The sequence below is a fragment of the Daucus carota genome, chromosome 9, assembly GCF_001625215.2.
Source record: "Daucus carota subsp. sativus chromosome 9, DH1 v3.0, whole genome shotgun sequence".
NCBI classification, from domain to species: domain Eukaryota; kingdom Viridiplantae; phylum Streptophyta; class Magnoliopsida; order Apiales; family Apiaceae; genus Daucus; species Daucus carota.
The window spans coordinates 8,263,693-8,329,132 of NC_030389.2; the positions used below are offsets into that span (position 1 = coordinate 8,263,693).

The 65,440-nt window shown below is 34.9% G+C and overlaps 5 protein-coding genes and 1 non-coding gene across 12 annotated transcripts in view; 2 read left to right on the forward strand and 4 right to left on the reverse strand.

The window, feature by feature from the left end:
* Positions 1 to 4,395: 4,395 nt before the first annotated feature.
* On the reverse strand, positions 4,396 to 4,892 carry LOC108201195 (protein FAR1-RELATED SEQUENCE 5-like). Its single transcript, XM_064085109.1, has 2 exons — positions 4,835 to 4,892; positions 4,396 to 4,739 (listed from the first exon to the last, which is right to left on the reverse strand). The coding sequence occupies exons 1-2, from the start codon at positions 4,890 to 4,892 to the stop codon at positions 4,396 to 4,398; spliced, it is 402 nt and encodes a 133-aa protein (XP_063941179.1).
* A 13,563-nt stretch (positions 4,893 to 18,455) lies between these two features.
* Positions 18,456 to 53,057, reverse strand: LOC108202688 (uncharacterized). Of its 2 annotated transcripts, XM_017371204.2 has the most exons (5): positions 52,584 to 53,054; positions 51,303 to 51,401; positions 47,913 to 47,960; positions 19,154 to 19,291; positions 18,456 to 18,923 (listed from the first exon to the last, which is right to left on the reverse strand). In XM_017371204.2, the coding sequence occupies exons 1-5, from the start codon at positions 52,914 to 52,916 to the stop codon at positions 18,582 to 18,584; spliced, it is 960 nt and encodes a 319-aa protein (XP_017226693.1). In that variant the 5' UTR covers positions 52,917 to 53,054; the 3' UTR covers positions 18,456 to 18,581. The 2 variants fall into 2 exon arrangements, with proteins under 2 accessions (XP_017226693.1, XP_063940760.1); XM_064084690.1 differs by lacking the exon at positions 47,913 to 47,960 and having other exon boundaries at positions 52,584 to 53,057.
* On the forward strand, positions 19,468 to 25,831 carry LOC108202689 (uncharacterized). Of its 5 annotated transcripts, none has more exons than XR_010287676.1 (10): positions 19,468 to 20,309; positions 20,468 to 20,586; positions 20,726 to 20,806; positions 20,900 to 20,992; positions 22,260 to 22,391; positions 22,590 to 22,640; positions 22,734 to 22,809; positions 23,320 to 23,500; positions 24,809 to 24,899; positions 25,486 to 25,831. XR_010287676.1 is itself a non-coding variant. In XM_064084674.1 (9 exons), the coding sequence occupies exons 3-7, from the start codon at positions 20,765 to 20,767 to the stop codon at positions 23,328 to 23,330; spliced, it is 312 nt and encodes a 103-aa protein (XP_063940744.1). In that variant the 5' UTR covers positions 19,469 to 20,309; positions 20,468 to 20,596; positions 20,726 to 20,764; the 3' UTR covers positions 23,331 to 23,500; positions 24,809 to 24,899; positions 25,486 to 25,831. The 5 variants fall into 5 exon arrangements, 3 of the variants coding, with proteins under 3 accessions (XP_063940742.1, XP_063940743.1, XP_063940744.1); XR_010287675.1 differs by having other exon boundaries at positions 19,469 to 20,309; positions 20,468 to 20,596; XM_064084674.1 differs by lacking the exon at positions 20,900 to 20,992 and having other exon boundaries at positions 19,469 to 20,309; positions 20,468 to 20,596.
* Positions 38,457 to 38,563, reverse strand: LOC135149859 (small nucleolar RNA R71). The gene has a single exon (XR_010288064.1). It is a non-coding gene; the product is annotated as a small nucleolar RNA R71 (small nucleolar RNA).
* Positions 53,058 to 54,668: 1,611 nt separating the features above from the next.
* LOC108202669 (uncharacterized) lies at positions 54,669 to 60,574 on the reverse strand. 2 transcript variants are annotated; one of them, XM_017371181.2, is made up of 12 exons: positions 60,186 to 60,574; positions 58,044 to 58,585; positions 57,873 to 57,962; positions 57,330 to 57,569; positions 56,656 to 56,877; positions 56,239 to 56,575; positions 55,815 to 56,131; positions 55,614 to 55,723; positions 55,428 to 55,528; positions 55,256 to 55,332; positions 55,071 to 55,170; positions 54,669 to 54,927 (listed from the first exon to the last, which is right to left on the reverse strand). In XM_017371181.2, the coding sequence occupies exons 1-11, from the start codon at positions 60,463 to 60,465 to the stop codon at positions 55,072 to 55,074; spliced, it is 2,415 nt and encodes an 804-aa protein (XP_017226670.1). In that variant the 5' UTR covers positions 60,466 to 60,574; the 3' UTR covers positions 54,669 to 54,927; position 55,071. The 2 variants fall into 2 exon arrangements, with proteins under 2 accessions (XP_017226670.1, XP_017226669.1); XM_017371180.2 differs by having other exon boundaries at positions 55,428 to 55,534; positions 60,186 to 60,572.
* Positions 60,575 to 65,401: 4,827 nt separating this feature from the next.
* Positions 65,402 to 65,440, forward strand: part of LOC108201197 (casein kinase II subunit beta-2) — a 5,421-nt gene continuing 5,382 nt past the window's right edge. The window contains exon 1 of the mRNA XM_064085110.1: positions 65,402 to 65,418. Coding sequence (XP_063941180.1) covers positions 65,402 to 65,418 — 17 coding nt within the window. The remainder of the gene's footprint in view (positions 65,419 to 65,440) is intronic.

Genomic DNA, 65,440 nt, shown 5'->3' on the forward strand with positions numbered 1-65,440 from the left:
GAGGCAACCCACGCATTGGAACCATTTTGTACCATTGTAAACCTCAAAAACACAAAAATCGAGAAATTTCAGCCCTGGATGTCAGACACTAGCGCGCCCGCGCTAGTGTCCAGCGCGCCCGCGCTAAAGTGAACAGCGCGCCCGCGCTACACTTAGCGCGGCCGCGCTACTGACTGTCCAGGAGCTCGATTTTTCTCCCAAAAATATTTTCTTTTCGTTTTTAAAAAGCCCACAATCCTAATTTTGCATGCCTAGCCCGAAATATATCCTCTATAACCCTAACTCAGCTCTCATATCCTTATATAAACACAAAACCCATCTCCAATTCCTATTCTAATTCTATAAACCCTACATATATATATACACATCCATACACATAACCACCATCAAATCTCTCAAACCCACTACACACAAACCTCTTGCAACTCTAAATCTCTATCAATGGCACCCAAAAGAGCCCGAAGATCACAAGGACCAAGCACCCAAGCTCCTACATCTAGCGATTCTTCCTCGATGGGTGAGGTTGAATTCACTTCCGATGGTGCACGAACCGAGTTTCAACGGCTTATGAATAAGTCGATAGTTAAGGAGAGGGGATTCCTACCCACGGCGGAAGATGGTGAGCTCTTGAACATGATTCAAGAACGGGGATGGGAGTCTTTTTGCGAGGCTCCGGAGGCAGTTCCCTTGGCTATTATTCGAGAGTTTTATGCTAATGCCAAGGAGAATCGCGATGGATTCACGGTGGTGCGAGGAATCCGTGTGGATTATAGTGCGGAGGCGATCCGTAGAGTGATTGGGGGCGTGCCAAGCGCCGTAATGAAGAAGATTGGGTTGTTGAGAGGATCGGGCGTGCCAAACACCGGTTTGATGATGATCCGGTTGATCTTGAGCGGTTGGTGTATGATATATGTGTGCCGGACACGACTTGGAAGATGACAGCACCTCCTTTGCCGGCACATGTTTCGTTTCCTGCAGCCGCGTTAAACCGGTATGCGAAGGCGTGGAACGCCTTCATCTGTGCTAACATCATGCCATCTTCACATGGGCATGAGGTGACGGTGGATAGAGCTATTCTGCTCTTTGGGATTGTCTCGGGCAAGTATATTGATCTGGGACATGTTATTCATCAGGGGATTCTGAGGTTCTTACAGGGAGGAACCACAGGTGCCATTCCATATGGCACAATTGTGACGAAGCTCTGTCGATCAAGTGGTGTTTGTTGGCCAGCCAACGAGCAATTACAGTTGCCAGCAGCACCTATTGATCATTCGGCGATCAGTCGGATGACGGAGTGGGATGGAGGGAGTTCCCCACCCTCGAGGCCTCGGGTACTTATATGATGAGATGCCAGGGGGACGTCCAGAATTTATTAGGAGAGAGCAGACTAGAGCTTCTGGAGCTGGTACTTCTCAGACGGAGAGGAGCTCCGAACCGATGGGAGATGTCCATTATCGCCGATTGGCGAGACGGATGGACGCCATGCATGACATCCACCAGAGGTTTGCGTTTGACTTGACACAGGCTCTAGGTAGTGCTTTTCAGGCACAGGGGGTCACAGTTCAGTGGCCAGTATTCGGAGCAGGGATGCAGTATCCTCCACCTGATTCACCTCCAGCAGAGGAGGGGGAGGACTCGGACTCCGAGTAGGTATGTGGGTGCTCTAGCCTTTTTATCGCTTTCAATGGGGACATTGAAAATTTTAAGTTTGGGGGTGGTAATCTAAGGAAGAGCATATTATTATAATGTAGTTTATTATTGCATGTGTTAGTTAGTTCATGTAGTTCACGCTTATTTTATTTTGCTTTGATTATTTCTCACGTTTTTTTTTCTATTTTTCTCACGTTTTCTTTCTATTTTTCTCATTTTTCATTTTACATGTTTAGTGGTAATTGTCATAGTTAGTAGCACGAGCATGTGCATGAATTATGAAGTTAAGCCAAGTTAATTGCCTATGATGAGTTATGTGTGTAGTTCTTGATTAGTAATTTCAATTGCAATGCTAGGTTAGTACTTGGAAATTGCTTGTGTTGGAAATTGTAATTCACATATGTTCTTGAGATAGGATTTAGACGAAATTCCATGAATTCTAGGATTGAATTGAACACCCTTCAGCTTAGGTCTGTAAATCTTAAGTTTGGGGGAACTGAGGAGTAGATATACTTTTTTAGAAAAAAAAAAGAAAAAAAAAGAGTAGTAAATAAATTCACTAAAAAAAAAATAAGTGGTAGAATTAACTAGGTTGAGCTCATTAGTACTCGAGTAATTAAGTCTGAGGGGACTTTGTGCCTAACAACCTAAAGCCCTTCGTGGTTTGGGATTGTTGACCCAACGCTCGCTACATGGGTACTAGTGCATAAATCTTTAGGGATCTCAACCATTGCACAGTTAAATAAACCACTAGAATAGAGTGAATAATTGGTGTGTGAAGTCTTGTGGTGTTCGTAACGCATTTACACTGCGAAGCGCTCTGACCTTAGACCGAGCAATTAATCACCAATAACAAGAAAAAAGAAAAAAAAAGAAAGAGAAAAAATATTGAATAAAATAGAAGGGTGTGGACATTCTTTGGGACCTTGGCTTTGAGTAGGACTTGAGTGACGGGGTGTTAGTTTTAAACTTTTACGATTCTTGATTGGGATTCTGTGGGAGTAGTAGTTTTTGTCTTGTCTCAATAAAAGAGCATGCTTGCACACATTGGCACTCCACACTTGTAAATAGAAGAGTGATTGACTTAGTAGCGAGAGAGATGAAATTCGAGAACATTAGCACAATCTGAGGTATTATAATTGGCAAGGCAATTACTTCATAGTTCACTCATTCATCACGTAGTTGCATTCATGCATTGCATTGTATTATTGTATAGTGTCGTTGACGCTTGAGGACAAGCATCAGTTTAAGTTTGGGGGTGTGATAAGTGGTATTTATACACACTTATAGGCCTTCATTTCTACTTAAATTGGTTGGTTGTACTTGAGTGTTTAGTGTCTTTTGATGTGTTTTTAGTGTTTTTCTGTGCAGGTCACGAGTTGAGGTGATGAAGTGATTTTCTATCATTTTAGGTTGTTTTTGGTGCATTATTTGCAAGAATGGAGAATTGTTGATTCATCACGACTTGGGATTTTGTGGGTACATCTTCTACAAACCCTCACGAGAACACACTCGTCCACTAGAGCTATCTAGGGGTTTAAAGGGCTTGTTGCATGTGCTAAATGCAACCGTGATCACCTACGGAAGTGGTACTAGAGCGAGGAAGGGCATGCACGCGAGAACGAGCTAAAAACGAAGAAACAGGGCTGCCAGCAGCAGACACTAGCGCGCCTGCGCTAAGTGTAAGCGCGCCCGCGCTATTCACTGGGACCACTAGCGCGCCTGCGCTAGTTTAGCGCGGCCGCGCCCAGCAGAAGTGCCCCGGGCCGATTTTTGAAGCTTTGCTGATGGATTTTCGCAGCGGTCGAGGCCCGGTTGACTTTGTCAATGCACTTTATTATTTTTCATGTGTAAAACCCTAGCCTCCAAGTAGTAGTTTTGAATATAGTAGAATATCGGATTATAGTTATCAGTTTTTCTCTGGTAATCAAGCAAATTATCAGTTTGTATTGGATCGTTCTTCGCGAGGAAGTGACAGTTTCGAGCGAGATCGTGAACATCAAATCTGTAACGTTGTGTTCTTTATTATTAATTCAAGTACTTTTATTCCGTTTAATTCTCGTAATTTATTTATCATGTTTTCACTAGAACCCATGATGTCGATTAGTTCGATTATGAACTAACCGCCTTCATGGGATTCTGATGGATTTATTGATGTAGTTTAGTAACGAGATAATTTGATTGATTTTGCGACGTACGTTGATTTCTTTGCATGAGCCGTGCTTATTCTTCTTAGAAGCGTAGCTAACTTCTAAGTTGTTTGTTAATTCTTTCTGAAGCGAGAGTGGATGATTGAATTTAGAACTATGCCATGTAAACATAGGATTATGTGAATGAAACATAATTTGTGGTAGACTTGAACTATTTTTATCACCCTGTGTAATCACGATAGACGACTTGCTATTAAACCTCTCTGCTTACACTACCGCTATAGAGATATAGGGTCTGAGTTTTGTTGGTGTCCATGAGATTTCTATCTTAATTGTGGATTTTGATTGGTATGATATGTGTGCAACGAGAGTTGGCATGTATTACTTTCGTGTTGTCTGATTAGGATCAACAGTCGCATGTTAATCAGTAATTTCAATTCTAGATGAATTCGATAATGAAATTAGAATCCCATGTGTTTTCCTATTCTGAATTTGATTAGTAAATTTAGTCATTAGTATAAAAGAAACCATCCTTGTTAATTGTCTTGGCAGTGAAGATTGATCATACATTGTTGCATAGGTGCGTATTCTTAATTCACCAGTCTCTGTGGGAACGAACAAATATATTACTTATGATCACGTGCGCTTGCGTGTAGATTTTTGCGAACAGCTGGCAATGCAAAATCTGCATAAATTCATTCTGAAATAATTTGAATATATTCCGAGAATAAACTTTTCCAGCATGAGCCTCCAAGCTATGCATATTTGTCAAATCAGGGGTGGTTGTCATTGATATCAAATCCTCTTTCTCTTCTGTATCGCGACGGCTAGCAATTGCCTTTTCATATTGATCAACAAAGTCAGACAACGGAGTATTGCTATTGACATAACCATCAAAAAATGAATTCATACTTTCACTTCTTTGAGAAGACTTCATTCCTGCAAAAAAATTGTATCAGTCCTGATTAGATAAACTTATAAATCTGACTAAAGAAATTTAAATTATAAATACCTGATACTATTTGATGATTTACCTGCAAAAAATGTATCCTTTAGGTATGCCTTTACCCAATGATGTTGTTTTTCATACATGTTCACGGCCATTTCCAAGACTTCATAATATTTTTTTGAGAATCTGTTAAAGGTTCTTCATAATGTGGCTTGTATTTCTCACACAACACGCTCCAATATTCCTCAGATTCTTCAATAGTTCTATATTTCTTAGCCCACATATTGTAGTCCTCATTGAATGATGGGTGAGCACATTGCAGTGAACTTAGGTGCTCGCACTCATGAAGCCCAAGGTGCCATTGACAATATCGATGATGTGTATGCGGAAAAACTTTTTTAGTGGCATTACAAATTGCAAGGTCTTGGTCAGTTATAATTGCTCCGGGAGATTCATTCCACATACAATTCAACCACTGTCTAAATAACCAAACAAATGTTTCCTCTCGCTCATCAGAAAGTAAAGCACAACCAAATAAAGTAGACTGTCTATGGTGGTTCACACCCGTGAAAGGTGCAAAAGGCATCGAAAAGCTATTTGTCTTGTACGTAACATCAAATACTATCACATCAGAAAATGTTTTATAAGATTTTCTCGCTCTAGCATCACACCAGAAAATACTTCTGCATCCGTGTTCTTCGTCAAGTTGAATGGCATAGTAAAATTCAGAATCTCTTGCTTTTCTCTCTAAAAAATTTGCACTACAACCATACACTCTTTGCCAATATTATTCTTTCTCTTGATTCTTAAATGTTCAGAACATTGTTGGGGTGTCACTGACATCTATAGCACTACCACTTGCACTATTTATAATGCGTGATATTTTAGCTGGCCCAACTCCACAACTACTAAATTTATCAATTAATTTCTTACAAGTTGCATCTTTATAAGACTTGTTGTGTGATCTTAATTTTTTTTTTATTCGGACTCTTGAGCAGGTCATTAGAATGGATATCATTAAATTTTTTAATTTCCCATGTTCCTAATTTATTTAGGATAATTTCCATTGAAGCTTTGCAACCACATTTAGTTTCTCGACGCCGTTTTATGTTGTCCTTATTATCAGCCTCTTGCTTTTTTTTGAAACCTTCTCTATTACATACAAATGTTCTTCTGACAATAACTTCATCCTTTCTAGACTTGTACGTAGAATATTTACGTACTGCAAACCCATGCGTCAAACCAAAGCTGTTATAAAAATTGTATGATTCTTCGTGTGAATGAAATAACATACCTTCATGAGGCATAACAGATGCTCGTGTACCATTCTCTATATCCAATTCATCAGAACTGGTATCTTGTAAATCGGCGGACAATAAATTCTCAGTAGGTGAATCTTCAAGAATTTGACAATCTTCAATATTATTGCTTATTTCTTGAAAAATTTGAAGTATATTCTAAGAAGATTTTCATCAAACATATGGCATGATATATAATCATAAGGTAATAATGATACTAATACTTGCATCATTCATATTGATATGTAAATTACACGCATATAAATGTTAAGTGAGTGATAAGCCACTTGACAAGAAAATGATTTTGAATTTATACTCACCTGGGATGCGTGTGTCTGCTTTGTTTGCTGTTCCACTTTTTGATGTTCCATTCCCAAGAAAGAAGAATTGATTTACTTTGATATACGTAGATACAGCAGCCTACATGTTATTAGGTAAAATAGAGTTATTTTTATTTTTGAGTAAAATAAGGTGGATGCGTTAACCTAACGACAACAGCAGTGTCGTTTAACCTCATGTAAACAACTATTTTAAATGACGTTAATCTCACCTTCTTTTTTCTCAAATATATATATATATATATATATATATATATATATATATATATATATTCTCTGATATATTTTTTTATGTGCAAATTATTATTTCCTTAATAATTCTAATTACAAGCTCTAAAACATATCAGATGCATATTATCTATAACCAGTTGAAGAGTAAAATAAAAGGCTTGTGTTAGTCATATACTACTATATGAGAAATGATGCAACACGGCAATCTCATTCTCATAAATGTTGTGGACACAAACTTGCCTATAAATTTAATTTTACCTGTACTCAAATAGACAAGTAAGGTCGGCTAATTGTAAGCATAGACGAAATACATGAAAAATAAACATAACCTGAATTATAGACAGGGGCGTACATTAAAGAAAAAAAACATATGGTGCATGTTTCTATCTAGAATATAGAAATGAGTTTCTATCAATTTTTACTGAATTATTTTGTATGTATATTTTGTAGGGCAAGGCTATCGACACTGGGGATGAAGCTGACGTTTATAAAGCCGGAAGTGGTAATGAAAGCACGGACTCCGAAGTCCATGATATGAGTCATCCTTGTGTTGTTGTCTCTAGAGGAGGTCTGGTTATTAAGGGTTGATGTTAAGTTGTGTGAATGTAATTGAATTTGTTGGGATGTTTTTGGATGTTTTAGTCTTTTGTTTGTGTATGACTATGTGTTTGGGATGTTTTGGTTAATGAAAACTATGGTATTGTGGATTGATTATTTTCTTGGATTGGTATAATGGTTAAAATGTTTGTTAGGTATTGAATATTTTCATGGATAGGTTTTTGACCATTCTCCAATGATATAAAATGGCAGAAATATAGAAAACAGCAAGTGCTTTAAAATATAAATCTAAACTTACGATGCATATATATGTCATAAGTCCGAGATTTCTCTATAATTTACGATGGATGTTCTTAAATAGATTCAGTCGTGAGATAACTATCGACGGAACCAAAAATATGCTGGAATTGTGGGCCCCACCAGATCAACTTACAACGCTTGTTAATAGTTGAGATGCTTGATCAAACTTACGACACTCGTGGAAAATTGTGACGGCTTTTCGAACTTACTACTTGAGAAAAACGATGGATATTGTCCGTCGTAAATAGCCCAGTTTGTTGTAGTGACTATTAGTTAAAAACTAGGAACAGAATAAATCAACTCTCCTAATACTAATCCACTAATTACTTTATTCCACTGCTCTCCTACGATCTCACTCGCACTTAAAGACTAAATCTCCAGCCAAAGACTCATTCTGTACCCAACTACGTGAGGCTGACAAAAAAAAACAAAGCATGCTCAAGTTTAGATTAATTCAAGCAAATTTCCCCTAATAAACTTGTGCAAGTAGGTCCTTCACACCAAGGTGTTTTCACAATTTTTCAAACCTGGAATTTTCAAGAGCCTTGGTTCAGGTGTCTCCTTTTTTAAAATATTCTCTGCACATATCCTTTTACCAAGTTGATAATCCATTTCATATCAATTGGTTTTTGTCCACGTGGTAGCTAGTGTTGTTAGATCCTAGGTTTATTTTTCATAACTCCTTCCATTTCCCTTTTCATAGCTTCCCCCCATTTATGTTCTATCGGTGCATGTGTGTAATTCACAGGTTCATCCACCCCTATGAGAACTAGCTCATCATCTTCTAACTCAACTTCCTGCATAAATATCTCTGCTAACGTACACCTTTTACCTCTAGGTCAAACAATCTAATTCCAGGCACTTTCCGGGGATGAATCACTACTCTACTTCTGTCATCTAGCTTCTTCGAATTCATACTCTGTATTTTAATATATGATACACACCCAAAAACGCCACTGGGTCTAATATGTGGTCTGTTTCCAGACTAGGCTTCATATGGTGTAACTCTCCGAACGCAGCACAAGTAGTCTCTTCAAAAGATAAATTGAATGACGAATTGTTTCCCCTCAAAACTGACAAGGCCGATGCATTCCTTATAACAAACTTAGTGCCATTTTAACCATTGTTCTTTTTCATCCCTGACCGCCTAAATTCACTCATGGCTGGATTTGGTATGAGAAACATTGTTTTTTTTTTATTTGTGGATAATTCAAAATTGCCATTTAAATCGAGAAATTATATTGGTTATTATCGATACCAATTATTTATCATATTAAAGTTATAAATATATCCAAATCAGGGTAGTTTTATATTTTTAAATTTATTAAAAATATTTCAAATTTTGTAAATGTTTGTTAATTAATAATTTGTAACTAAAATGAGTTTTCAAATAATTATTGGAAAAGTAGTAAATTTAATCTTAAAATATTATTTTTATATAGAGCTTATTGCAATTCAAACCCGACTTCGGCCCTAAAACACTTTAGTATGCAAATTTTAGATAATTTCAGTTCCCCACCCACAGGTATTTTGTGCGCCGCAATTTGTACTCTTTGGGTCAACCTCCGTTAAATATAAATATTTAACGTTAGTTTAGGCCCGGATAAAATGGGAAAATCCAGTTCTAACGGTCTTCTTTCCCCATTTTACTCTATATAAGCCATGTTCATTAGCCCAAATTTATTTGTTTTTTGCTTTTCCAAATGGAGAAAAGATGAGGGAGTAGTGTGCTTGTGGAAACATCGTCGTTGCCAAAACTGCTTGGACAGATTCCAATCCCGGCCACCGTTTTTTTTTTGTGAGCGTTGTAGGTACTTTAGGTGGATTGATATTGTTCCATTATGTGAGCATGCAAGAATCATCATCCCAGGTCTGTTATGTAGAATCAACCATCTTGAATCCCAGCTAAATCGAGCTAACAGTAATGGCTTGGTCATAGGGTTGAACGAAGGTCTCACCTTTTCCAGCCAAACAAGAAAAAAAGAGGTGAAGAAAGTTCTACTCAATTGTGGTTGCAGCACATCACTCGGTTTGCTTATTTGTATATGGATAGCTATATTGCTTTACTGCTTGTGCAAGGGTGAAGATGCACGTGATTTTTGATGTAACATTCATTTGTATTTTTAAGTGTATTTGAAGCAAGTTTGACTGGTTTTATTTATGTACAGTCAGACCATTCACAGAACACGTGTCAATATAAGCAATCCCCCCTCATAAGCACTACATTCTTCATTGAATTTCCCACCATAATGTAGTTTTGAAGTGAAGTAAAAGTGCTCTCTGCATATCACACATTTTCCCAGTTTTATAGATAACAATTAGCCATAAAAAACTCTAAACTAAGCCTGGGAGACAAGCAACAGTGACCACTAGCAATAAAAAATGGAGCACAAATAAAACACAGTACAGCACTTTAAAGGAATAAAACATGGTATGTTCGAACAAATGTAAACATATTGGGACCACAACTTTCTATTAAACCCTAAATGGGGCCGAGAAATCTATTTTTAACCCTAGTTTAAATGCATGCTACTCAAAAGGGGAAATTGACATGCAGAACTCAAAAACTCAAGCAAGGAATGAAGATTTATACCTTCATGGTCGGGGATTTCTTTCTTATTTGGTAGACCATAAACGTTTACATCATCGCCCTCTTCGATTTTGCCTTCCTTCACTGCATTAGAAATCTGCCTCAGTCTTTTTCTCAAGATTGATAATCGCGATTAGCATTTAGTAGTATGCGATTAGGGTTTCCTGGAAAAAGATTGGGGTTTAGAACAATGAATTTGTTTTAGTAAAGTGGCAGTAGTTGTGAATCAAGATTTTTTCAATGGGCGCGTTGTTGATGTTTATGTTTTGGGCGGGCTCAATTTGGTTTATTTATTAAACTGTCTAATTATCCCACCAATAGTGGGTTAATTCTTTAATTTTTTTTTAAATGTCTAAACTGTCCTTAATATTTGAGGGAACCGTTAAAATTAGACGGAAGGGATTATAATTAGGCGAAGTGCAATTATAAAGTTTGCATACTTAAAATATTTTTGGGCCGAAGTCTAGGGGTGCGAATTGCAATAAGATCTTTTATATATTATAAAAAGTTGGAAATTTTATAAATTTATACCAAAAAATTATTTGAATTTTTTTAATATATTTTTGTACCCCGGAAATTAAAATATTTACGATATTTGGAGTCGAGAATTTCATAAATCCATATAGTTTTCTGAATAATTTTATTCATCAAATCATATTTTAGAAAAATAAAGTAAAGGGCATCAAATTGGTGTTCGCTCCGTCCTTTTTTAATTGTCCGGTTTTTACTTTTTGTTGTCAAATTGACCAAAGTTTTACTCAATTTTATATATATTATAATTGAAAGAACACTACACCATATATGACCTTCAGCAACACATGAAAAATTGTATTCAAAAGCCAAAAAACTGTTACCGAAAGCAAAAAAAAGTGCTATGGCTACACTTGTGCCAAAATTTGAGGGTGTTACAAAAATAGCCGCTACCATAGGGGTCTGAGGCAACACTTTTTGTTTTTTATGACAACACCACTAAAAGTGTAGTTACAGACCACCTATGCCAACACATTGGGCTCTGCACCTACACCGATTTATTTGTAACTATTGATTTACGCTAACACTGTTTTTTCAATAGTTACGCACCAAGAACAGTGTTGCTGTGGACTTGTATATATTTTTGACTACACTCTTTTATTCTTTTGCCAACACATACAACTTAACAATTTGGAGTTAATGGCTACACTTTTGCAAGCAAATTACCAGCACTTTTAATCAAAAAGGCAAAATATGATATTTAAAAGTTCCAAGTGAGAATGAAAATTTTGATTAACCCGAAGTGAAAATTTTATTGATAACCCGCTGATTGACCCGCCTTGATAAATTCATGTGCCCGCCCATTTTTCATTAAATTAGTTACACTTTTTATATGGAGCAACAGCCACACTGGGTTCAGTGTAATCATAGATATCAAATCATGTATATAGTAACATTTATTCATATTAATGGTAACAACAAAAAATAGTGTAGCCATAGATCAATTTTGAGGCATATAAGACTGCACTTTTGCTTGTAACACTGAAAAAAGTGTTGTTGAATCCAATATATGGTGTAGTGGAATATTATAAAAAATTGTATCATTATAAAATACATGCAATCAATTTAAAATGCAATTTTCAGTTTTTTAGAATAAAAAAGAATTGCTCTTAATTGTTGGTCAAAAAATGGTCAATCTGTACATTGAAACAAATGTGTCAATTACTCTTATTTGATTTAAGTAGTACGAAAATTTAAAACTTATTCTAATTTTCATTTTAACTAACAAAAATTAAAATTTTATCTTTTAAAAATCTAAGACAACACTTAAACAAGCATGTTGCAGTCTTAAACACTTTTTCACCGAGGCAACATCATATTTGTGACTAAGCTAATATCAAAATTAATAAGTTGGTGATATGTCAAATGTAGCATTAATGCTAAAAGAAAATAATCCAGTAACAATGATGAGAACATAATATGTGGTTATTTGTTTCAGCTCACCATTATTTCCATCTCTTATTGCCACATTCAGGAAATTCTATTTAATATAAACACTTAATAAAATAAAATAGTAAAATTCTTGTAGAAAAAAAACTAAACTAACAACTAAAAATAAGGATTATATTATAACAAACCCTAATAATGAGTCAACTAACCTAATATAATAAACTCTAGTGAAGACTACTAAATTTATACAAGTAGTGGTAAATCTCGACTATATATATTATATATAAATGTAAAGAGTTTGTATTGTTTAATTCAATAAACAAAAACCCGTAGTCACAAGGGAAACATCTTTATGTTAATAGCTAATGGGTTCATGAAGCTCAAAACGAACGGAGCTGGTCGTTAAGAAACTCGACTCGACTCGGTTTGGCTCGGCTCATTAACGGGCTCGAGTTTAATGATCAACTTTGTTCGATTAGCTTAACAAGTCGATCCGAGATCTTTAGATGTCCGACTTCAACTCGAGTTCGAATAGTTAAACTTTAACTCGAACTCGATTCGATAAGCTATATACATTAAAAAATTCTTATTTACATAATATTAATAAAGATAGATTAACAATGAATGTTCATCTAACTACTAATATTATCCCTCATCATCAACAAAAAAATTTAAAATATAATAATGTGAGTGTTTGGATAAAGGAGTTTGAACAATTTTCCGATTGCAATTTTGAGTATATAATAATTAATTACCTCACTAACATAACATCTTCCCTCTTCCCTTTTTTACTCGCCAATTTTGTTTACATAATAATTTTAGTTGGCTAATTTTCTTATAAAAATTATTAGTTTACAAAATTAATTTTAGTTGGAAACTGACAGACCGGTCTAAGAGGCCCGATTATGATTTACACCAATGGGCATGCAATCAAAAATCATACATACAAACACTTCCGTTTAATAGATCACATACAAGAGTACAAGAAAAAACAAATTCTGTCAAAAAAAAAGACAAAAACAAATTAAATTATTTATGTAAAAAAGAATATGATTAACACCAATGAGCATGTAATCAAGAATTATATTTGTGAAATTAATTAAAGAAAAATTTGTGATATAAGGGATGTTTGGCCGAGGTTAAGAGCCCGGCTTCGGAGTTTATAAGTTAGAAACAATTATTCGTACCCATTTGCGTAAAAAGTTAAGAATAATTATGAAAAGTTGAGAAATATACTAGCTTTAATTTCATAATTTCTATTTCTTTCTCAAACATTTTAATCACTTATAAGTCTTAACTTGTTTCTAATTCTACTTCACTTCTTTATTTCTAAGCAAGAAGCAATTATTTTAAACTTATCTAAATGGCCCCTAATCATTACCTAGAGAAGGTAAATCCACACTCGCACTTGTACTCCTTGTGCCACACATCTTGCTGTGAACTTTCAGGTCAGACAGCACAGCATACCTCTTGTGACATCATGATGGACACAACCGATTTGAGGGCAGATGTAAACCTTCTTCTGCACCTCCTGATCTGCCTTTTTCTTAAGCTTAAAGGGCAGATTGTGCCCTCTCCTGTGGAGTTGCAAGTTCTGTTCCCGAAAAAAACCCTTGTCGCACAGCTCACATACAAAACGGTTCTTGGCCGTAAGAGATTCAGGAGAAAGCGCACCAACCTCAGCATCAGGATCTGTCATTTACATACATATATCACATAATTAAAAACAAATAAACAGATCAAACAATCAAAACCATATGCCACATCTTATTCATTCCCTTTAAATCTCCAGATCAGGGTTTCACTAGAAGACATCTGATTTATTCAGATGTATCTTAAAGACACAAAGATAAAACCAAAAACATAGAATTTCACTAGCACACCCACACACACATATATGAGAGATCTTACTTGGATTTCAAAAGAAGCATCTGCAGTCCCAAAAGAAGTCATAATCGGGTGTTCATTGTTTATGGGCGGTGCATTAATCATGGGAGATGATGAGGAATTGGGCCTAGTCTTATCAATGGAAGTGGGGGGAAAAGGATGTGTGTCTTTCATGGAGGAGGAGAAGGATGAATGCTACATTTTTTGAGTTTTAGATGAAGATATTGTTTGGGATGAATGAGTTTTTGTGTGTCTTGATTAATGGCATGAAGGTGTCATTATATATACAATAAGTCATAAATGCATTAGGCCAGATATCATTAAGAAAAAATCTCAAACCGCTACTATTATTGTAATGAATGAGAGATATTGTATTTTATATTATAAAAGGTCTAGGTACATAAACTTTTACCATTACTTTTGACGTTATATATAAACAATTCTATACATATCGAATCTATTAAATTAATCCTAGATATTATCAAATCGCCATTCAAATCATCAATTGAGATATCTTATTATTAATTTTGAAACTCCTACATAAGATATCTTAAACTAATCAAAAGATATCTATTGAATGCGCCAGATTTTAGTTTGATCTTGATCATTTTTGTCCACTCGTGTATTCATTATTTCTCATCAATTTTCAACTAAAATTTAAATGAATTTTTATAAAACAGTTATTAGTATTTTAATCAGATAAATTACTTAAAGCTACGGAAAAGATATTCTCAAAATTAATATTAAATATTTTTCAATTTTTCATCTGAAAAAATGTTATGGTCAATATTCAGAGATTTCTACATTCATCAAAGGGTTTGTCTAGTGTGTGCCCATCACACATGACGAATTTTATATATTTAGTATATTTTGATTGGTGTGGTTGTTGTATATGTAGGGGGTACACTATTGTTAAGAAACTAGTTGAGAAGCTGCGCGTTGCGGCGGCTTATAAAAATTATTTTAATGATTCGATATTAATATTTGTAGAATAAAATAAATTTATGGCGGCCTATAAAAATTATACTAATGATTAGAATATAATAAATTTGATATTGTAAACATCTCGATGCAATACCAATATTAGTATATAAAATTGAAAATTTAGACTATAATTTATGAGTGAAAAAATGAAAATAAATTTCTACATGTAATTAACGATTTAAAGAACAACGAATCGTAATTTAAGTTGTGTTTTTTTTTAAAAAAAAATAATCATGTTCTCGCTAACATTGTCACGTTCCTCCAATTTCTTTGGATTGGTTGTGCACAGAAACATCAGTATCATGAGATGACGGTCTATAACTACCATTGTTTGCCTTGTTTGCAACAACCTTTTTTTTAATACTTGATAAACCGTCTTCACTTAAAAAGGTGTTTGAACCGAGCAAACAGATATTGTGAAAGTGTTGCATGAATACTATTTTTGTAATATTAGATAAAAACATGGTCTTGTGATCAAATGTTAAACTTTTATATTAAATGTAAGAATCGGTGAAGCTTTTGTAGCCTTTGTACGATGGCATAGAGGCTAGAGCCATGGACAAACTTTTGTAACAAATATTTAAATTTTGGCATTTCCGGTATGAATGTATGAATATATGTTGCGTGTTGACGAATATGCTTACATTTTGGAATTTAAGAAGTTTGATTGCATGGCGGGAAACTAGGAAACAACATGGTGGGTACAAACTAACAAATTTCTTTCTGAACTAGCGAATTTAAGGGTGGTACAAACTAGCGAATTTCTTTCTAAACCTACGACAGAAATATTAATCAAAAATAACTCTTAAATCCGTAGCAATAGACTACTTATTACGATGAAATTGTTCTGTCATAAGTTCAGAAGAAATTCGCTAGTTTGTACCCACCCTTAAATTACGACGTTATTTTCGTCGCAACATAAACCATTTACGATAACCATTTTCTGTAATAAATCCAGAAGGAAAATTGCTAGTTGGGAGTTGGGACCCACACTTAAATTATGACATTACCTCCGTCGTAAGGAAAACCATTTATGACAAACATTTTCTGTCGTAAGTCCACAAAGAAAATTCCTAGCTAGGACCCACTCCTAAAGTACAACGCAATTTATGTCGCAAGATAACTATTTTACGACGGAAGATTTTTGTCGTACATTCAGACAAAAAATTTGCTTGATGGGACCCACACTTAAAGTTGACATTTTTTCCGTCGTAACTTCGAGGTGGACCACAGCCCACCGTATATTAACTTGTTACGCAATTTGTGACGAAATTTATACAGGCGATCAATTTCTGAACTTAAGACGCGGGCAAAAGCGATGGAAATTTTTTGTCGTAATAACTACTATTTATGACGAATTTATGACGAATCTAGTGTTAAAAATCCGTTGTAAAAACTCGAGTTTATTGTAGTGTTTGTTAAATTCTTGATATTAGTCTTTCGTAATTTATAAATAATGATGGACATGTGCTTTGTTTTTCTTCAAAAGGCGAAGGTAACTTCCCTTCGATATGGGGATATAGGAACCCCTCTGTCTCTTCAACTTGGGTGAACGCCCGGGAGCTGGTGAGGTCCCCTCTGTCTTTTCAACTTGGGTGAACGCTCGGGAGCTGGTGGGGTTCGAACCTGTGACCCTTTAAATCAAAGTAAGGCCCCGTTTTCACTCGGACAGCTCTCACACTCGGTTTTTTACATATATTTTATTATACCCACATAAATATTTTTCACCTTATAATGCAAAATAAAATAAATTGAAGAAGGTTCAAGTTCTATGGAGTAAAAAAAAAATATTGAAGGATAGGAGTATCAGTCATAATTTTTTAGTTTAATTATAAATAATAAATTTGATTATTCACATTTGTTTATAATTTATTATTTATAAGTAGTTTTAAACATAATTATCAATTAATCATTAATATCTTTCAACTTTAACAAGCATTAAGATTATTGTTCTGCTTATGAGTTATGTTGTAGATAATAGTGTCCTACGATTTATAAAAAATTAAAAGACTAAATTATATTTTATTCAATTTTATGCTCCGATACTTGAATGTTTTTCTATACTTATTATCTTAGAAGGAATTGAACCAATTATCAAAAAGTCCGACTCACTCTCAGATTCCGGTCAAGGGTGCAACGAAAAATTATTAAATGACCACAGTCACTAGCTCCAATTTACCATAAACTCTAATTCACCTTCAAGTGTTTAAATGACCACTCCTTCTTGAAGGTTATCAATTATGCCAGATCGATTTTAACAATGGGTAGTCCATTATGACCCTTAAATAACCAAACAGATCGATGTGCACCTCGGTTGATCAACATACCTATTTTCATCTGATAACAATCCATTCAGGGTGCGATTTTTAAGATATCAACTTCTTAACACTTTACATTTTCTCAGGATCAAGTACCATAGATTAGAGTTTCCCATATAAAGCCTCTAATAAAATTTTACCAAGATAATTAGCTTCTCTTAATGCTGTTGATTTTTCACCTTGAATATCTGGTGGAGCCCTCATGAATTTAATTTTCAAATCCTTATTTTCATAATATATAACATGCATGATCATATCATTAACGAGTTTTGTAAACCTATCATAAATCTTAGTGAGAATCTCTCAAGATTTAGCTTCAAAATTCTCCTACTCCTGTAAAAGAAGAGATCTCATGTTCTTCTTCACTGGCTTGGGGCCTTCGCCGTGATCTCATGTACTCATTCCTCTTCACCGTAGAAATCATCGAATTATCATCCTTGTTTCCAACATGATTATAGATATTTTTTTTTGAGAATTAAATCAACCTAGTGTGATACTACTTGTTAATCAGGAGTACTTGTAAAAGGGGTCAAATGCAACTACTCTAAACTATTTCTCTGTTATTTGCTCCTTCCGTACTTCACAATTAAGCAGCAAGTAGTCATTTATACAAGAATATAACTAGAAGACATAAATCAACCAAGAATGCAATAAACGATGGTAACATCTCACATCGGTTAGACAAAGAGTATTTGGGCCCTTTATAAGCAAGCAAATAACTAAGGTATACCTTTGCTAGCACTTTTGGGCCAACCTGTGGTGGGTTGTTGGGTCCGATATGTATCTAGTTGTTGGCTTGGGATGTTATAAATTTAACATCCCGAATCGGTTAGATATAATCGGTTAAATAACTAAGGTATACCTTTGCTAGCACTTTGCATTGCTTGTGCTTATAAAGAGCACAAGCAATGCAAAGTGTAAGAGCCTCTACCCTGTATAAATACATGCAAACATTTATTTAGAACAATATTGTTCGGACTTGATTCTCAACAAAAGGTTGAGATACGTACGCATCTTGCTAAGAACCGATTAATTAGTCCTGATTACAACGAGAGCAGCCCCGTCTTGACGATCACCCTCATTGCTCCATACAAAACCTTGGCAATCGTTTCTTTCATTTAAATTACGAAGGTTAGAATTAGTTACTTTAGTTGCGTATTAATTACCCTAATTTTTATTTCACATTACATCTTAATTAGTTCCAAGAATTACATGAAAGTTAATGCATTGATGAGAGTATACAATTACAAACTAATAATTATTCATTGAGGAGACCTAATAATTAAGTCTTCATAACCGCCAATTTCTTATTCATCTTTCATTCAAAATTAAAACTTGAAATAATTCCACAAAGTAGATCAAAATATGTACCTTAACTTAAAAACTATATCAGTACATTTGCGTACTATTATTGTGCAGCTACGTCCTCGCTAAATCTCCGAAACCTTATAGGAACTGTTTTTTTTAAGACAGAAACATTGATGTTATGCCACAAGTCTTGCTTGGTAGGCAATTGGGAGATGATCTCCACGACTTTCATGTATTCTGGGAGAACAAAGCCAAAAACACTATATTCATTTTTCCATTCATTATGATTGGCTAAGCTGATGAAGAATTCTGGTCCAGAACCAATCCATGCAACTGATCCTCTGTTTATTTGGTAAGAGAGCTCTTTCGGGATTTTGTTAAATATGGTCCCATGTGCTTCTAGTGTTCCTTGGATCATCGCAAAAGGAGGGCCAAATGGAGCCTACAAAGAGGTTGAACTCACGAAGGTTAACACGTACTATAAATGAGAACTATAAGAACAAGAGGATGATTCAATACTAAATAGGCTACATAGATTAATAAATTCAAATGAGATATTCATATACATGCAACAGCTTATAGTACCTGCTTTGTGGAGAATGATACTAGTGAAAATAAATAGAATGTTAATAAGATAATCGGTTTTCTAAGAAAACGCATAAATATTCTTACATCCTGAATGTGGTTTCCTTCTAAATCCCATGCACTTCCCCGACTTTCTGCACGATACAAGTGGCAACCAGGACAGTGATGTGTGGCCAACAATTCGAGGATATAAGAAACCGATTGTGGAGCACACTCAGGAAGGAGCTGCACAAAATGTAATCTATACTATACTATAATAAGCCAACATAGGTATATTTTGTAGTTCCATTTTTTGTTTGTATTTTTTGGTTTGGTCGTTTTGTTTATCGTACAGAAGCTAATACTAAAACTCTCTGTCCTGCTAACATTCTATCTCTTAATAGTATTAGTTTTATAAAAAAAAACAAATACTACAAATTTCACAAGATACACTCATCTTTTAAGCAGACCCTGTAGTTTCACTTCAGCGCCTCCACCTCATTCTCTCATATCACTTCCCCTCTCTCCGACGTAGTTTTGCTTCCCGATTAGGGCTTTTCTCCGCCGCGCTTCGCAATCTCCAATCACCGATTCCATGGGCTCCGAAGAAATTAGGACTCTCTCTCGCACAAGTCGAGCTTGCCGCTTGAAGTGAATTGATCAAAACCTAATAGCAAAGTTTGAGTCGATAAGACTGATGCTGCTCTTTACTCTCCTTCCGGCCCTCAATTCCATCTGGGTTCTTTAAAATCTTCCTCTTCTGTTTAATCAATTTTACATCTATATCTTATTTTCTCATATACTAAACTGAATCTCCATATTTCGAAATGGGGTTTAAGATATATATATTTGTGTGTATGTATTGTGATTGTTGGTAGTTAATTTGGGTGTTTATAGATGAATGGTTATTGTTGTTGGTGATTCTTGAAAGACCCATTTGAAATTTATGTGTATTGAGAATTTTTTACAATCTTTTGTCAAGGTTCTGGTCATTTTAAGGGTTTTCAGTGGGAAGAAGGATAAGATTGAGCCGTTCTTTGATATACTTGAGTTTCTTTGATTGTGTTTTTGCTGGATGATAGTAAAGATTGGTTCTTTATTTTGCTAGATTGGAATGTTGTTTTTGTATTTGCTTGATTGGGCTGTAGAAAGTTTCATCATGGTCCTCAGACAGTTGTTAATAACCGCAATAAGGCTTTGATTCTGATTGAAGCGTGGGGGGAGTGAGCTTCGCTATTTGCGTGTTTATGAGGAGACGTACAAGGTATGTTCGTACCGCCAAAAATGATTGCTTAGTGTCAGAAACATGCAGAATCTTTAATTCAATGCTTCGGATTTCGTGTTCTTTACTGTTTCCTCTGTTTTATTTACTTAACTTATCACCTTGGAAATATGTTCTTTTTGGGCCCTTGGTTTTTTCAGAGCTTGAGGTCCAGAGGTATACGCTTTCCTGATCGTGATGGTGAAAGTTTGGCTCCTATATTCACTCCACCTCGTTTGACCACAGCACCGGAGCCAAATGCGAGCTTAGCACAACAAATGTATAATGAGGTTCCTGTGATAAGTTTTTCTCCCGAGCATTGCAAGAAACAGTATTGAACTTTTTTGGATAGTTTTGTCCCCCTCACCAGAGCAATTGTTCTCATTTTTGGAATTTTTTTTTGTGATTTTGATGATTAGGTGATCTGACACCGGCGCACCTGGCAATTGTGATGGAGTATGCATCTGGTGAAAAACTATTTGAACGCATTTGCGCAGCGGGTGGGCTTTCTTAACTGTTTTTTTAATTAAATTAATTTCCGGTTAGGTATTTCTTCTCTTAAGAGAGTGTTTGTCTCTATGTGTTTTATTAAGATGTTTCTTGTGGGAGTACAACCGCTATTTCATAGGCATGTTGTCTAGCCCCGTGATCTGTTTGTTTCAGCTCAGGCCGCTTACTTCTGCATGGTAAACTGTTTTGCTTGAACTAAAATTTGGAGAAATTGAAATAGATGAGATTGTTGGCATGCCTGAATTGCTTGCACTGCGTATTATTTACAAGCTTTGGTCTTACTAATACTATTCCAGTTAATTAAGGGATTTGTACTAGAGTCAGTCTTATGCTTAAATTCTGAACAACAAAAACCAAATGACAAACTCATTCTTTATGGTTAAAAAATAACAACAAATGTTTATTAGTGATTAGAACATTGTTGGATGCTACATTTGTATTTAGATTTGAGTTGTGATGCCAGTGCTTTATTAAGGTAATTAGTTGTAGATTTCTTGCAAAGTTAACCAGCCATGTTTGCTAAGGCTAAAGCATTGGTGGTTTTGTGTGCCACAAAAGGGATGGCTTTGCACACGTGCCTAGACAAATTAATGATGGAAACTAGGTGGCCAATGGCGTGACCGCCTCTTTGCACCACGAAAAAACTGTAAACGATATGTCAGTGTAGCACTTAATTTATAACTCTAGCATGCATTCATTCGGTGCAACTCTTTTCTACTAATCATCCAGGGACAGAGAGCTACACTGATAACAGGCCACCATTTGTGTTCCTATTTTAGACTCTGTTAATATTTGATCTTGCCTTTAGACCTTCAAGTTAAGACTTGCATTGTTGTTTTCTATTGATATTTTAATATTTTGGTTATTATTGCGTTGTTAGCACATCGTCTTTTTCTTTATATATACGAGAAATGCTAAAATACTTTGAATAACTCTCCACAGTTGCAACTGGAGTATAGGCACGTATACTGGCATGTATATTTATATGCATATTTTACTTATGGTTTAGTTAGGTTGTTGAATCCGCAATATTGTGAAATATTTCTCTGCTTTTATACTTGGTAAATGGTAGTGAAATGTGAAAAATGCCTAACTATAGCATGCTTTTACAGTTAAAATTGTTTGATTTGAATTGTGAAATCTGCTTTTTAATTTTTCAGCCATAAAAGGATTTAAATTGGGGAACAAAATAGACTTTTAATTTTCCCTCAAAAAGTTTGTGAACTATAAGATTCTTTTTTATTAGGGTAGTGAAAGACCATAAATTGTTTTTGTATATGCACAAAGTATGTAAAGAATATTTCAGGAGCTTCACTAGGAATGTGCATGCACTATTCTAATCTCTCCACAGTTATAATCTCCACAGGAATAATGAAATTTGATGGCTTCACATTTTGCAAATTGTCTTACTTTTAGTTGGACTAACCATGATGTTTCTTTCAGCTATTGGAAAGCTTCAAGCTATATACCAGCAGAAAGCTACAAAGGCAGAACACAATCTCGGAGAAGATGGATCACTTGCGTTTGCCTTCAGTCCTCTCCTCAATGAATCAATGTTGCCCTGACAAGAGCAAGGTATGACTACTCAGTTTGCTTAACAAAAATTTGACTTCTCCCTTCTTACTAAATTAATAAAATTTCTCAGCAGTTGCACAACTTGCTATCTGATGCCTAAGTTAATATTATATTATGGACTCTTTCGAGTTAATATCACTATATTCTTCCATCAATATGCGTAGTTTAATTCGGATCTTACACTATTTCCACATTCAGGTTTGTGTATGTGCTCTGTTATGTAAAATATTAACTGGAGCTCCCAGAGAGGTAAGTACCAATTGTTTTAATTCCTTCGTCCTTTCTTATATTATATGGATTCTAACCATGTTATTCCATACTGATTTAATTCCCACGTTGCAGATGAACTTGGTTGATTGGTTTGAAGTGATGGTTGATTGGCAGATGTGCTTTTGTAGTATGGTTTATATAGATTTTGGTACAAGCTCTGAGTTTGTTCCAAAATATATCATGTCTGAATTTTGTTATTTTCATTATATTATCAATTTTATGCTGCCTCTTATATGACTTGATTCACTTTACAACTTGAAAATATGGTGATGTTGTTAAAAAAAGATAGGATTATTGTGAGTGTCGAGAGATGTTTTATTCAGTTTCATAATAAAATGACATTGTATAAAGCCTAAGAAAAAATAAAAATCACAGAGAAATGCTTTGGCTTTGAGACTTCGTTTCCACAGGAAAATTTTAAAAACATTGAATGAGAGTTTGAGTCAATTGAGCCAGCGCAAGAAGAGTCTCTGATGGAGCCGGTGCATTCCTAGAGAAGGCTGAATAATTATTGGAATATAAAGTAGCTAATTATAGGTGATAAAGTAATCACATATATAATCTGCGGACAGGCTATATGTGCAACAATGTCTTTTTTTTTTCCAAATTCAAGTTGTCTGACTGAAATCTCTAATTATGATTATTCTTTTTTCCATAGGAATTTGGTAGATAATCAACTAAGTGGAAGCATATTACTGGAAATAGTAAGTGGTCAGAGAAACAACTCTGTAAGTGATCATGTTGTGTTCCTTTAGGCTTGGAATTCTTCAGCACTAATAATACACATGATGTATCTCTACACAACTTCAAACAAGTCCAAGCCCATCTCATAGTTACAGGTCTGTTTCAACACTCTCTTGCTTTTAGTCGTGTGGTTAAAAAGCTCTGTTCCTTACCCTCTGGAGTTAATTATGCAGTTGAGCTGTTTGATCATTTTGATGAGGCTGATGCTTTTGTCTGTAATAGTATTATAAGATGTTTTGTGAATTTGAATGACCCTTTAAGTGGATTGGGGTTTTATTATGAGAAAATGGTGGGGGGATCTGTGCAAGCCTAATCATTATAGTTTTCCGATTATTGTTAAGGTTTGTGGTGAGTTTGGGTGTGTTAGAGAAGGGGAAATGGAGCTAAGATCTCTGGAACTTCGAATGGTGTCAGGATCAAAACGTATCGGGTTAAAAATAAGTTACGAAAGCTAAAATCAGAATGTTATCGAAATACAGGTGCTTAAATTCACAATGCCTTTGCATATTGCTGGTACAAATCAAGGTGAACAAGAAAAAGCAGTTTGATAATTTTATTTAAAATATTCATGTGCTGATTGATGAACTTATCTTCAAGGACATCCGTATCTGTTTTAGGATTCAAATTAAAACATTTTATTACTGCAACATTACTTTGGTGCAATAAAAACTCGGATAGCATAATAAAACCCTGTTGCAGCAAAGTAGTGGTGCATTACGAACAAACCTGATTATAAAGGATGAATAGATTTTAGTTATGGTAAGCCTCTGGAAAGTGGGAAACCAAACAAAAATGCCATGCATCAAGATAGGTATTTTTTGCATCCATATTTTCAGTAAAATCTGGACAACTTTTAAACGATAAACCATTAGGAGCTACTTAACAGGTACAGAAGGATAATTAGATACACAACCCTAGCACCATGTATCATTTTATATAGATATTTCAAAGACTTTAAAGTCTGAACCAAACTTTCTAGGGCTTCATGTATAAATTGCATCCTCTGACAGAAAATAATACATAAACAACACCACCTCTAGCGAAGGTAAGGTATTCACAGCTTTGCTAACTGTAGGGAATAATTTCATGTTTGACCACATGTGGAGAAAAAGGGTTGTCTTCACTGATTTCCATTCAATCATAGAGTTTGGAGTTGAAATATATGTTAAGAATTTGTTTATTTATCTTATTCCATGCTTGAATAAAGTATAGGAAAGAAAGTAGATAAAAATAGCAAGAATGGAGACATTTTCATAAAAAAAAAATATTTTCCCCCTATTATTTTAATATTATTTTTTCTTTTACGACAGAAAGGCTATATGTGCAACAATGTCTTTTTTTGAAAACAAATTCAAGCTGTATGACCGTAAAATCTCTAATTATTATTGTTCTTTTTCCCATAGAAATTTGGCAGATACTCACCTAAGTGGAAGCATACTACTGGAAATAGGAAGTGGTCAGAAGTTTCTCTGCAAGTTTGATCATGCTTTTTCGGTACAGTACTGCATTCTTTCTCAAATATTAATGGTTGAAGAAATAATCGCATTTGATCATGTTGTGTTCCTTCAGACTTGGAATTCTTCAGCACATTAAAAATGCTGAGTTTTCGTAAATAATTAACTTTATCTAAACGAAAGCATCCCTAGCATTTGTGCTGAGTTTATAGCTTTTAAAGCTAATGTGATGTTGTCAAATTGTTTGAAGTGTACTTAAATTAATGACTTACACACTCTTCTATGCTATATGTTTTTTTTTACTAAATAAAATATATTAAAACTGAACCAGAAAGTTACAAATCAAAGGGCATACCCCACGAGAGAAAAACCAACTTCAACATTGAAAATAAACACAAAAGCACTGACAATAAAAGAGCCATAAGACTACACAGGCTACAACAGGACAGCACAATAACTCAGAGAGCTTACATATTAAAATATAAAATTATGAAGTTCATAATCAAGTCTAGCAGCTAATGAATATGGCATTTGTACTCAATTTGCTATGCATCTCCACCCTGATTTGCTTGATTGAACTGGCAGACATAAGACATCTGATTGCTGACGCTTAAATTGTAATACAGGTACCCTTTTATGGTGCAATGGGCATCGCCCTCAAACTACACACCTCTTTATTCAAAGGGAAAACCCGATGAGTTGGAGTACATGGTTCAGAGAATGAAGACCGTGTCCTTGAAACATAAAGAAGCAAAGGTGCCAAACGAAAGCAGAATCATGGTGTGGAAGTAGTCTTTATTATTTTATCTGTGATTTTATTTCTGGATGTTAGAAAATTAGTCTTCAATATTAGTGAGATGAATATGTGAAATAGGTATCTAAAAAGATAAAGCCAGTTTAAGATATATGTTTTTGTTAATTCTTGGCTATTTGTATTGTTTTCTTATAATTTTAATTGGTTCTAATTTTCAAGTCCACGTATCACATAGATATCTTAGAAAATGAAGCCATTTTGAGATATATGTTTTTGTTAATTCTTGGCTATTTGTATTGTTTTCTTATAATTTTAATTGGTTCTAATTTTCAAGTCCACGCATTACGAAAGTCCTCTGAAGGATATATTATATACATCAAACTATGTAAAATATCAGAACGAGTTGGGCAAAGAAATTGAAAAACTTAAATTATATCATTAACTATGAAGATTATTAACTATATTACCATTAAATATCAAGATTATTAAATTATATTTTAGAAATAGGTTATATTAAATAAAGTAATCAAAATAATTCTAACATTTTTAAAACTATTTCTTTTAATTCTTTGTATTTTAAAACTCACAGGATATTATAGAATTTTGTAAAAAAAAATATTTACAGCTACTAATTTCTTTCATGTACTTACACACACATATATAAAATATTAATAGATCACATATTTTAAAATATAAAATCAAGTAGTGAAAAAAAGAGAGTAAATAAATGCATAGCGGACAAACATACTAAGCTTTGTGCCCGGAAAACAAATGGTTGTGCAAGAAGAAACAAAAAATGGAGATGTAATGGTTACTGTTCTTTGATTTTAAATAAAGTATAATTAGGTGGGAGGCACCATAAAAATACAAAGTCAATATAACGGATCCGTACAGATAATTTTGCTAATTTAAAAATAAATAAATTTCTCTCCACTCATACAAATTTTAATTTTACTTTTAAAATTAAAAACTTTATATAAAGTAAATCCCCCCCCCTCTCTCTCTCTTTATATATATATATATATATATATATATATATATATATATATATGTATCATTATCGAATTGGTATTAAATGATCTATGTCCATATTGGATATCAACGGAACAAAATTTTTTTTTTTAATTAAATTAAGTTTATTAAATCTTACAAATTTTATATTATATTTGCACTAATTTGTCTTCCTTCAAAAGATTTATAAATATAATCTTTTTTTTTTGAGTAAATAAATATAATCTTTTATTTTCGTCTTATTTTTACTAACATATTTATAAATTAAATTACACAATTCAATTCATTATAATTAGATCAAAATTTAATATTTTAAAAATGACATAGTTACAACAGTACAACTTAATTTACACTTAAAGACACATTACTTTTGAAGAGTAATATTGTTACACTAACTATAAAAATAATTTGTACGTTACATTTGTATTTAAATACGCACGATTAACAACAAACAAAAAAAATATATTAAAAACTTATCATTTACAAAATCGAAAAAACATTTTTTTTCTTTATTAATCAAATACAAAATTAAGTAAACATATAAATTTTAAAAGATAAATTTTTATAGGCTCATGCGGAGCGGACAAACATACTCGTGGTTTAGTTAGGTTGTTGAATCCGCAATATTGTGAAATATTTCTCTGCTTTTATACTTGGTAAATGGTAGTGAAATGTGAAAAATGCCTAACTATAGCATGCTTTTACAGTTAAAATTGTTTGATTTGAATTGTGAAATCTGCTTTTTAATTTTTCAGCCATAAAAGGATTTAAATTGGGGAACAAAATAGACTTTTAATTTTCCCTCAAAAAGTTTGTGAACTATAAGATTCTTTTTTATTAGGGTAGTGAAAGACCATAAATTGTTTCTGTATATGCACAAAGTATGTAAAGAATATTGAAATTTTATTTTTTTGCTAATTTATAGAGCATATCTAAGTTATTTTGAAGTTTATGCGATCTTGGGTGTTCTTTTATTAAGCTTTTGTTTTTTTAAAAAGCTGGAGAAGAAAGACTAAATTGGAGTTATGGAGCAACAGGAATGACAAATATTGATTTGTTGATGTCAAAAAGTTTGATTATGCTTAGCAAAAAATGAGGTGTGATTATGATATAACTATTATTTCCGGTTGAATCAGTCTAATCCTTGGAATAATTAGTTCACTATTAAGTACATTTGTGCTTATGGAAATTCCGATTATCTAGAATAAGCATCAGTTTGAATGGATTGCTTGCTGCTTTTACTATTTGTTCAGATTGGGAGAGTGGTCTTCAAAACAATTTTAGTTTAAGATATCGTCAGCCACCTAATGGCATTTTAAAGCCCTAGGTCCTTTTGTCATCCGCGATGGAGAATATACTTCTGCGTTTTAGTATTAACTGTTATTCTTTGTTTTGCAATCTTACTTTTTTGATGACTTTATCTTTTAGAGGCTGCTTAAGAAGCATGGGTTTGAGAAATTTAGACAAGCTTGCTATCTTTTGACCATCTCAGGGATAAAGCTGACACCTAAAGCTGCAATTCTTTCATGTGGGTACCCGGGATCATCTATCTAGCTCCTAAGAGCATCTCCAATAGCCTCTTTATAGTGGCTCTTAAATTGTTATTTGAGGAGGATTGTTGTTTTGCTTGCTCCAATAGACTCCTAGTCACTCTTAAATTCCCTAAATTTCTCTTCTCTCTCCTCAATTGTAAGAGCTACTAGTCACTTCTAACTAATATTTTATAATAAATTTGTAAGCACACATTCTCTCTCCATCCACTTGCTTTTGTACTTATATGCACATGGCTTGCTTTTAATAATATAAAACAAAATAAAGAGTGAACATAAAGAGTATTGTTGGAGTTGAACCCACTTTAAATCACTAAGAGCTAATAATTTATATTATATTTAAGAGTGGGTTAGGAGGCTATTGGAGATGCTCTAAGTGCAGTTGCTTAATTTTATGGTTGTGTATATGGCCGTTGGTCATTTTGACAACCTCTTGCAAGATGTAATGTGTGATTTATAAAGAAAATTGTAGTGTGAATAGGTTTATTAAGGCATGATGAAAAGAGATGGTTTTTTTTTATCTCCAACTACAATTTAATTTTACAAGTTCTTGCCGTGCAATGTTGTTAGAAAACTTTCAATGTTGTATAGATAAATGAATTATTTACAAGGAATGTTGGCTCCTTTTTTAATTAATTGTTTTAAAAGTATTTTCATAATTTCTATTAGAAAAAAGAAAAGTCATATTAATTATTTCATATTCATTTTTCATAATTTTTTATTGAACCATTATTTTTTTTCAAGAATATCTAATTTCAAATTTTCCAAATGTCAGATATTTCTGATTCGTAAAGTATTTAATTTCAAAAGAAAAACTGTATTAAAAATATTCATGACCAAATTTTGAATAAAAAATTAACCACATGTGATATATTATATATGTATATATAATCCTAATTTTCAAAAAAAAAATTGAGTCCTAAAATATTTATAATATTTCGCGCGGTTTTTATGTTTTGTGCCATAAAAATACAGTCACACAACTAATGCAAAATTTATTTCTCAACACATCCACACGTTATTGATTGTTTTATACTAATATTATATAATATAGAAAAATATTGTACAAGACAAACTTTCAAAAGTAAATATAACCCATCGGTTAATATAATTTAATACTATTTTATTTAATTAATAATAAAACATTAATAAAATGATATTAAGCTTCTAAATAATAAAATTAAAATAATATGGTAGCCCGTGCTTCGCACGGGTTATAGGCTAGTATGTTATAATACATCAACAACTATTTTACATACTAAATGATTATATGTAAGCTTAAGAGGATATTATTCAAAAGTTGATCGTTAGTAAAAAAAAATCTAAATCTCAATATTTTTATTAATAATTATATACTTTATATTTTTTAGTTAATGAACAAGGAAAATAGATTTAACAACGAAGTTGTCAACCATTAATGTAAAAGATTAGGAATGTTTATATTGCTATCTCTTTTTAGATATTTATACAATGTATGTTTAAACCAATTCTTTAATTATAAATTATATGTTAACTAATTAAAAAATTCAGAAAAAGGGTAAGAAACGAACTCTAACATGCAAGAAGGTTGTGAAAAATAGAAAAGGACAATAGATAATAGCCAATTAACGTGTTCGAATATGACAGTTTATAAAGTGATAATTTTGCTACATATACAAAAATACTTAAATAGAAACTAAATAAAGACCAAGAGAAACAACCAATGACGTCACCTATCCGAAGCCCACCCTAATCCCACTCAATCCTTCCTAAGCCCACTAGAGCCCCACAAAGACTCCATATCTACAAGATCAAGAGCCCCCACTAGGCACCATCTCGATCCCAACAAGGCATACCTCGAAGTCCATTCCCGAACACTATAAGGCTATAACCCTTCTCCATTCTTTAATAGCAATGATTTTTATTCAATTTCTATTTAAAATATTTCCAATCGAGTAAAATTGCACACACATATATATATATATAGAAAGAGAGAGTGTTCTATGGAGACAACTTTTTTTGTTGGAGACCACTTTTTTATTATGCTGGATATGTTCAGCTTGCGGTACATATATGTTCTCTGAAATCCAAAAAAATTGTTTCCTATATAACTTTACTCTGCATATATAAAGAATGATAAGTGCTCCCAACACCAAATATGAATAGATTGAAATGGATATAATTATTATATGACGAGATATGTCCTTATGTTGTATGAAAAGAAATTTATCATGGAGGACCGCCCATTAAACCAACATTTAAATGCTTATATTTTTAGTACTAATTATTATATATTAACCTTCATTATGGGACTCCTTATGTATGTTTTTATATTTGTGTCCACCAAACGTGAAATGGGTGTGGATATGGGATCTGAGTTGATTCCTTTTTATTAAAAGCATACATTCACGTTGAGCATTCCACCTTCAACAAAATTTAAGATTTGTTTACAACAAAGAAGTCCATGAGCGACTTATTTTTATTTTATTCTAATTATTTTATGATACAGTCTAACATACATATTTAAGTGTATGTGACCTATGTGTAGTAGACACAATTTTTATGAAAGTAAAATAAAACATAAATCAATCATCACTGAATTTTACTTGCGCTAGGCTTACATGAGTTCCCGGGCGATCACGTTTAATTTCTCATCCATATTCAAATATCCTAATGTTTTTAAAACTAAGAATTTATGGATCTGAACATGTATCCAACACCCACACCCGAGTCTAAGTAACATAGTATATTATATAATCTTCTGCAAACCGCCTGTGCGGGTTGGTTCGCGGTTTTAGTAAAAAACCGCACCGCTCGCACCGTGAACACCCCTAGTGGCACCATATCAACACAAACATCAACACAGGTTGATTGGCCATAAATGGATGCTGAAGCATTAGCCAAAATTCACCTTGCAGTTACAGATACAATTTTTCCTAGAATAATGAACGCTACTTCATCAAGAAAAAACATGAGATATCTTGAAAGCTGAATTTGAAGGAAACGAGAAAATCACAACAATCAAACTCCAGGCTCTTAGACGTGAATTCGAGAATCTCAAGATGAAAGATTGAGAACTAATTAAGGATTATTCTTCTCGAATAATTAAGTTAGTAAACGAATTAAAATCGAATGGTGAGAATATTGTTGACGAAAGAGTTGTGTAAAAAATATTGGTTAGTTTGTCCGAGAAATTTGATACAGTTGTGACTGTGGTAGAAAAATCTAAGGATCTCACGCAGTTAACTATCTCGGAATTAATAGTATCATTACAAATTCATGAGGATAGGATCTCTCAAAGAGATGAAGCATCTGGAGAGGGAGCTTTCCAAATAAAGCACAAAAGATCCTCCTTCAAAAGAAACAAAAAAGGAGGCATATCAAGTCAATGTAGCCCTATCTATGCCAAAGATGGTGAAAAAAGGAGTAAGTTTTCTCCATGTTCAATATGCAAAAAAACAAATCATGCTGAAAAGAATTGATGGCACAAGGGAAAACGCCAATATGTCCGGCTTATTGACAGCGGATGCATAAATCATTTATTCACCAAAATAGACTCCTCTAATAAAGTTCCAGTAAGAATGGGCAATGGAGCCATGGTGACATCTAAAGGTAAAGGTACAGTTTTTATTCAAACAAAGAAAAGTCAAAGGCAAATTAAAGACGTTTGCTATGTCCCTAATCTAGATCAAAATCTACTCAGTGTTCCTCAAATGATGGAAAATGGATATTCAATCCATTTTCAAGTGATATCTATGATCCAAAAGGAAATAACATCGCTTGCATAAAATGCAACAAAATTGTTTTCACATTCATTCATTGACAATATAAAACACAAGAAATGCCTATGGCAGCCGAAGCAGACGAGCTAATGTGGTTATGGCACAAACGGTTTGGGCATAGTAATTCCAAAGGTTTAAAGTTTCTTTCTAACAAAAATATGGTCAAAGGGCTTCCTTTAATCTCTGAAATTATTGGTGTATGCGATGCATGTGAGCTGGGAATATTGTCCAGAAAGTCGTTCCCTTTCGGTTAGGCGTGGAGAGCAACGAAGAGATTAGAGTTAGTACACACGAATGTGTGTGGTCCCATGAGAACTACTGAACTTGACAATTAGTTCGGGATTTTCAGTAGATTTGAACCAAATTCTATAATCTGTTGTGCCTTTTGCATACCGCAGTACTCTTTTTACTGCTTTCATGTGCACTTCTTTCCGCTCTTGCATAAACCTGGATAGTATACTTGTAACATACATTAAATCTGGCCTGGTAGCTGTTAAATACAATAAACTGCCTATTATACTTCTGTAACGTTTAGAATCATTTTCTTCTTAATCATCATCTTTGCTCAATTTTTCGTTTTGAGCTAGGGGAGTTACAATTGGATTGCATTTATCCATGTTGAACTACTTTAAGATGATATTTGCATATCTTTCTGGACAAATGAAGATGCCTTCTTTTCTTTGATCAATCTCCATTTCTAGAAAGTAATTCATCATACCCAGGTCTGTCATCTCAAACATTTTCATCATTTGTTCCTTAAAATTATTGATCATTGTCAAGTTACTTCCAGTAACAATGAGATCATCGACATAAAGGGAAAGAACTAATATATCAGGTCCTTCCACTTTGATGTATAGTGTAGCTTCATATGGACTTTTCTTAAATCCTTTCTGATGAAAATATTTGCCAGTTCAACTATACCATGCTCGTGGAGCTTGCTTAAGTCCATACAAAGCCTTTTTTAATCTTAAGACTTTGTCCTCCTTTCCTTTATTATGAATCATGGTGGTTGTTCTATATAGATTTCTTCTTCCAGGAATCCATTTAGAAATGCATATTTTACATCGAGCTGGTAGATATTCCATTTACATTATGTGGAAAGAGTTAGTATTGTGTTCTGATTGTATCCTGTCTTGAAACGTGCGCAAAAGTTTCGTTATAATCTACTCCAAATTGTTGTGAGTAGCCTTTCACGACTAGTCTTGCTTTGTATTTTTGAACAAAACCATCTGGATTTTGCTTGATTTTGTATACCCACTTTAAGCCAATAGTTTCCTTGTGTGGTGCGGTGGTTTATCAGCTAACACCCATGTATGGTTCTTTTCAATCATAGATATTTCTTGTTTCATTGCAGCTCTCCATTCTTTGTGCTGAGCTACCTGCTCATAATTATTTGGTTCATCCGAGACAAAGTAATAGAACTGAACTTGCTCGGGATTTAGATCAAGTATTCTGTCTATATTTTCGTATAGATCATAAAGCCTTCGAGTTTTTAAAGGTGGTTAATCCGAAAAACAGTCATACTCATATCTTGGTGAGTCTGGATTGCCATGTGAAGGAGTTCTCATGAGACCACACACATCTGTGTGTACTAACTCTAATCTCTTCATTGCTCTCCACGCTTGACGGGAAGGGAACGACTTTCTGGACATTTTTCCCAACTAACATGCATCGCATACACCAGTAATTTCAGAGATTGGAGGAAGCCCTTTGACCATATTTTTGTCCGAAAGAAACTTTAAACCTTTTGAATTACTATGCCCAAACCGTTCGGGCCATAACCACATTGGCTCATCTGCTTTGGCTGCCATAGACATTTCTTGTATTTTATATTGCCAATGAATGGGAAAACATTTTTGTTGCATTTTTATGCAAGCGATGTTATTTCCTTTTGGATCATAGATTTCACAAGTGTCTTTCAAAATGGATTGAATATCCATTTTCTATCATTCGAGGAACACTTAGTAGATTTTGATCCAGATTAGGGATATAAAGAACGGCTTTAATTTGCCTTTCACCTTTTTTTGTTTGAATAGAGACTGTACATTTACCTTCAGATTTCACCATGGCTCCATTGCCCATTCTTCCAGGAACTTTAATAGAGGATTCTATTTTGGTGAATACATGAGAGTGTCTGGTCATATGATTTGTGCATCCGCTGTCAATAAACCCGACATCCTTTTGATTATTTGCATTTTGACATGCATAGAATAGATGATTTTCATCATTCATCATTTTTGATCTTCCTGCTTGCTGGCTTTTTAGTCTACACTCATTTTCAGTGTGGTTGAATTTCTTGCAGTAATTGCATTGGCGTTTCTCTTGTGCCCGCTATTCTTTTCTGCGTGATTTGTTTTCTTGCATATTGAACATGGAGAAAACTTACTCCTTTTTTCACCATATTTGGCATAGATAGGACTACATTGATTTGATATGCCCCTTTTTGTTTATTTTTTATTTTGAAGGAGGATATTTTGTGATTTGTCTGGAAAGCTCGTTCTCTAGATGCTTCATCTCTTCGAGACATCTTATCCTCGTGAATTTGTTTTGATACTATTAATTCCGAGATAGTTAACTGCGTGAGAACCTTAGATTCTTCTATCACAGTAAAAACTGTATCAAATTTCTCGGACAAACTAACCAGTATTTTTACACAACTTTATCGTTAGCAATATTCTCACCATTCGATTTTAATTCTTTTACTAACTTAATTATTCGAGAAGAATAATCCTTAATTAGTTCTCAATCTTTCATCTTGAGATTCTCGAATTCAGGTCTAAGAGCCTGGAGTTTGATTGTTGTGATTTTCTCGTTTCCTTCAAATTCAGCTTTTAAGATATCTCATGTTTGCTTTGATGAAGTAGCGTTCATTATTCTAGGAAAAACTGTATCGGTAACTGCAAGGTGAATTTTGGCTAATGCTTCAGCATCCCTTTATGGTCAGTCAACCTGTGTTGATGTTTGTGTTGATATGGTGCCACTAGGGGTGTTCACTTAGGGTGTTCATGGTGCGGGCGGTGCGGTTTTTCCTAAAACCGTGAACCAACCCGCGCATGCGGTTTGAGAAAATTCGTAAACCGCAACCGCACCGCGTAATATAAGAACCGAGTAAACCATACCACAAAATTGCGTTACGGTGTGGTGCGGTTTGTGTGGTTTATACATTCAAAAAATTTGTACTTTTGAGTGACAATATAAATATAATTTTAATTTATTCTAAATTAATTTTTATATTACATTTATATATATATATATATACAAATTTAGAGTTTCGATAATCAAAAGAAATATAAAGTAAAATATACGTATGATAATGATGAAGATGAAAAGATTTCAAAAAACTAACAAATTACTTTACAAAAAAAAGATATAATTATAATATTTAATTTGTCGTCTTAGAACTAACCTTAATTTATATTGTAAAATTATTAAAATTCAGTTGAGTAACTTGAACATATATTTATACACACATACATAGGATATAACATCATAATAAATAATCTATCTATATAATATAAATATTTGTAATTATATGTGATATATTTTTATATATTAAACAATAGCGGTGTGGTTCAAACCGCGCTTGTATAATATCAAACCGCAACCCGCACCGCGCCACGCGGTTTGTTTAAATTTTAACCCACAACCGCATCACAAAAAATAAAAACCGCGTTTTGCGGTGTGGAGCGGAACGGTGCGGGCAGTTTATGCGGTTCGTGCGGTTTGATAAATACCCCTAGGTGCCACTATCACCATTTTGGGGTATGCCTGTTTCCACAACATTCCATAGGTTTGGGGTTGCTTGCAGAATAACTTTCATTTAATGCTCAAAAACTTGTAATTTTCATCATTAAAGATGGGAATAACTTGTTGCTGATTTGAACTAGAAAATGCAATTATTATATAATTTTGCAGAAGTAAGATATAGGCCTTCTTGATCTTGAGGCTCTGATACCAAATGTTAGATATTTTAGATAATTGTGCTGATAATGCAGAAAAGATAAAAGACAATAAAATGTGTTTATAAAAATATAACTCTTCTTCTTGATTGATTAAAAATTATACAACCCTATTTATATTATTGGGTTGAATATAAATACAGTAAACTTATACCTATACCACCACTTATATTGGTGGTTGTTATTTATTTTGGTTTACAGCCATTATTATTAAAGGTTTATATTTAATGAACATAAACCTGTATTTTATTTACCAAGTAAAGAAATTATTCACTGTTTAACAGTAGATGATATGAAGAGCACTTCAGGATATGTGTTCTCGCTTGGAAATGGTGTATTTTCATGGCTAAGTCAAAACAAGATACAATTACACAATCAACAGCTGATCTGGAGTATATAGCTGCATGTGCAGCAGTCAATCAAGCAATATGGCTTAGAAGAATACTTTCAGAATTGGGTGAAAAACAAAGTTCGGCTACAAAAATATATTGTGACAGCACATGGGCAATTGCTATTGCAAAGAACTGATAAGCGTGAATTTTATCTTAATAGTGTCCCTGTATTTTAGTTATTTTGTACTTAATTGGATTTTTATTTAATAAATATTAATGTTTTATTGTAGGATGCAAGGAATTCTAATCAAATATGGAGTGGAGTTTAAATAGCAAGAATTGGTGATTAATTCGAATAAAATTCGGATTTTAAGGCCAGCTCCGCAGCATTCACTGTTTGGGCCATATCTGGAGTTCTAGAAGTCCAAATCAGGCGATTCAAGAGCCCACGCGAAGCTTAGAACAAGGCCTTTAATTCAGAGGTGGACTTGCATTTTTATCCCAGTCTAATCAGCCCAGAATCAGAGTCAAAAAGTCAACTGCGAATTTCCACTTTTGGGAATTCTATTCTGATTCGGAAATCTCCTTGTATTTTCATTAATTCATTAAAAATACTTTTAATAGAGATATTAGGGATTAGTATTCAGACCTAATTAGAGAGACATCGTACGAGATAGAGAAGGGAGGCACAAGCTTAGAGAGAAAGAAGAAGCGAGACGGAAGAGATTTCGGCCATTGAAGACATTCAGTGGATTTGTTTCTTCATCTCTTTGTTTAGAATTCTCTCCTTAACTCTTGTTATCATGAACATGTTTTTCTTATTCTTGGTTAATTTTGAGATTTTGAGATTTTGAGTATGAACTAATTGTATAAAGTTGGGATTATTATGGAACCCTAGCATGAGGATTTTGGTGTTTTGTTAAGAATATTGTATGCAATTTCATGGTTTACTCATTCGAGTGTTTTTCATGTTAATACTTGCTATTGTCTGATCAACTTTAGTGGGTTATCGAGTTAATCATAATACTGAGAGGGTTATGATTAATTGACACAAAACTTGAATGGTGCATGATTATATCTTTTGATTATAATTTAGTTACGGTATAGACATATATTGTGACCATGCATAGCTTTGTGAATTGATGCTTAATTGGATTCCGAATATTAAATTGGCATAGACATATGTTGGTTTAATTGTAGGAATTATACCATAGTGATTTCGAGAGAAGCCTGTGACCATTGAATTCTAGCTAGTAATTGTGATTTGCTGCAATATTTCGCGACTCTTTTACCGATATTCTTGTGTTAGGGGGAAGTAATTATCCTGACTTATCTTCTCATATTTGAAACTCTTTAAGCTCTTTAGTATAATTTTAGTTGGTTAAATTTAGTTTTAGTATAAAAACCATCACCAATTTATTGTGTGTTCGATAGCTAGACTGTTAGATTTTATTTGTGATTGATACGTTTAAATAGTCCTTGAGGAACGATATCTGGTATTTATTACTATATTACTTGTTTGCGATTGTGTACACTTGCACATTAGTATTTTACGCAACAAGTTTTTGGCGCCGCTGCCGGGGACTATTTTAGTTATTAATTGCGAATTTGATATTCTTACAGTTTGGTTTTTGGTACTTCTGTTCTAACGGGAGTAATTTTTTGTGTTCATCAGGTCTCTTTGTGCATGAGCAAAAGACACCCAGTGGTATTTGCTTTTGATCCTGAAATTGAGCGAACATTCAATAGAAGAAGAAAAGCACAACGCAAGATCAAGAAAACACAAGTAGCTATGGATGACAATGTTAATAATGGAGACATTCCTATTGTTCCAAGGGGTGCATTTATTGTGGATGATAAAGATCGTGCTATTCGGCAATATGCGGCACCCCGTTTCGAAGAATTAAATTCGGGGATCATAAGACCCAATATTCAAGCAACACAGTTTGAGTTGAAGCCGGTCATGTTCCAAATGCTTCAGACTATTGGTCAATTCAGTGGGATGCCTACCGAGGATCCTCACCTTCATCTTCGTCTATTCATGGAGATTAGTGATTCTTTCAAATTTCAAGGAGTACCTGAAGATGCTTTGCGCTTGAAATTATTCCCTTATTCTGTGCGAGACAGAGCTAGAACCTGGCTAAATTCTTTACCGGCAGGATCAGTCACAACATGGAATGATTTGACAGAAAAGTTCTTGAGCAAGTATTTTCCTCCCAATATGAATGCAAAGCTCCGGAATGAGATCAATTCGTTTCAACAGCAGGATGATGAATCTTTGTATGATGCATGGGAGAGATTTAAAGAATTACTCAGAAAATGTCCTCATCATGGTATTCTTCATTGCATTCAGATGGAGACTTTTTATAATGGTCTCAATGCTCAAACAAAGATGGTGGTGGATGCATCAGCAAATGGGGCTCTTCTCTCTAAGTCCTATAATCAGGCTTATGAAATTCTTGAGACAATTGCTACCAACAACTATCAGTGGCCATCTTCTAGAGCTCAAACAGGTAAAAAGGTAGCTGGAATCTATGATGTGGACTCTATAACTTCGATGAAGGCTCAACTAGCATCTATGGAGCATATGCTCAAGAATCTGAGCATGGGCAATAATCAATCTAAGGAGCAATCCCTCAGTTCACAGATTAATCAAACCAAGAATGTTTCTTGTGTATTTTGCGGTGAGGCTCATACTTATGATAGTTGTCCTTCAAATCCAGAATCTGTCTTTTACATGGGAAATCAAAATAAGGGTGGCCCTTACTCGAATACTTACAATCAGTCATGGAGGCAACATCCTAATTTTTCTTGGAGCAATCAAGGGGCGAATTCTGGAACTTCAAATGGCAATGTAAAGTCCAATTATCCACCCGGATTCTCTCAACAAGCACCTCAGTCTAATTCACTTGAAAATATGTTGAAGGAGTACATCATCAAGAATGAAGCAAGTAGATCTCAGACTGAAGCTTTGGTCCAAAGTCAAGCGGCATCCTTACGAAACTTGGAGAATCAGGTTGGGCAACTAGCGAATGAGCTAAGGAATAGACCACATGGCACTCTCCCTAGCGACACCGAAAAGCCTAAGGGTGTTGGAAATGAGCATTGTAAAGCCATGACACTGAAAAGCGGAAAAGTTTTGGGGAACAATGCTACTGATGCCAAACATCATGATTCTGTTGAACCTAGTGGCAATGAGGAAATTTCTGATGATAAAGAAAGCGATAATGACAAGGTATCTCCACCAAGGGCTTCTCCCGAAAAATCACACATTCAGCCACAACCTCCATTTCCTCAACGGTTTCAAAAGCAAAAACAGGATGTTCAGTTCAAGAAATTTCTTGATGTTTTGAAGCAGCTTCACATCAATATTCCACTTGTAGAGGCTCTTGAGCAGATGCCTAATTACGTGAAATTCATGAAGGACATTCTTACAAAGAAGAGAAGGTTGGGGGAGTTTGAAACTGTAGCTCTGACTAAGGAGTGTAGCTCATTCTTGCAACATAAATTGCCTACAAAGATGAAGGATCCAGGGAGTTTCACTATTCCTTGCACTATTGGTGACTCTTATTGTGGGATGGCATTATGTGATTTGGGGGCTAGCATAAACTTGATGCCTATGTCGGTGTTCAGAAAATTGGGGATTGGAGAAGTTCGGCCTACTACTGTCACTCTTCAACTAGCTGACAGATCTCTTGCTCATCCAGAGGGAAAGATTGAAGATGTTCTAGTCAAGGTAGACAAGTTCATATTTCCTGCTGATTTCATCGTGTTGGACTATGAAGCTGATCGAGAAGTTCCCATAATCTTGGGAAGACCATTTCTTGCTACAGGAAGAACTCTCATCGATGTGCAAAACGGAGAGCTAACTATGAGGGTTCAAGATGAAAAGGTGACTTTCAATGTCTTTAAAGCAATGAAATATTCTGATGATGTAGAAGATTGCTCAGCTATTACCATATTTGATGAGCTAATTTCTGATAAATTAGACTCTAATTCTTCTCATGATCCTTTGGAGCAATTAATATTGAATGTTTCTCAAGAAGAAGATGATAATGTTGATCTCTTAGCTTGGTTGGAAGCTAATTCACAAATTACAAGAACTAGGGGACGCTTTGAGTCCTTGGATCTGTCGTCAAGGGAGTTCAAGACTCCTAAGCCATCAATTAATGAACCACCAGAGTTAGAACTAAAAGCTCTTCCTTCTCATTTGAAATATGCTTATCTGGGACCTTCTTCCACTTTGCCTGTTATTATCTCTGCTGAATTATCTATTGCTCAAGAAGAGAAATTGGTAGAGCTTCTGAAGAATCACAAGAAAGCTATTGGGTGGAGTATTGCAGACATCAAAGGTATTAGCCCTTCTATTTGCATGCATAAAATCTTGTTGGAAGATGGTGCCAAAAGTTCAATTGAAGGCCAGCGCAGATTGAATCCTATTATGAAGGAAGTGGTGAAGAAAGAGGTAATTAAGTGGTTAGATGCTGGAATTATTTATCCGATCTCGGATAGTGCATGGGTGAGCCCAGTTCAGTGTGTTCTTAAGAAGGGTGGAATCACGGTGATAAAAAATGAAAATAACGAGTTGATCCCTACGAGAACAGTCACCGGTTGGAGAATTTGCATCGATTATCGGAAGCTGAACAAAGCCACTAGAAAAGATCACTTTCCATTGCCCTTTGTTGATCAGATGTTGGATAGACTGGCTGGACGAGAGTATTATTGTTTTCTTGATGGGTATTCTGGCTATAATCAGATAACAGTTGCTCCTGAAGATCAACACAAGACTACTTTCACTTGTCCTTATGGTACTTTTGCCTTCAGAAGGGTGTCATTCGGGCTATGTAATGCCCCTCCAACTTTTCAAAGATGTATGATGGCTATCTTTTCAGACATGGTTGGTGACTTTCTAGAAGTATTCATGGATGATTTCTCAGTATTTGGGGATTCTTTTAATGATTGTCTTTATAACTTGGGGAAGGTTTTGGAGCGATGTGAATACACCAATCTTGTACTCAATTGGGAAAAATGCCACTTTATGGTGAAGGAAGGAATCGTGTTGGGGCATAAAGTTTCAAGGAAGGGAATTGAAGTTGATAAGGCGAAGATTGAAGTCATCGAGAAGTTACCTCCTCCTTCCTCTGTGAAGAGCATTCGAAGTTTTCTTGGGCATGCAGGTTTCTACAGACGGTTCATTCAGGACTTCTCCAAAGTTTCTAAGCCTCTTTGCAAGTTATTGGAGAATGATACTCCCTTTCAGTTTGACGAAGCATGTTTAAAGGCTTTCGAGGAGTTAAAGCAAAGGTTGATTTCTGCACCTATTATCATTGCACCAGATTGGAGCTTGCCATTTGAATTAATGTGTGATGCTAGTGATTATGCCGTGGGAGCAGTCATGGGTCAAAGAAAGAACAAGGTATTTCATCCTATATACTATGCAAGTCGTACTTTGACTGGAGCTCAATTGAATTACACGGTGACTGAAAAGGAGCTTCTTGCCGTAGTATTTGCCTTTGACAAGTTTCGCTCTTATCTAGTTGGCACGAAAGTGATTGTCTTCACTGACCATTCGGCAATCAAATATTTAATTGCAAAGAAGGATGCAAAGCCTCGGTTAATTCGTTGGGTGCTTCTACTTCAAGAGTTTGATATCGAGATACAAGATAGAAAAGGTGTAGAAAATCAAGTGGCTGACCATTTATCGAGAATAGAGTACATTGATGAATCTTCCTCGATGATTCCTATCAAAGAGACATTTCCGGATGAGCAAATGTTTAAGGTACAACTCTCTAATTTTACACCATGGTATGCTGATTTTGCTAATTATCTGGCTACGGGATTGATGCCACCAAATTTATCTAGCCAACAGCGGAAGAAATTCTTACATGACATGAAATCTTACTTTTGGGATGAGCCTTATTTGTTCAAACAGGGTGCTGATCAGATGATAAGAAGATGTGTTCCTGACTATGAGGTAGAAGATATTCTTTTCCACTGCCATTCATCTCCTTCTGGTGGACATTTTGGTGGACAACGCACAGCTGCAAAGGTATTGCAATCTGGTTTCTTTTGGCCTTCTTTATTTAAGGATGCGCATGCCTATGCTGTCAGATGTGATCGTTGTCAAAGGGTTGGAAATATATCAAGAAGGAATGAGATGCCTTTGACAAATATTCTTGAGGTAGAGTTGTTTGATGTGTGGGGAATTGATTTCATGGGTCCATTTCCTCCTTCTTATAAAAATGAATACATCTTAGTGGCTGTTGATTATGTCTCTAAGTGGGTGGAAGCTGCTGCCTATCCCACTAATGATGCAAAAGTTGTTGTCAAGTTCTTGGACAAACACATCTTCACTCGCTTTGGAACTCCACGAGCAATCATCAGTGATGAAGGTACGCACTTTGTGAATAAATTGTTGTCCAATACGTTGGCTAAGTATAATGTGAGACACAAAGTGGCTACAGCCTATCATCCGCAAACTAATGGGCAAGCTGAGTTGTCCAATAGAGAAATCAAGGGTATTCTTCAGAAGGTTGTGAATCCTAACCGTAAGGACTGGTCTACAAGATTGGATGAGGCACTTTGGGCTTATCGCACTGCTTATAAAACTCCGTTGGGTATGTCTCCGTACCGCTTAGTTTTTGGGAAGGCGTGTCATTTACAAGTTGAGCTTGAGCATAAAGCTTATTGGGCTCTGAAAAATTTAAATTTTGACATGCAACTGGCCGGTGAAAAGAGAAAGTTACAGCTTGATGAGTTAGATGAACTCAGATTTTTCTCTTATGAGAATGCTAAGCTCTACAAGGAGAAGACAAAGAAATGGCATGATAAAAACATTCAGTCTCGAGTGTTTGAAGTGGGGCAACAAGTCTTATTATACAACTCCAGGCTAAAATTATTTCCCGGTAAGTTGAAATCTAGGTGGTCCGCGGTGCAGAGCTCCTGGCATGTTGCTGAGCGCGAGACAGACTGCCAAAACCGGCATTCAATTTTTATTAAACGGCCGTTTTCGCCTTCTGTTTCCACATACATGAGCGTTGCTTTAGCGCTGCTCTAACTCTTCTCTTCAGCGCCTGGGCTTTGCTTTCAGCCCATTCATATTGCAATCCAGCAGCCAGCCCATTTGTGCTTTTAATTTTATTACGGAATTCTACTGAAGCTTACCTTACAGGGTGTGTACATCAAGCTCATCTATATACATTTGTGCAGGCCCAGCCCGCTGATCCGGCCCAATAGTAGCGAACAGTCCATCACAAAGCCCAACCCAAGTTTGGCCCATCAAGAAGCCCAGCAACTTAACTGCTCAGCCCTTTAGCGTGTGATAATTAATCACACCTTTTAATTTTATTACGGAATTCTGCTTGTGTGCTGGGCCTTGCTGATGATGTCACCTTGTGTTAGAATTATTGTAGGAGTGAAGAGTCGAACACTACACCAGATGAAGTCTCAAGCTTTTATATCACCTTTCCAGCCAGTGGACCACCATATCAGTTGTTTTAATAAGTGGATGGCAATTATAATATTCTGAAACAACTTTTCAGGGGAGTCTTCTTCTTAATCTTTTTTTTATAGAATTTTTTTTTAGTGATAATTATTATAATTATATTATATTATATGTTGTAGTATATTTTTATTCATTGAGGACAATGAACCACTTAAGTGTGGGGAGGGGTTTTCAACAAAAAAAAAAAAAAATTAAAAAATTAGTTAGATATATTTTTTATTGCCTTGTCTCATTATTAGAAAATTCATATTAGTTGCATTAATTGTAGAGCATATAGATGCATGTTTTTTTAGTAGATCATTTTTATTTTTATTTTTATTTTTTTTGTGCATTTTCATAATTCCATGCTAGTTAGTTATACCATGTTGACATCCTATGATGATTTATTTTGCATACTGTCTTGGTTAGTAATCTTGATTATATCTGATGTTGTGCATGCTTAGAAGTTGTTTGTGCGGAAATGTTAATTACATTATATAATGCTCTAGAGACAAGATTTTAGGCCAGCTTATTTCTTGAGTTTTAGCTATGAGCCGGGCGTAGAATTTTGATTATTCCCTTTTGAGCTTAGAGCCTATAATTCTTAAGTAAAGGGGAACTTTGGGATATACATGTCTTTCAAAAAAAAAAAAATATATAGAAAAAAATAGAACAAAAAAAAAAGAAGAAAAAATTGAAAAAAGATTGTAGTAGCAACAAAGTTCACAAAAAAAAATGGTGGTATAATTGACTAGGTTGAGCTCATTAATACTCGAGTAATTAAGTCTGAGGGGACCTTGTGCCTAGTAACCTAAAGCCTTTATGGTTTGGGATTGCTGACCCAACACTCGTTAAATGGGTATTAGTGCATAAATCTTTAGGGATCTCAACCATTGCACGGTCAAATAAGCCACCTAGATCCCATGTGTGAACAATTTGGTTGGTGAAGTCTTATGGTGGTCGTGACTCATTTACCCTGAGAAGCGTCCCGACCTTAGACCGAGCACATACACACCAAATAGTAGGTAGTGAAAAAAAAAAATAAGAGAGGCATGGAAGTTTCTTTGTGACCCTAAGCGAGAGTTGACTCTAATGTAACGGAGTGTTTAAGCATTATTCTGATTAACGACTTATGGCTAAGACTCTGTTGAAGTTTGTTGGTCTCTATTTTGTTTCACTAGAGAGCATGTTTTGAACACACACGATGCACTCCGCACTTACAATGAAAGAGTAGCATGACTAATATGTGAGATAGATATTACCTTGACTGTTGTATTTTCTGAGGATTATATGTTAACAAGGTTGATACTTGCATGATTGGAGTTGTGATATATTCATTTAGTTTGCATTCATATATGTTGCATATTTGAGACTTGGCACACAAAAAAATGAATTTTGTGGGTATATTCACTATAAACCCTCACGAGACCTTACTCGTCCACTAGAGCTGTCTAGGGGTTTAAAGGGCTTGTTGCATATGCCAAATGCAACCGTGATCACCTACGGAAGTGGTACTAATTAGTTTAGATATAGTTTTTGTTTTTTTCTTTGCCCGAGGACGTGCAAAATGCTAAGTGTGGGGATGTGATAAGCGTGAATTTTATCTTAATAGTGTCCCTGTATTTTAGTTATTTTGTACTTAATTGGATTTTTATTTAATAAATATTAATGTTTTATTGTAGGATGCAAGGAATTCTAATCAAATATGGAGTGGAGTTTAAATAGCAAGAATTGGTGATTAATTCGAATAAAATTCGGATTTTAAGGCCAGCTACGCAGCATTCACTGTTTGGGCCATATCTGGAGTTCTAGAAGTCCAAATCAGGCGATTCAAGAGCCCACGCGAAGCTTAGAACAAGGCCTTTAATTCAGAGGTGGACTTGCATTTTTATCCCAGTCTAATCAGCCCAGAATCAGAGTCAAAAAGTCAACTGCGAATTTCCACTTTTGGGAATTCTATTCTGATTCGGAAATCTCCTTGTATTTTCATTAATTCATTAAAAATACTTTTAATAGAGATATTAGGGATTAGTATTCAGACCTAATTAGAGAGACATCGTACGAGATAGAGAAGGGAGGCCATTGAAGACATTCAGTGGATTTGTTTCTTCATCTCTTTGTTTAGAATTCTCTCCTTAACTCTTTGTTATCATGAACATGTTTTTCTTATTCTTGGTTAATTTTGAGATTTTGAGTATGAACTAATTGTATAAAGTTGGGATTTTTATGGAACCCTAGCATGAGGATTTTGGTGTTTTGTTAAGAATATTGTATGCAATTTCATGGTTTACTCATTCGAGTGTTTTTCATGTTAATACTTGCTATTGTCTGATCAACTTTAGTGGATTATCGAGTTAATCATAATACTGAGAGGGTTATGATTAATTGACACAAAACTTGAATGGTGCATGATTATATCTTTTGATTATAATTTAGTTACGGTATAGACATATATTGTGACCATGCATAGCTTTGTGAATTGATGCTTAATTGGATTCCGAATATTAAATTGGCATAGACATATGTTGGTTTAATTGTAGGAATTATACCATAGTGATTTCGAGAGAAGCCTGTGACCATTGAATTCTAGCTAGTAATTGTGATTTGCTGCAATATTTCGCGACTCTTTTACCGATATTCTTGTGTTAGGGGGAAGTAATTATCCTGACTTATCTTCTCATATTTGAAACTCTTTAAGCTCTTTAGTATAATTTTAGTTGGTTAAATTTAGTTTTAGTATAAAAACCATCACCAATTTATTGTGTGTTCGATAGCTAGACTGTTAAATTTTATTTGTGATTGATACGTTTAAATAGTCCTTGAGGAACGATATCTGGTATTTATTACTATATTACTTGTTTGCGATTGTGTACACTTGCACATTAGTATTTTACGCAACAAGAACCCAGTTCGACATAGAAAGACGAAACATGTCAAGATAAAATATCACTTTGTTCGAGAAGCTGAAAACAAAAGGCTAGTTCATTGCAGTGCAGAAGAAGAACTAGCTGATATATTTCGTAGCCACTTCCAAAAGCAAAGTTTGAATCTCTAAGAAACAAGCTTGGCATACAAAAGTTTTTCAAGGAGTGTTAAACAGTGAATAACTTCTTTAGTTAGTAAATAAATTCTGGTTTATATTCATTAAATATAAACCTTTAATAATAATGGTTGTAAACCAATATAAATAACCGCCATAAGTTTACTATATTTATATTCAACCCAACAATATAAATAGGGTTGTATAATTTGTAACAATCAAGAACAAGAGTTATATTCTTATAAACACATTTGACTCTCTTTTATCTTCTCTGCACTATCAGCACAATTATCTAAAATATCTAACAGTAATAAAAAAATGCTTAGGGGTATTGATTGTGCATAAAAGAAGACGGACTAGAAGTCTGTAATTTTGTGATTACAATGTAACACCCCAATCCCACATTGAGAAGTGTGTGGACTTTAGTTCAGTTTATAAGCATAAGTACTACTACTAATTGCACCAACAAATCATGATCTTTTGGGGGCATGTGGTGGGCTTGTGGATTACCCAAGTCGTTGCAGTAGGGCCAGTTTATTTCGTCTTATTTTCAGATTCGGAGTTCGGGACTTGACCCGATTTTCGAAAAAGACTCGGGATTTGACCCGGGTTGTTTCATATGGTATTCAGAGCAGGCTCTCGAAAACTTGATTTGTCAAGTTGCCGGAGGTGGGGACACGAAGGCCGGTGGTATTATCCCGCAATGGACAGAGATCCGGAGGCGGGGACACGAAGCCAGCCGGTATTATCCCACAATGGCTAGAGAGGTTCGATCTGGGCCTATGGGCTATCCGTTTCGGCCTGACGAGGATGTCAGGAATTTAAGTGGGGGAGTTTGTAACACCCCAGTCCCACATCAAGAAGTGTGTGGACTTTAGTTCAGTTTATAAGCATAAGTACTACTACTAATTGCACCAACAAATCATGATCTTTTGGGGGCCTGTGGTGGGCTTGTGGATTACCCAAGTTGTTGCAGTTGGGCCAGTTTATTTCGGCTTATTTTCGGATTCGGAGTTCGGGACTTGACCCGATTTTCGAAAAAGACTCGGGATATGACCCGGGTTGTTTCATACAATCATTCCATGTAATTCTAATTTATCACGCTCAACTTTCAGAAAAACATTATCTTCTATTAAGATTAAGAAGGTACCTTAAGTTCTTACTTTTATATAGATAATCCCATAACCAGAGGTTTCCAAGCCAACAATACCCTGCAAGGAGAATCTGTATTAGGCATAAATTACAAATATATTAGAACCTTTTTTTGGACGCATCAATATAAAGTATAGAGGGGAGACTCATTGCTTTTAAAAGTAATATAGATGAGAACTTTTGTAATTTATCGAAGTTAATCAGCTACAATTCTCGTCACTGTATTTGTGAAACAATAATACCAGCCTGACAAGTTCTAATAAGCGTTCACTAGACTCCCAACATTATACAAAAATATTAACATATGGACCTTTGAAAAAATTCAGTAAAAAGAGCTTTCATGCATTTATCATCTAATAGAACTATAGGTAACTATACGCGGATTTAAAGCTACATCCTATTTAGGGTTCATGTGAATTAATAAGAAAGAAGTTTGGAATTGATGGACATATAGGTACAGATGCCCTTCGTTACCGTGATTATCATTCTTGTCGTCGTCCCTGTGGCCACTGGTCATTACCATGGAGGTGGTCAGGAGCCCTGTCCCAGAACCTTGTTAATAAAACCAGACACTTTAGCTTGCTCCGGTACAAATGAAATAAATAGTCTTTTATGCAATAATATTACATAATTAAGTGTATATATTTTATGTGTAGTTCCCGTAGTAGACGCTATTTTTATGAATGTACATCCAGTTTTACTTTTGTTAAGTTTATATGCCAAATCTTCGCCACTGTGTACATTTTTAAAACCATATCCAAGAACCCTATATATATTAAAACCTAGAATCTGACTTTGGGATCTGAACCCGTACAAAATCTGGGTAATATGTCCAAGAATCCTATATCCTATATATATATTAAAACATAGAATCCGACTTCCGGATCTGAACCCGTTCCAAATTTGGGTAATATAGTAGATGCCCACTATCATCGCCCCTAAGGTTGCTACATTAATGCTTCTTCTTCAATGAACAATGAATGCAGGTAGACTTTTACTATAAAATTGCATGTTAATTAAGGTCTTCATATTTTAAATCACTTGTCACTCATCATAAGAAGTACAAAAAAAGGGCTAGATAAATAACTTTTTAATCATTAGAATTTATGTTCGGGAACAAATCGAAAAGTTGTAGAATATTTTTTCTTGCTACTGTCATATTTGTCAATAGAAAATGAGATTAAAAAAAAAAAAAAAAAAAAAAAAAAAAAAAAAAAAAAAAAAAAAAACTTTGCAACCATAGTGTTAAGATATATGACTTAAACAACATAGTAGAATCAGATAGTGCATGATCATTTACCATACAACATGCCCTGAAAGGGTATGACGGGATAAAATGTAGGTATAAATGTCCACCCGTGGCCGTAAGTATCATTTCTAACATAATATTCTTAGACTCCCGTTAATCTTATGTTACTTTATCAACCACAGATACAGATACATTTTTAGTGTATAATTTCTTGTTGAATTGTGGAATCGTGGACTAGGGCAATAATAATTTACATCTTTGATCACTCTTCAAAGGTAAAAAATAAGTGACAGATGTATTACATTATCATTTTTAGAACTAAGAAAAATGATAGAGGAATAAATTACTAGTTGTATGTCAAAAAGTTGTAAAATATATGTGGCCCTGCCCACATTCAAAATTAATTGGAACAAAAAGTCTTTGACTGTAAAAAATCTGAAGCTTGGTGTGTTTTAATGCTATATACAGCAAGTTGATTTGCCAAATATGATAGTTATGATCTATTTACCAGTTTAGTACATTTCGCTTACCATCATATAAGTAATTTACTTGATACATCTTACACTTGTATCTGTGGTTGCTTGTGTATAAATATAATTTCAGGTAACTTGGTTGATGTTATGTAATGGCAAATCTTCAAGGATTATCTACTGTGACAGCATGCCAAAGTCTTTACTGGACCGAAACAGCAAGCTGAGATGCACCAGCCAGAAGCTGTTCAAATTCAGTTTATAACTTGAAGATTTCTTGAAGATCGTTTTGATCAATCAGAAATTGGCTAGGATTAACTCTGTAAGGAATCTAATATAGAATATATTGTTTACATAATTAATAGAGCTTAACTGATTCTCAAATCTATTCCTATTTTATTGGGATTATGATATGGGTCTTTCTAGTGTGTGCCCATGGGCACACATTATACACTATATTTGATGAGTTTGGTAGATTTTAATTGGTGGACTTGGTGTAAATGCAGGGGGGTCATCCTTATTTATGATTATATGACCAATAAAAATGCACCAAACTCGTAGGAGTTGGTGCTTATTGTGTGCCCATGGGCACACAACAAAAAAACCGTTATGATATACCTTTCCTTATTAATTTTAAACAGATTTGTATCATCTTTTTTATATTTGAGGCTTTCCGAGACAGCCCAAATTTGTTCATATCTTTTTCTAGCTTTAGGGAATGATTCATGCAATCAAATATTTTCTATTCCCACAAATGAATCAACTTAGAACTAGCTTTTTCTAGCTTTTGGGGAATGATTTATGCAATCAAATATTTTCTATTCCTACAAATCATCAACTTACGACTAGTCATTTGTATCCTTTCACATGGATAACACTTACAACCTTTCTTGTAAGCAACACACATTCATACAAGTTTTGAGACTCAACATACAAGCTTTATCTTTTCTCTCTCAAACACATTCAAACACAAACTCTAGAACTATATTGTTCATACATATATTATTAAAGAGAATTCATATAGTTTGAGTTGTAAGCATCTATTGATTAAAGTTGTATTGAAAGTTTTAAAATAGTGGCAAAGAGTTCTATGTCAAGGAGCTGGGTGCTTAAGGAGCTCATAGTTCTAAACACATTGGTGTTAAACTAATTAAGGAATTCAAGGAGTGGGACTCGAGAAATTCAAAGGTTCAGGAGGAACAAGCTTTTTAGTAAGTTGTGGGCTCGAGGTGGATTTAGTGTCAACAATCCATTTTCAGAAACTGGATTAAAAAGGAGATATATTATTGAATTTGTGAATGGTATTTTTCATTGATCAATAATGTATTCTCTTACCGGGTCGCAAGGGACCAGGACGTAGACCATCAGTTATTAGGTGTCGAACCTTAGTTATTAGGGGTTGATCATGGCTAAAACTCATTTATCTTCTTTATTATTTGTCATCTTTTAATATATAGCATCGTAATAGCTTATTGTTATTACCTGTTACTCAAATGAGCAAGCTCTTTGCATACTGTTCTCAGGTCAACAAGTAAATTTTTAATATTGTGGCATACATGTGACTTGCAAATTATTTACTAGAGCTACAAGAAATCACGAATTATTTACCATATAACACCCAACAATATTGTAATTCAGCAGTTAAAAGGATGAACTAACCCCTGCATTGACAAATTATGTACCTCTCCTTTTCCGTATATGATTCCCGAAGTCCACATGATCTGATCTCCTGACTCACGTCTGTCAGGATCTAAGGAATCTTTCTGTTTCTTCAGCCAACACTAAAATACAGAGAAGCAGCGAAAGAACAGAATTAGGTAATATGTTTACTAAGTGCCTATTCATATTAGCACTGAAACCAAAAAAAAAATAAACAGAATGAGGTAGTCATGTCTATGAAGTGCCTATTTATATAAATAACTTATGTTTTACCTGCTAAACATTGAAAGAAAAATATATGATTTCCTGCCTTACAGACTTACAATTTCCTTTTGGGAAGCTCCCTACATCCAAATACTCTGCTGCATTATTCCTAATAGACTAAGTGTGAGGGGATAATTAATTGAACTGTTCATTAAAATTGTTGCTACAAATTCAAAACTCTAAGGAAACTTCAATTTTGGCCTTCGACATGTAGCTCAAAAATACATATATCTTCACGGTGCAGCGCAAGACTGGCACCACAGTTCATCCTGGGATAGAGAATACAGCAGAAAGCGCCTTAGACAGCAAGAAGCATCATCAGTACCAATTTCTCATAAGCTGCAAAGATGTAAGTTCTTAGTTTGAGCCTATCAGGCTATGGCTACATACCTAAATCTATGTCTTAACTTTAGTTGAAGAAATATAGTGGTACGGACATCTCAATCACTGAATGACAGGTGTCATCTTGCCAGGGTCTTTATATGTAGCTAAAAGGTACCAAGTGTACTCTTGACATGGTTTTTAGATACAATTCCTGAGTTTGAAACCTGGGCCCCTCTATAGCCCCACGTATACAGAACATCCTCATATTTTTTCTATACAAAATCCATCCTATGAACCGGGTTGTGCTGCTTGATGCTCTATGGTCATATATAAAGGTTGAATATATTTTGCCTACTAAAGAGGCCATAAATGGTAACTCAGCTGCTAACTGAGATCACACTCAACCACCACTCCACCAGGATTACATTAGGTGCATCGCAGGTTCAGTTAGCCCCAAGGGTTATAGCCCCGACTTCAACATCCAAATATTCCTGCATTATGTAATATTCATCCCTAGCTTAGATTGGAAAAATATATAACACACCACTTATCCTGACACCCTGTTTCGATATGTACAAAATGCAGTCTCATTGCATTCGCATAAAATTTACAAGATTACTATACACATAATAAAAATTGTAACAAGATTTTGCAGATCATATATCAAACTCGAAAAAGAAATTAAAAAAAAAAAAATAAAGGCAAAGAGATCATACCTCACCAAACTTATTCCCACAAGCATCTTTATCACCACAATACACCCAAGAATCACACAAACACTCCCCTTTCTCACCACCACACATCTTCTTACAAGCCTTACAACATTCCTGTGCAGAACCTGCCTTATGATTAGCACCCCATCTCACAGCATTACCCCAAAGTTCCATATGCTCCACCCCTTTACAACACTTTGTATTTCTCCCCAATTTTTCACCTTTTTCATCAAAAGATAGATACAAATATACAATTGAACAAGAAATGAGGCTTAAAGTGAGAAAATAGAGACGACAACGTCGGGTGAGGTTGGAGCTGATTTGCCTCCGACCCATGTGAGTTTGAGATCCGAATTACAAAACCCAGAAGGAAATTGTGTTGCTTTGTTCTGGAAGCAGAGATATGCTTTTAGTGCACTTTCGTCGCCTGAAGCCTCGTATACAGTTGACACGTGATAAAGTTGTTTGATGAAAGAGATGCATGGATCTTCGGGCATTTTATTATCCTCATTTTTATTCCGACTCGAAATACTTATCGAGTTTTCTATCACGTGCCAACAATAAGCACAAAATTTAATAAATTCGTCATGTTTAGATTCGCTTCCCTTTTTAATAATGATGGATCCCCTGCAGCTACAACTACACCATAAAAAAAAAATTAAATTCATAAAATTTAGTGCTTATCATGTGTCCATGGGCACACACTAGACAAACCCGATAATTATATATAATTTTTAAAATATAGCCGATCAACTAATCAGTATCGTAAAAAAAAATTAGAAGTTTAACAATTATTTTTAGCCAATCAACTTTACCCAACATTGTTGGAGATGCTCTTGAACATTCAAAAATGTTGGCCAAAATGTATATCAAACGGCTTTGCTATAATTAGTTATATTTAAAATTGTATTTTAATGTTATTTCAATTTATTATAAATAAAACTTATTAACTTAATAATTAACTTAATAATATGATAATAGATGATGTGAAATTTCACTACATGGTTCGACAAATATAATATTTTTTCCAAGTCTATTATTTTGGACATTAATTTAAAAATATTTGAGATTTGGAACCATTTTTCGAATAATTTTGCCTGACCTCACAGACTTGTTTCCCCAGACGATGATGTTCAATTTGTTATTACCACATGTAATGCCTTGCAAATTCCATGTTCTGTAATTTAGGGCTGATTATTCGGTAAAAACCGAACCGAATTACCGAATACCGAAATAATCGAAATACCGAATAAGCTCAAAAATCATAACCGAATAGTGAACCGAATTAAATTCGGTTATTTTACCGAACCGAAATTTTTATTTCGGTTAAAACCGAATACCGAAAAAAAAAACCGAAATTTATAAAACTAAAAAAAAACATGAAATTGTTTGAGTTCCATTGAATTGACACCCAAATCAAAGGTGAGTTGAATTCAATGATTTCAACTGATTTCCCCAAATCAATTACACCTACCTTAATCGATGAAGATGTATAAGATGTTGCGTGAAGAAAAAGAGGCATCAGTGATGCCATCGAAACCCAGAAGACAAGATTGAGGAAGATGCTGGATGCTAGTGACGAGTGAGGTCCGGTCAGTGAACTCTGGTGAGCGAGTCGGTGTGTTTTAACCTTTAATTGAACAAGAGATAGTATTAAGATTGTATTGGAAAAATAAACTTTTATGTATATATATATAATATATATTTTTTTTTAATTTTAAATATTTCGGTTATTCGGTTTTTTCGGTTAATTCGGTAAAAAAACCGAAATACCGAAATACACAGAAAACCATAACCGAAATATTTCGGTTCAGTCGAAATATTTCGGTAATTTCGGTTAACCGAACCGAATGCCAGAGTATATGATGACAGATCCCCTTGTTTATGTGAAAAAGAACGAGGTCAAAGTTAAGGCTGCGCAAATAATAGGTAAAGCCTATGAAAGCCTTACTTTGTCATCCCCATGTTTATGTCAAAAAGTTTGTAAAAATTTCACATCACAACTGACAATTACTTCACAACTATTTCTACCTCAAATAAGTGCAGAAATATCTAACTACTCTTTCTCAATTCCCTTGAGATGATGGATTAAATAAAAAGGCATAAATAAACACAAAGGAATTCAACACAGTTGTCACGAGCAAACTCTGAATTATTAAAATAGTCTTAACAAACATCAAATATGTACTCGAATATAGAAAATCCTAATATGCCAAATATTCAGGCTCGGAAGAAACTATTCCACTAGACCAAACTGCAACAAAGAGAAACTCTGTTTGTGGACTTAATAACTAGGTATGAGCCTCGCATCCACGTCCTAGAGCTCTCCATTGTCCGCATTTCAGATCTGAGACGGGAACAAATTATAAATCAGTGACACTATGTGTGCAAGCCGCCACGCAAGCTACTAACTCATGGTCATAAACACCACCACTGCTTCTAATAATTGTATAAATTTTGAAGAAATATATGGACTGCGAAATGGTCTACCTCAATAGTACGATCCACTACCACTGCTTCCCATGTAACTGCTTCCTCCCAAGCCACGACCAGAACCAGGATAGAGCGAAGAATAAGATCTACTAGGAACCTTCAATAAAATTACATACACATGGTAAGGAACAAATACTGTATCAAAAATCCTTAGAGAGATAGCAATGTGAAAGAGAACATACATCACCCCCACGAGACATATAATCACTATAGCTTGAAGAATACATTCCATCACCAACATCACTTCCACTATAAGAACCTGCAATTAAAATTTGTTGACAACTATCATTTAAGATAAAGTTTGGATCCATATATTTTATGCATCAGAGCTTGAACACGTTGACAAATACGTACCTCCGCCATAATCCATGATTTGACGACGACTATAAAGAGCACGAGAATCCTGACTGGGAATTGAACTTCTGCTACTGTATCCGATTTCAGATCTTCCGATTCTGGCACTAAAAAGAGTCAGGAAAGGCATATTAAATCCTGAAATGTGCATCCTAAAATTAGAAAAACTAATTCAAAACTTTGTACCTCTCACTATAACTATCCCCATACTGGGAAGCGCTGCCACGGGGTTCATACTCCAAACGAGGACGTGATTGGCGGAGCACTGGCTCAGCATAATGGGGATGAACATCATCCTAAAATGTAAAAGGGACACAAAGTCTTATGACTTGACCAAGGATAAAACTGCAAGACCAATTGAGAGGGTAGAGTAAGAACTTCACTAACCAGGGCACCATATGGACGTTTCGACCCAGAAATTGAGTCATAATCACGAGGCCGTCCTTCACGGTAACTTGGAGGTGGCCTTTCAAATCTTTGACCATAGCCATCATCAACATAAGCTCTCCTTGATGCAGGACGAGCTGCACTTCGGGGCACATCGGTGTATCCAGATCCTCGAGGGGGGTATTCATCCCGGTAAGATGGACGTCTTTCTGGTGGAGCAACCCGGGGGCCATAATCTACAGCAGGCCTACTCCTAGGAGGCAGTTCCTCCCGCCTTCCATAATCTTTCCTCGAGCTGCTCTTTGGGTATGAAGGAACTACACGCAAATTATGTAACAATCATTAAGTGTAAACTATTCGCAGGTTATGTAAAAGATGAAACCACATCATAGAAGTAAAAAAGCTGAAAAGGAACTATACATACCCGGAGGAGGTCTCCTATCATAAGACCTTGAAATGGGAGACCTTGAAATGGGAGACCTGGGAATGGGAGCTAACATTGTCCTTCCCCTTGGTGGCTTCGCGATAACTTCTCGCCTGTCCCTAAAAGCAGGAGGCCTCCTTAGACCACGATTGATAGGTGGCAGGTTACTTCTAACACCTCTTGCTTCACGGACAGGAAGACTACGTGGCGGAATTGAACGTCCCCAAGGAGCCTTAAAGCCATGTGAGGCCCCATGTGCAGGATAAAAATCACCGCGAGAATTACGCTTGCCTTTGCCTCTTGGAACTGGCCTCGATAATCTGGCTCGGACTTTAGCCTGCTTCGAAACAAACCATTAAAGATATCCAGCAACATATCCAAAAAAAAAATTAAAAAAATCCAATTAACTATGCTAACCTTGCTTTCACCTTCCCCTAACTCTGTATTGTTGATGTTTTTAGCACATGTCACAGCAGAATCATGGGTATCAAAGGTAATAAATCCAAAGTCCTTCCTCTTAGCTGATGGCATGTTACGAGCAAGCTCAATCTTTTCAATCTTTCCGTACTTCTTGAGAAGATCCCTTACACGATCCTCATCCCATGAGGCAGGCAAGCCATCAACAAAAACCTTTTTGACCTGAACATGTAAAATATGACATGTATAAGTAAATATCTTAAAAAGAACTCGTAAAGATGTACAAGTATAAGTAAATATCTTCAATGCAATAGAAACACATATAATAGGGCACAAAATTATTGGTGGCACCGCAGAAGACAGTAAATGATTTCCAAGAACTCAGTCCACTGTTTTTCAAATTTTATTTCAAGCGATATCAATAACACAAAAGGTTTTGCTTCAACAAATCAGAGTAAAAAGATCTTTAAAAACCTTAAGCTTAATTTGGGATTGAAGTAGAAGGAAGTGCATTACTCAGCACAGTAACACAAAAAAAAAAATAAAAAAGCATTTGACTTGGAATCAAATCCATGCATCATGCTAATTGTAATGTCCAGATAAATGGTAATACAGAGTACCATAGTGTAACAAACCACGGATCTTAATAACGCAAAGGCTATTCCGATGCGTACCTGAGCCATTATTTCATCACCAGGGTCGATGAAGGAATCTGCAAACGAGACCTTGGCAGGTCTATCAACCCCAAACACAACATCTCTTTTCTGCAATCGCCTAAAAGAATCCATTGCATCTGAACGGGAAGAGAACTCCAGAAAAGCAAATCCACGGTTCATACCATCATTGTTACTATCTTCAACTAAAGTCAAATCCTCAATGTTATCAACTCCGTAATGCTTCAACTTATCTTTCAGCTGGAAGTACAACCAATTAGTCAGTAGTGCCAAAATGTCAAATAGCAAAGCAACTCTGATTAATCTTATACATATATATATATATATAGATAGACAACATGAAACACACAAGAGAAAAAGGACACAAGTGTGAAACATACATATTTAATATTTTATCCTTGAGTACCCATGATCTAAAGGATTATGATAATATTAGACGTCAATTTAGAGGGAGAATGAATAACAACCCCGACATCTGCTTAAATATTTAGCTAGATAGATAAATAACTTGATGAAGACACAGAAAGTTCCTAGTCTACTTACAGCTTCCTTCGTCCATGCCTTGCATATGTTACCTAAGAAAAGGGTGTCGCTGTCTTGGCTCTGAGTAACACCACATTTTTTCCCATTAACCTGGAATTTGGTAGAAATTATGATTCAGGATAAAAGAAATATCAATTTCCATGACAGCTATGACAGGATCACAGAAAATACCACAGGGTTTTTAAGATCAGAACATGCTCTTTTAGCTTGTTCTACAGTCGCAAAACGCAGGAATGCAAATCCCTTATTTTTGTTGGTCTGAGGATTCATCATAAGTCTGACTTCAGTTACTTCTCCAACTTCACTGAAGACTTTCCTCAAATCAGCCTCAGAAGCATCCTTGTCCAAGCCACCAACAAAAATCTCAAACTCTTTCCTTTTTCGCCTCTCTTTGAAAACGTCATGATGCTCCTGTTCCTCAGCATCAGCCAAATCAGTAGGGCCCTCGCCGCCATGCTCTAAATCCTCCTCTCCAAGTTCCTCGTGACCGTCATTTATTTCTTCAACTTCCTCACCCTCTTCCTCGCCAACAATAGCCCCTTCAGAGTCTTCTTCTATTTCCTCAACCTCTTGAAAATCATCATGTTCAGGTTCCTTCTCATCATAGTCCACCCCACCATATTCTTCAGCTTCGTCTTCTGGCTCATTGTCCTCCAAATCTAACCGCTCACCTCTCTCATATTCCTCAACAGACTCTTTTACCTCCTCTTGGTCTGCCAGGCAATAATAAGATATGTCCGATGCGATCAACAGATAGTTTATTGCAACAACCATAATAGTACCAACATAAAAGAATTGAAACTTAAAAGTATTCCACAAACAGTTCTAAATTCTTTGAGGTCCAGCTTATCATGATAGTTATATGCCATAAAGAATTATAAAGACGACCTTCTGTCGTCTACCAGTGGTCTAAGATCATGGATCACTTTCTACAACGTAAAAAAATATGCAAAATCTGTCCACAGAATATTGCAGCAGGGTACAAAAAAGCCATGTAGCATGCACTTGCATGTATGGCGGTATGCACCAAGAAATCCATTTGGTTCTCTATTCTTGTCTTATCTTGACGAGAATCTGTAACCATTGGTAATACATCACCAGAATTAAAGTAAATCCTGCAAACTTCAACTAAACCAGTACCACCGCAAGAAGTTGTAGTGAAATCTCCATTCATAGGTGCAGTGACCATTAACTATGCAAGGCCAGGAAAAAATCTCAAGCCTGTTTAAGACAAATTAGGATAACCAGTTTACTTACTGTGAACCATCCTTTTTTGCCTGTTTATTTAGCCGATATATCAGAAAATATATATTACAGGAGCAACGGTATCTTCAAAGCATTAGCATCTAAAGTCTTCCACCATCAGGAAGTTACACACTAACTCTTGCAAGGTTGTATTACTTCAACATTTTCATCTTCTCAATGATTAAGACGCAACTCAATCATCTTAAACCAGGTAGCGATAAGATCTTAGTTAAAAGCTTCCTGTAACTCCATAAGTTGACACATTCGGTATAATTTATATCCCACAATAAATAAATTCTTTTTTTTCCCAATTCTAAAGCACAGCTGGGAACACCAAATTCATATCTTACTTGGGACCTCAGACATTTATTACCTAGCCGCAACAAAAAAAAAAAACAGATTCTTTAACACATAAGAACCAACAAAAGTATATCTTCCAAAAAAAACTACTCACATATATATTAAATAGCCTCGATACACCTTAACAGGATCCGATTTTAATATCAAGAGAATTCAATTTCATTGCAACACAGCCCATAACTAATTCCCCAAGCAACGCGACAAAACAAAATCCCCTATACCAGGTGACCACGGCCGGTTACCACTTAACATATCATATTTCCATGACGTAACCACAACGAAACTCTCTTTTCCTAAAACCAATACTGAATTCTACCACACAACTAGACAAAAAAAAAAATACAAATACAAATTCACCAAAAGAACATATTTCCAACACATGTAAACTAACAAACACACAAATACATTGACAATACAACTTCAAGTAATGAGCATAACTTCAAACATAAACCAATCAAATATTCTTTAAACCCCTTAGAAAGACCCAATTTCAATCTAAACAAGCACAAATACATCGAATTTTCTTTAACCACCCCCTCCCCCAAGAAAATCCAATTTTCATCAAAATATTTACATAGGCAATATATATACTTTCCACCACAACCCATCAAAAAGATCCAATTTTTAACCCAACCCATCACCAATCACACACAAAAAGCAAACCCCACAACAAATTCAATCAAAAAATCACAAAAAAAATCCACTCACTTGTAAAAGAAGGCGGTTTCTGCTGAATCTCCTCAGCTCCCTCCTCAAAAATCTCCTCAGGATCCTCATCTTCTTCATAATTCTCCTCAATTCTCACCTCCTCTTTACTGACCTCCTCAACTTTTTCCTCCTCTTGAATCTTCACTTCTTCTTTGGGAACCTCAATCTCCTTGGGCTCCTCCTTGGGCTCCTCTTTGGGCACGCTTTTCGAGACACGACCGCCTCGTCCGCCGCGCTTGCCTCGCCCTCCCGCCCCTCTCTTCGCTGCCTTGGGTGGCATGTTGCTGATGAATTTGTGTGTGTAAAAATAATTGGGGATCTGATTGAGTGAAACCCTAGAAGCGGTGATAATTTATATTTATCGAATTTTAACTTTTTATATGGGTCTATTTCTAATTTTTCTTTTCTGCAAGAAAGCTATTTCTAATTGGATAGTGATATGATTTTGTTTTTTATAAACAAGCACAAATTCAAACCCATCTATCGTTCTATTTTAGATTTTTTATTTTGATGATAGAGTGTCGAATTAAAATTAACGTTTAATGATGAGTTAGCAAAATTTTGATATTTAATATTTGTTTGATCTATTTAATATTGGGTCAAAGGTGGTAATAATAAATTTTTCTTAAAAATTATTTAGTAGATTTGAAAACGTCTCTTAAAAATTATTTAATAGATTTAAAAACGTCTCGTAATCGAGTTCATGGAAAATTGTACTTTTCATTATTGATTTTTACTAATAATATTAATTTATATATTTTATAACTCAAAACATGCAAATCAATAGCGTTGTCAAACAGTTATTTGAGTAACATCAGTTTTCTAACAACACATTGATATTTTTTTGTTGATTTTATTTAAAGTGAAAAAATTTCTTCCATTAATTTGCAAGATCACATAAATAGTCTCAAACAAATGAGTAAGAGTAGACATGAATACATTCAAGCAATTTAACAAATAAGGTATCTTAGCTAAATCATGAGCCACTTTATTCGCTTGCTTTCGAACATGACTAACAACCACACCTGGGACATCCTTCAGCATACCATTGCACTGCTCTATAACGTGTCCCAATGCCAACAAATTCTCAGATTTCCCATATAAAGCATGCACTGCGAGCAACGAATCTGTTTCGATGATCACCCTTTCATCGCCTCTACTCTTGACCCACGAGAGAGCTTCTCTCACTCTCATGCACTCCACTTCCACCATAGTACCTGGGTACATCAACGCCATACATCTACCTTCAATAAATGTTCCTGCATGATCTCTGACGACCATCCCAATATTAAAGGCCTTAGCACAAGCATAGTACGAGGCATCAACATTAAGCTTTAGCACACCTTCATCTGGACGCTTCCATTTGTGACTTCCTGCTGTTGCTGCAGCATCTGAGTACTCCTCTTCGAGCTACCCACCTGTCTTACTTTCCTCCACTCCTTTATTGCATTGAAACTACCCTGCATAGCCATATATAGTTGGATTCACCACCTTTGATTCCCATACTCTTTTATTCCTCAAGAACCATATGCCCCAAAGCACACCACATATAATATTGAGCTCTTCGATTGATGCTACTTCAAGTTTGTGAAGTAACCAATCTTGTGCAAAGGTGACAGTGCTCATATCATAGAGAATGCCTGCATTTTCCCAACAGCTCCTAACAAACTGACAGTCGAAGAATACATGGAGACTATGCTCTATATTCGTGTTGCACATTGGACACGTAATAAGTAAAATAACACCCTTGCTTCTAAGCCTCCACCGGACAACAATATGATTTTTGCGAAATCTCCAAATGAAAATTTTCATTTTATGAGGAACATTTAATTTCCAAATTTTTCTCCATTACCCTGATTGCATCACACCAGTTTCTCCCACATTTTGATCATGCCAATATTTGTACCCTGTCTTAACATCATATGCACCGTTCGTTGATAGGAACCAAGCTAATCTATCACCAACATCATGTTGTGGTACTGGAATGGCCAGAATAGCTTCGGCATCTATCACACTAAACATATCACTGACCCTTCTTTCATCCCAGGTTATTGTGCCTGGGTAAAAAAGATTGGGTACGCGTTTCTCCCTACCTTCATAAATATGGAGACTATCAACACAAAAGTTTTGTTTTTTCCGTAAACAGCTGGGATCTTGTGCTGCTACAATGTCTCTCCCATCCCCTCATCCCACCTGAAACCCTACTTTAGCTCTTCTTTTGTCGTTCATAGTCCTGTTCAGATAAAGCTAGAGTCATTTCCTTTTTTTTGCCTTAGGAATATGAGTATCTTGAAAATATTTGGCCTTCAGAATTCTAGAGACTAATAACTTAGAAGTTTTGAAAAAGATGGACAAAAAAAACTTATTTTTAAGACCATTGGTGTAGACATAATAATAAAATATATTTCAAGCAAAAGCAGATGATACTACTTTCATAAGTTTAATTTGTACTCCCTTCGCCCCCCTTAATTGTTTATATTGGGGGACGAGACTCAACACGTATTTTAATGATCTTATAATATATATTTTGATAAATCATTTTAATTTTTTTTCTTTAAAATAAAAATGTAATATCCAAATTTTTATACAGAACACTTTTTTTTCTAAAAAACGATAATGAACGTATACACTTTAAAATTCGTAGCAAGCAGTTGAAAAAAAATATATTCAAAAAATGGGAGGTCATAATAATAAATAAGAAAAAAAATTTAATTTAATATAAGTTATTGGGAAAAATTTCTAGAGTACTAGATCGACATAATCATTCGAAACTATTCGATTAGAATCTTTGTTTTACTTATATTTTTACATTCACGTAATAGTTAACATATTCACTAAAGCGCAGAGTTTCAGTGTCCTCGCGTACTTGATCTATTTTACCCCTACATTCTATATAGTCCCATTTGGAGGGTGTGCAAAATAACCATGATGATAAACAAACACATCTATTTTAGCCATACTATAATATAAACAAAGAAAAACACTAGCATAAACATCCAATCGATTATACAATCAATGAAGAATATGAACATAACATGCATATGAACGTAAAATGAATAATGTATTATACCTTTCTCTATTATTTGATCATTATTATCAAGTATGATTGTTGCCGACGATCGCCTCTACACTCCTCGCTGCACAAAGAGCCAAGGGTTTAATTTTTTAGTCTGGCGATTGATATCTCCAATTGATTTTTCTTTTATTTTGATTGTGTTGGATTATTTAATTTTTTTTGTCTTTCTTTTATTTTTCTTTTCTTTTCTTTTGTTCTTCAATGTTTGTCATGTAAATGCACACGTTAACATTGTTTTTTGACCACGTCGACGCCACGCCAAAGCTGATAACGGACAATGTTAATTTTAACAATCAACAATCTTTTGACTTAACTACATGTAACATGATAGTAATATGGTGGTCTAACTGAGATCGAAAATTTGTCGGTTGCCACTTGATACATTTGAGTGGAATAATTAACTGAATAATTTAATACAGTTCTGTCAACAAAATATATGTCGGACATTTAAAACTTATGCACCATCTAGAAGAAGTTTTTCTGGTAAACATTATTTTGAGTACCTAAAAAAATCCTTAAATTTTAATTTATAATTGTAAACTTAAATTATACTTAAATTGAAATGACATTGTTTTTTTTTTTACAAAAGGCTGGATTTCCTTATTTCAAATAATCATACAGAAGGGTTCCACCAAACAACTTGGGGGAAACATAAAATCAACATGGTTATTAGCAATACAAGGATATCTAGCAAACTCGTGAGCCGCCTTGTTTGCTTGTCTCCAGATAAAAGTAACAGTGATTCGAGTAATATTCTTCCTCTTCATGTAGCATTCCTTGATCACATCTCCCACTTCAAGAACATTCAGAGTCTGAAGATTGATAGCTTGCTCCGTTAACAGGGAGTCGGTTTCAACCTGCATCCCTACACCATTCAGTTGATTCATTGCCATCCATGATAATACCTCCATCACCCCAATGGCTTCTGCTTCAAAAACAGATGTCGGAGCTGGAAGTCGTAGAGTTCTCCCCCTCAAAAAAGATCCCTGATGATATCGAATGAACATACCAATAGAAAATATATTTGTACCTGGGAACATTGATGCATCTACATTGAGTTTAAGTTCACCTTCTTCAGGTGGTGTCCATTTCTTCTCCAGCCTTTGAGCTTTCTTCTAACAAGAAGCTGTCATACGAGATTGTTTAGTTGCCTTTCAATCACTTAACATCCTGAAGCTTTCGTCCATTGCAACGTCAGAAGACACACATTTGTTTTCTCATATTTTCTTACTCCGCCAAAAATAGATTTTCCAAAGAATCATACAAATTTTTAATGCTTCGTCAGATGGAGCATTATCTAGCTTTTGCAACAACCAACTCGACACATCCTCCACTGTACTCATATCATAGCTGAGACCCATTCTACTCTAGCACCGCATAGCAAAGTCACAGTCGAAGAACAAGTGGGCCGTGTGCTCAACATCTTTACAACACATCTGACACATCCATGTAACTGAAATTCCTTTACCACTAAGCCTCCTCCTAACTGGTACTGTATTCCGACAGAAACTTCAAATGAAGATTTTAACTTTGTGAGGCATAAGTAACCTCCAAAATTTATCCCAACCCTCCCCTTGAGAAATGTTACTGGTGCCAACATTTTGAGCGTGCCATAAATGGTATCCTGCTTTAGCAGAATGAACTCCATTTGTTGAATTTTCCCATACAACTCTATCACAAACATTGCACTGAGGTATGTGAATTGCTAATATTGCTTTAGCATCCTCTTCAAGAAAATACTCTAAACCATCTTTCTTTTTGTTCATGCTATTGTTTTATAAAAAGTTCACTTAAAAATCAAAATTTTCTTTTTTACTTAATAAAATTGATTTTTAAAATGAAATAGCAAAAAAATAAGATAGTAAAATTATGTAATCGTTGTAATTTTACTTCTGAATAATTAACTAAATAAATAAAAAATAATTATACTTCATTATCGCTCTAGATTGTTTATTTTGAATGCGGTGTTTGTATATATTTTAAAGTGTTTTGTAAAATATAATTTCATAAATTATTTTTAAATTTTTAAATAAAATTTTAATATTTTAATATTTATATGATAACTTTTTTTTAAAAATTATATAGTTATATTTTATATGTACTCTAAGGTTGGCAGTGACATGTAATGAAAACGAGAGAAATGTTAGGGAGCAAAGAGTAGTTGGGGTTATCTTGGGAC

What these genes read in the sequence shown, in the direction of transcription:
- LOC108201195 (XM_064085109.1), bottom strand. Translation starts at nt 4,892, where the DNA reads ATGTATGAAAAACAACATCATTGGGTAAAGGCATACCTAAAGGATACA. An exon ending in AAAGGATACATTTTTTGCAG is followed by an intron (nt 4,740 to 4,834) that starts GTAAATCATCAA and finishes ATTTTTTTGCAG; the next exon opens with GAATGAAGTCTTCTCAAAGA.
- LOC108202689 (XM_064084672.1), top strand. Translation starts at nt 20,765, where the DNA reads ATGCATCTGGTGAAAAACTATTTGAACGCATTTGCGCAGCGG. An exon ending in TGAACGCATTTGCGCAGCGG is followed by an intron (nt 20,807 to 22,259) that starts GTGGGCTTTCTT and finishes TGTTTCTTTCAG; the next exon opens with CTATTGGAAAGCTTCAAGCT. An exon ending in TAACTGGAGCTCCCAGAGAG is followed by an intron (nt 22,641 to 22,733) that starts GTAAGTACCAAT and finishes CCCACGTTGCAG; the next exon opens with ATGAACTTGGTTGATTGGTT.
- LOC108202688 (XM_017371204.2), bottom strand. Translation starts at nt 52,916, where the DNA reads ATGGGTCGGAGGCAAATCAGCTCCAACCTCACCCGACGTTGTCGTCTC. An exon ending in GTGGGAATAAGTTTGGTGAG is followed by an intron (nt 51,402 to 52,583) that starts GTATGATCTCTT and finishes TCTGTATTTTAG; the next exon opens with TGTTGGCTGAAGAAACAGAA. An exon ending in ATGGGATTATCTATATAAAA is followed by an intron (nt 19,292 to 47,912) that starts GTAAGAACTTAA and finishes CATTTTGTGCAG; the next exon opens with CTCCTTCCTGAGTGTGCTCC.
- LOC108202669 (XM_017371180.2), bottom strand. Translation starts at nt 60,465, where the DNA reads ATGCCACCCAAGGCAGCGAAGAGAGGGGCGGGAGGGCGAGGCAAGCGC. An exon ending in TGATAGGAGACCTCCTCCGG is followed by an intron (nt 56,132 to 56,238) that starts GTATGTATAGTT and finishes ATTTGCGTGTAG; the next exon opens with TTCCTTCATACCCAAAGAGC. An exon ending in AACGTCCATATGGTGCCCTG is followed by an intron (nt 55,724 to 55,814) that starts GTTAGTGAAGTT and finishes TTTACATTTTAG; the next exon opens with GATGATGTTCATCCCCATTA.